The sequence below is a fragment of the Ranitomeya variabilis genome, chromosome 3 (assembly GCF_051348905.1).
Source record: "Ranitomeya variabilis isolate aRanVar5 chromosome 3, aRanVar5.hap1, whole genome shotgun sequence".
In the NCBI taxonomy this organism is placed as follows: domain Eukaryota; kingdom Metazoa; phylum Chordata; class Amphibia; order Anura; family Dendrobatidae; genus Ranitomeya; species Ranitomeya variabilis.
Window position 1 is genome coordinate 381,645,958 of NC_135234.1, and position 72,089 is coordinate 381,718,046.

A 72,089-nucleotide genomic window follows, 5' to 3' on the forward strand; every position below is an offset into this window, starting at 1 on the left:
TTTGAATTTCTTAAGAACAGTTTTTTTTCGGCCCCCATTCTTGTGCAGCCAGATGTATCGAAACCTTTTGTCGTTGAAGTCGATGCATCTGAGGTTGGTGTGGGGGCGGTGTTGTCACAAGGCTCATCCTTGAGCGATTTGCGTCCTTGCGCCTATTTCTTCAAGAAACTGTCGTCTGCCGAACGTAACTACGATATCGGCAACAGGGAATTGTTGGCAATCAAGTTGGCCTTTGAGGAATGGCGACACTTCTTGGAGGGGTCAGTTCATCAGGTTACTGTTATTACCGACCATAAGAATTTGCTTTATTTGGAGTCTGCCAAGCGTCTATCTCCCAGGCAGGCTCGCTGAGCATTGTTTTTCACACGGTTCAACTTTGTTGTTACTTACAGACCTAGGTCTAAAAACACTAAGGTGGATGCTCTGTCCAGGTGTTTTTCAGGGGGAGAACCTCGGGCAGATCCGGTACCCATCCTTCAAAAGGGTGTTGTGGTTTCGGCTCTCACAACCGAGGTTGAGGCTGAGATTGCCGAGGCCCAGGAGGAGGTACCATCTGAGCTTCCCATCAACAAATCGTTTGTACTGCTTCATCTCCGCTTAAAGGGTTTGGCGGAGCATCATGATGCTGTCCTGGCTGGCCACCCAGGGGTCAGGGGTAGGGTTGAGCGACCTTAACTTTTATAGGATCGGGTCGGGTTTCACGAAACCCGACTTTCTCAAAAGTCGGGTCGAGTGAAATCAGCCGATCCTATAAAGAAGTCGGGGTCGGGGTCGGCCGAAACCCGAAACCCAATGCACTGCAATGGGATACTATGGTTCCCAGGGTCTGAAGGAGAGGAAACTCTCCTTCAGGCCCTGGGATCCATATTTAAGTGTAAAATAAAGAATTAAAATAAAAAATATTGATATACTCACCTGTCCGGCGGCCCCTGCAACTTACCGAGGGAACCGGCGGCCTGCTTTGGTTAAAATGAGCGCATCCAGGGCCTTCCGTGACGTCACGGCTTTGTGATTGGTCGCAACGGCCCATGTGACCGCCACGCGACCAATCACAAGCCGCGGACGTCATTCTCAGGTCCTAAATTCTAGGAATTTAGGACCTGAGAATGACGTCCGCGGCTTGTGATTGGTCGCGTGGCGGTCACATGGGCCGTCGCGACCAATATTCTAGGAATTTAGAACCTGAGAATGACGTCCGCGGCTTGTGATTGGTCGCGTGGCGGTCACATGGGCCGTCGCGACCAATCACAAAACCGTGACGTCATCTTAAGGTCCTTCACGCGCTGATTCTTAGGAAGGAAGGCTGCCGGAAAGAAGCAGGGCGCGTCCGAGGGTGAGTATATTCCTATTAGGTATATACTCACCCTCGGCTTCTTTCCGGCAGAATTTAGAATTCTAGGAATTTAGGACCTGAGAATGACGTCCGCGGCTTGTGATTGGTCGCGTGGCGGTCACATGGGCCGTCGCGACCAATCACAAAGCCATGACGTCACGGAAGGCCCTGGACGCGCTCATTTTAACCAAAGCAGGCCGCCGGTTCCCTCGGTAAGTTGCAGGGGCCGCCGGACAGGTGAGTATATCAATATTTTTTTATTTTAATTCTTTATTTTACACTTAAATATGGATTCCGATACCGATTCCCGATATCGCAAACATATCGGAACTCGGTATCGGAATTCCGATCCCAGATTCAGAAGATCGCCGACCTCATGGCCGACCCCACACAGGGGTCGGGTTTCATGAAACCTGACTTTGCCAAAAGTCGGCGACTTCTGAAAATGGCCGACCCGTTTCGCTCAACCCTAGTCAGGGGTACTTTGGAGTTGGTGTCACGTCGGTTTTGGTGGCCCAAAATCCGACAGGACGTGGTCTCATACGTGTCAGCTTGCACCACGTGCGCTAGGGCTAAGATGCCCCGTTCCCGTCCTGTTGGCACACTACGTCCTCTCGAGGTACCTAGTAAGCCATGGATGGAGATCTCCATGGATTTTATCACTGACTTGCCCTCCTCAGCTGGGAACACGGTCATTTTGTCATTTTGGTGATTGTTGATCGGTTGTCAAAAATGTTGCACTTTGTGTCTTTACCTTCGTTGCCTAATGCTAAGACTCTGGCTCAGGTATTTGTGCAGGAGGTGGTCAGACTTCATGGGGTTCCGTCTGACATCGTTTCTGATAGAGGTACTCAGTTTGTGGCAATATTTTGGAAAGCGTTTTACTCACGGCTGGGGATCAAGTTGTCTCATTCTTCGGCGTTTCATCCTCAGTCAAATGGTCAGACCAAGCGTATGAACCAAAATTTGGAGCAGTACTTACGCTGCTTTGTTTCTGATAACCAGGAGGAGTGGTGGACGTTCCTTCCTTTGGCTGAGTTTGCCATCAATAATCACCGCCAGGAGTCTTCTGGGAAGTCTCCGTTTTTTGTGTTTATGGGCTACATCCTCAATTTTGTACTTTGAGTCAGGGGGGCTCTTCCGGCGTCCCGGAGGAAGACCAGTTAGGAGCACAACTGTCATCAGCCTGGAGGAGAGTTAAACAGCGCTTGCTGAGTGTGGGTGCTAGGTACAAACATGTGGCTGACAGTAGGCGTGTGCCAGGTCCCGTCCTGAGTGTGGATGACTGGGTGTGGTTATCCACAAAAAACATAAGACTCAAAATACCATCCCTTAAATTGGGTCCTAGGTTTATTGGTCCATTTAGGGTCACCGCCGTCATTAACCCTGTAGCGTACCATTTGGAGCTTCCTACGGTGTATAAGATACACAACGTCTTCCACAGGTCTCTTTTAAAGAAGGTGATGGGTTCTTTGGACGCGGCGCCGATGCCACCTCCAGTCTTGGTGGCAGGGCCGGACTGGGACCAAAAAGCAGCCCTGGCACAAAAAAAATTCACCAGCCCACATACAATGAATTACATACACATCATATAGTCACACACATCATACATGTACACAGCACACATGGTGGACAACACAGACTCATTACATACACATCATATAGTCACACACATCATACATGTACACAGCACACATGGTGGACAACACAGACTCATTACATACACATCATATAGTCACACACATCATACATGTACACAGCACACATGGTGGACAACACAGGCTCATTACATACACATCATATAGTCACACACATCATACATGTACACAGCACACATGGTGGACAACACAGGCTCATTACATACACATATAGTCACACACATCATACATGTACACAGCACACATGGTGGACAACACAGGCTCATTACATACACATCATATAGTCACACACATCATACATGTACACAGCACACATGGTGGACAACACAGGCTCATTACATACACATCATGTAGTCACACACATCATACATGTACACGGCACACATGGTGGACAACACAGGCTCATTACGTACACATTACTCATTATTACACACACACGCAAGTATTACACACAAACACACAAGTATTACACACACGCAAACACTACAGATACCGCACACAAGTATTACACTACAGATACCGCACACACATTACACACACACTACAGATACCGCACACAAGTATTACACTACAGATACCGCACACACATTACACACACTAGATACCGCACACACATTACACACACACACTACAGATACCGCACACACATTACACACACTAGTTACCGTACACATATTACACACACACTACAGAAACCGCACACACAAGTATTTCACTACAGATACCGCACACACATTACACACACTAAAGATACCGCATACACTACAGATAACGCACACACATTACACACACACTACAGATACCGCACACACAAGTATTGCACTACAGATACCGCACACACATTACACACACACACACTACAGATACCACACACACACACACACTAGATACCGCACACACATTACACACTAACACACTACAGATAACTCACACACATTACACACACTACAGATACCGCACACATTACACATACACACTACAGATACCGCACGCATTACACACACACACTACAGATACTGCACACACAAGTATTACACTACAGATACCACACACATTACACACTCACACACATACACTACAGATACCGCACACATACTACAGATACCACACACACACACACACTACAGATACCGCACACACATTACACACTACAGATAACTCACACACATTACACACACTACAGATACCGCACACATTACACACAAACTACAGATACTGCACACACAAGTATTGCACTACAGATACCGCACACACATTACACACACACACTACAGATACCGCACACACATTACACTCACACACACACTACAGATACCACACACACACACACACTACAGATACCGCACACACATTACACACTAAGGGTACTGTCACACAGTGCCATTTTGATCGCTACGATGGCACGATCTGTGACGTCGCAGCGATCGTATGATTATTGCTCCAGCGTCGTAGACTGCGGTCACACGTTGCAATCACGGCGCTGGAGCGATGCCGAAGTCCCCGGGTAACCAGGGTAAACATCGGGTTACTAAGCGCAGGGCCGCGCTTAGTAACCCGATGTTTACCCTGGTTACCAGCGTAAACGTAAAAAAAACAAACAGTACATACTCACATTCCGGTGTCTGTCCCCCGGCGTCTCAGCTTCTCTGCACTGTGTAAGCACAGCGGCCGGAAAGCAGAGCGGTGACGTCAGACGTCACCGCTGTGCTCGCTTTCTGGCTGGCCGGCGCTCACAGTGCAGAGAAGCTGAGACGCCGGAGGACAGACACCGGAATGTGAGTATGTACTGTTTGTTTTTTTTACGTTTACGCTGGTAACCAGGGTAAACATCAGGTTACTAAGCGCGGCCCTGCGCTTAGTTACCCGATGTTTACCCTGGTTACAAGCGAACACATCGCTGGATCGCTGTCACACACAACGATCCAGCGATGTCAGCGGGTGATCAAGCGACGAAAGAAAGTTCCAAATGATCTGCTACGACGTACGATTCTCAGCAGGGTCCCTGATCGCTGCTGCGTGTCAGACACTGCGATATCGTATGGATATCGCTAGAACGTCACGAATCGTACCATCGTAGCGATCAAAATTGCACTGTGTGACAGTACCCTAACACACTACAGATAACACACACATTGCACACACTACAGATACCGCACACATTACACACACACACTACAGATACCGACCGCACACATTACACACACACTACAGATACTGCACACACAAGTATTACACTACAGATACCGCACACACATTACACACTCACACACACACTAGATACCGCACACACACTACAGATACCACACACACACACACACTACAGATACCACACACACATTACACACTAACACACTACAGATAACACACACATTACACACACTACAGATACCGCACACATTACACACACACACTACAGATACCGACCGCACACATTACACACACACTACAGATACTGCACACACAAGTATTACACTAGATACCGCACACACACTACAGATACCACACACACACACACACACTACAGATACCGCACACACATTACACACTAACACACTACAGATAACTCACACACATTACACACACTGCACACATTACACACACACTACAGATACTGCACACACAAGCATTACACTACAGATACCGCACACACATTACACACACACTACAGATACCATACACTCATGTTTTACACACTCACAGACTACAAACACACTCACAGACTACACACACACTCACACACTACACACACACTTCTGTGGTGCAGAGCAGGCTGATGTCCATGCGCAGCTCTTCAGGTTCTCCCGCTCACAGCAGCTCTGTCCCGGCACCTCCCCCGGGCTCTCCTTCTCTGCCGGGAATGAAAGCAGAGAGATCAGAGCAGGAGATAATGTCACCGCGCTGACTGTGTGCTTCCAGTGAAAGTTAGGGACGCAGTTTCGCAGGCAGTTATTACCTTTCAGCTCGCATGCTACTGTTCTCTGCCACTGTTCTGTGACGCTGGTACTTGCCACTCAGCCAGCATGCGCCGATGGAGCGGCCCACTACACGCATCGGCCCTTCTGGCATTTGCCCGAAGTGCCCGATGCTCAGTCCGGCCCTGCTTGGTGGATGGTAATTTGGAATTTGAAGTCTCCAAGGTGGTTGACTCTCGTGTAGTGCGCCGCACTTTACAGTACTTGGTACACTGGCGTGGTTATGGGCCTGAGGAGAGGTCTTGGGTACCAGCCTTGGACATTCATGCGGATCGGCTGGTCAGTATGTTTCACCGCCGCCATCCGGACAAGCCGGGTCCTATAGGTCGTGAGGGCCCTGGGGTCCCTCGTAGAAGTCGGGGTACTGTCATGTCGGACGCTGTTCATACTAGGGCGTTCGACAGACAGTGGTAATTCCGCTTTTGTCCACTATGCGCTCAGTGGCGTCGGCTAGTTTTTATCTAGCTGGTCCGGGGTTAATTTAGCTGGTGCTCGGATTGGAGGCTGGGTCACGCCCACTGCCGTTAAATAGTTCTTCTGAACATTGGGCGTCGCCGATTATAGCTTCTGTCTTGTGCTTGGTTATCTCGGTCTGGAGTGGTGGTCTAGGAGAAGGAGTATCATATCTGGTGGTGTATTTCCCTTTGTCTTATTTTCTCCTTCCTTTATTTGTATTTGTTTTGCCCTGTGCACTTATAGTGTATTCCTGTGTGACTGCGGCGTGGTGCATATTTTCCGTTATCTTTGCCTGTGCTAACTGTGGGTATTGGTGTATGGTCTCTTCACTGGGTGGTGGGTGGTGGTTTCAGCCTAGGGTTGAAACAGGAGACAGGGTGAGGGTGGAGGCCCAGACATGCACACCATCAGTGTAAACTCTGGGAGAGGGTCAGTCAGGGTTTCCCAGAGTTGAGGGAAATCGCAGGGGCCTGGGTTATTAGCTCTTGCCTACCTAGGCTTCCCGTGACATTGTGTGGGGCTCATGCAGCACATATAGAGAGGCTGTGTGGGGCTCATGCAGCATATACAGTATAGAGAGGCTGTGTGTGACTCATGCAGTGTATCGGGAGTTTGTGTGGGGCTCATGCAGCATATATAGAGAGGCTGTGTGGGGCTCATGCAGCATATGTAGGGAGGCTGTGTGGGGCTCATGCAGTGTATAGGGAGTCTGTGTGGGCCTCATGCAGTATATATAAGGAGGCTGTGTGGGGCTTATGCAGTATATAGGAAGGCTGTGTGGGGCTCATGATTCATATATAGAGAGGCTGTGTGGGGCTCATGCAGCATATGGGGAGGCTGTGTGGGGCTCATGCTCTATATAGGGAGGCTGTGTGGGGCTCATGCTGTATATAGGGAGGCTGTGTGGGGCTCATGCAGAATATATAGGGAGGCTGTGTTGGGCTCATTAGTCATTAAGCATATATAGGGAGACTGTGTGGGGCTTATGCAGCATGTATAGAGAGGCTGTTTGGGGCTCATGCAGAATATATAGAGAGGCTGTGTTGGGCTCATGCAGCTTATATAGGGAGGCTGTGTGGGTCTCATGCAGCATATGTAGGGAGGCAGTGTGGGGTTCATGTATTATAAATATAGAGAGGCTGTGTGGGGCTCATGAATCATATATAGAGAGGCTGTGTTGGGCTCATGCAGCATATGGGGAGGCTGTGTGGGGCTCATGCAGTGTATATAGAGAGGCTGTGCGGGGCTCCTGCAGTGTATATAGGGAGGCTCTGTGGGGCTCATGCTGTATATAGGGAGGTTGTGTGGGGCTCATGCAGTATATAGGGAGGCTGTGTGGGACTCATGCAGTATATATAGAGAGGCTGTTTGGGGCTCATGCAGCATATATAGAGAGGCTGTGTGGGGCTCATGCAGCACATATAGGGAGACTGTGTGGGGCTCATGCAGCATGTATAGAGAGGCTGTTTGGGGCTCATGCAGAATATATAGAGAGGCTGTGTTGGGCTCATGCAGCATATATAGGGAGGCTGTGTGGGTCTCATGCAGCATATGTAGGGAGGCAGTGTGGGGTTCATGTATTATAAATATAGAGAGGCTGTGTGGGGCTCATGAATCATATATAGAGAGGCTGTGTTGGGCTCATGCAGCATATGGGGAGGCTGTGTGGGGCTCATGCAGTGTATATAGAGAGGCTGTGTGGGGCTCATGCAGTGTATATAGGGAGGCTCTGTGGGGCTCATGTTGTATATAGGGAGGTTGTGTGGGGCTCATGCAGTATATAGGGAGGCTGTGTGGGACTCATGCAGTATATATAGAGAGGCTGTTTGGGGCTCATGCAGCATATATAGAGAGGCTGTGTGGGGCTCATGCAGCACATATAGGGAGGCTGTGTGGGGCTCATGCAGTGTATATAGGGAGGCTGTGTGGGGCTCATGCAGCATATATAGGGAGGCTGTGTGGGGCTCATGCAGTACATATAGCAAGTGACACTACTCTGTCTTCCTTCTCCTGGACCTGTCTTCTGCCTTCGACACTGTGGACCACTCCCTTCTGCTACAAATCCTCTCATCTCTTGGCATCACAGACTTGGCCCTTTCCTGGATCTCGTCATATCTGATCGACTGAACATTCAGTGTCTCCCTCCCCCACACCACCTCCTCACTTCGCCCCTTGTCAGTCGGTGTTCCTCAAGGCTCTGTTCTAGGACCCCTACTCTTCTCCATCTACACTTTTGGCCTGGGGCAGCTCATAGAATCCCATGGTATGAGGTACCATCTCTACGGTGATGACATGCAGATCTACCTATCCGGACCTGACCTCACCTCCTTACTTACCAAAATCCCTTACTGTCTGTCTGCTATTTCAGCCTTTTTTTCTGCTCGCTTTAAACAACTGAGCATGGACAAAATAGAATTCATCATCTTTCCCTCATCTCACTCTACCACTCCACCAGACCTATCCATCAATGTCAACGGCTGCTCACTTTCCCCAGTCCCACACACCCGGTGCCTCGGGGTGATCCTCGACTCTGCCCTCTCTTTCAAGCCACATATCCAAGCCCTTGCCTCCTCCTGCCGTCTCAAACTCAAAAATATTTCCCGGATCCGCTCATTCCTTGACCGTGACACCGCAAAAATGCTAGTGCATGCCCTTATCATCTCCCGCCTCGACTACTGCAACCTCCTACTCTCTGGACTCCCCTCTAGCACTCTGGCACCACTCCAATCCATCCTACACTCTGCTGCCCGACTAATCTACCTGTCTCCCTGCTATTCCCCAGCCTCTCCCCTATGTCAAGCCCTTCACTGGCTTCCTATCGCCCAGAGACTCCAGTTCAAAACCCTCACAATGACATACAAAGCCATCCACAACCTGTCTCCTCCATACATCTGTGACATGGTCTCCTGGTACCTACCTACACGCAACCTCTGATCCTCTCAAGACCTCCTTCTCTACTCCCCTCTCATCTCTTCTTCCCACAACCGCATCCAAGACTTCTCCCGTGCTTCCCCCATACTCTGGAACTCTCTACTCCAACACATCAGACTCTCGCCTACCATAGAAACCTTCAAAAAGAACCTGAAGATGCACCTCTTCCGACAAGTCTACAGCCTGCAGTGATCCTGAACTTACTGAACTGCCGCACAACCTGCCCTACCCTCTCCTAGTGTTTCATCACCCATCCCCTGCAGACTGTGAGCCCTCGCTGGCAGGGTCCTCCCTCCTTATGTACCCGTGTGCCTTGTTTTTTGCTCACGTTTAATGTATTTGTCTATATTTGCCCGTATTTACATGTAAAGCGCCATGGAATAAATGGCGCTATAAAAATGTAAAATAATAATAATCATAATAATAATATAGGGAGGCTGTGTGGGGCTCATGCAGCATAGATAGAGAGGCTGTGTGGGGCTCATGCAGTATATAGGGAGGCTGTGTGAGGCTCATGCAATATACAATGCGTTGCTAAAGTATTCGGTCCCATGGAACTTTTCAACCTTTTCCCATGTATCATGCTTAAAACATAAAGATACCAAATGTACATTTTTGGTTAAGAATCAACAACAAGTGGAACACAATTGTGAAGTTGAATGAAATTTATTGATTACTTCAAATTTTTGTGGAAATTCAAAAACTGAAAAGTGGGGCGTGCAATATTATTCAACCCCTTTACTTTCAGTGCAGCAAACTCACTCCAGAAGTTTATTGTGAATCCAATGTTGTCCTAAATGCCTAATGATGATAAATATAATCCACCTGTGTGTAATCAAGTCTCTGTATAAATTCACCTGCTCTGTGATAGTCTCGGGGTTCTGTTTGAAGCACAAAGAGCATCATGAAGACCAAGGAACACAACAGGCAGGTCTGTGATACTGTTGTGGAGAAGTTTAAAGCTGGATTTGGATACAAAATGATTTCCAAAACTTTAAAAATCCCAAGGAGCACTGTGCAAGCAATCATATTGAAATGGAAGGAGTATCATACCACTGCAAATCTACCAAGACCCAGCCGTCCCTCTAAACTTTCATCTCAAACAAGGAGAAGACTGATCAGAGATGCAGCCAAGAGGCTCATGATCACTCTGGATGAACTGCAGAGATCTACAGCTGAGGTGGGACAGTCTGTCCATAGGTCATACACTGCACAAATCTGGCCTTTATGGAAGAGTGGCAAGAAGAAAGCCATTTCTCTAAGATATCCATAAAAAGTGTTGTTTAAAGTTTGCAACAAGCCACCTGGGAGACACACCAAAGATGTGGAAGAAGGTGCTCTGGTCAGATGAAACCAAAATCTAACTTTTTGGCAACAATGTCAAGCGATATGTTTGGCATAAAGGCAACGCAGCTCATCACCCTGAACACACCATCCCCACTGTCAAACATGGTGGTGGCAGCATCATGGTTTGGGCCTGCTTTTCTTCAGCAGGGATAACGAAGATGGTTAAAATTGATGGGAAGATGGATGGAGCCAAATACAGGACCATTCTTGAAAAAAACCTGTTGGAGTCTGCCAAAGACCTGAGACTGGGACGGAGATTTGTCTTCCAAAAAGACAATGATCCCAAACATAAAACAAAATCTACAATGGAATGGTTCACAAATAAATGTATCCAGGTGTTAGAATGGCCAAGTCAAAGTCCATACCTCAGTCCAATCGAGAATCTGTGGAAAGAGCTGAAAACTGCTGTTCACAGCTCGAGCTGTTTGCCAAGGAAGAATATTCACATTCGGGGGAACACATATGGGATTACTACCCAGTAACACAACAATGAATATAACATCATTATTTATATACAATATATATTGGATTCGGGATAAAGGACTGGATTTTTCTTATGTCCTTAACCCCCTTCTCCAGCTGAGTAACTGGTGCTCAGCCTGACTTCCTTGCAGTTGGGTGTCCATCTTTTGGTTCTCCTGCAGATAATAACAGTCCAATATATATAAAATAATGACCAGAAGGAAAATGACAGGACGAAGTGGCGTTGGATTTTATTACAGTCTCCTCCTCATGGCTGAAATCTGAGAGGAGATGTTTCAGCTTGGCACCAAACGTAAGAGGGGTGTTCTGGAGTCTCTCATGGGCATCTGGGCAAAGGTCAATACTTCTTCTCTGGAGTGATAGGTGCTCTTCTACATACTGTAGATACCTAAAATGGGACAAAAGGAACAATACGGTCTGGTGAGATCTCCCAGTGGAGTTAATAAACATCCTTATTTGATGCTTCCCTGTCCCCCCAAACTCACTCATTCTATATACTTTTACTTCAGGGTGACCCCCCCCCCTGTTGACCTTTCTTCAGCTGCCCAGTAATTAGCTAATGCCTCAACTCTCCTGAACCCCACAAAATGAATGCAATTTTCTTTTCATAGTCAATTGCTTCTGTTTTCTATACAGACACCCCTACCAGTTTTCCACTATTCAAAAGAGAAACATACAACCCTCGCAGCTACTTAACACCCTAGGAAAACTAAACGTTAAGCTAAGGTACACTGACTCTAGTTGTATCCTGCATCAGGTCTTAGGGTACTGTCTCACAGTGGCACTTTGGTCGCTACGACGGCACAATCCGTGACGTTCCAGCGATATAGTTACGATCTCGCTGTGTCTGACACGCTACTGCGATCAGGGACCCCGCTGAGAATCGTACGTCGTAGCAGATCATTTGAAACTTTCTTTCGTCGTCCAGTGTCCCGCTGTGGTGGCATGATCGCATCGTGTAACAAAGGTTGTATACGATGTGCGCACAGTAACCAACGGCTTCTACATCGCAAATACGTCATGAAATTATCGCTCCAGCGCCGTGCATTGCAAAGTGTGACCGCAGTCTACGACGCTGGAGCGATAATGGAGCGACGCTGGAGCGTCACGGATCGTGCCGTCGTAGCGACCAAAGTGCCACTGTGAGACAGTACCCTTAAACAAAACCATGTTGTTCGTCCAAACTTCAAGGTCAGCACACAGTATAACATGACACTCCATGGTGTACATCCGTTATCTGTCCATGCTTACTCGCCTATCTTAGCTCACGTAACAACACCCTTTATCTAATCTAAGATGCACAGGAAAAAAAACAAACAAAGTCAGTTTTACAGCTGAACTTCAGAGCATAGGTGAACACACACCTCCCTACCTATATTAGTTCAAGCAACAAATCAGAGCATCCATGGATGTGACTCTATTATCCTGCGATCTGTGTTACTCTTATCATTATGAATTCTATGGAAACCTGGAGCTAAAAACACAAGTACCAGTAAATAACCTCATTTACTTCACAGGGGGTCTGATAGAATACAGGAAAAAACCAACAACTAACAAATCCTATTATCATTGCAATCACATTGCACCTCAGATAAGGCCCTTCTGCTGCCTCCTGTCTAAACCACACTGGTCTAACAATTCATTTCAATAACAAAAGAGCAAACTTAGCAAATAGAAGAAGAATAAAAGGAACTAAAACAAAACAAACAATCAGAAAGACCAGAGAAAAGATAGAAACTCTTATAATCTGAGTTTACATCAAGGCCTCACTAGCCTCCCTGGTTGTAATTGGCCATTTTGAGGAGTTTGCCCATGGCTGGGCACAGACTGAGAGAAAATGCCATTATGTCTGTGAAAATGCCTGTGCTCCTTGACAATATTGCTAGGCCCCTCACAATTACTTGTGCAATATCAGCCCTCCCAATCTATAGCTTACTGACCCTAAGGAATAAGAGGTTACAGGGCCTAGTAAGAAAAGGGGATACAGAGTATACTTATCCACCATCCATGGTGATTCCAGGAAATGCAGCCACAGCAAGAGAGAGCGAGCACATGTGTCTTTTGCCTTTTATGTGACCAGCAAAAAGAGGTGTGTCCAGCCCCAGGTGTGTGAGATGAGGTCACGAGTCTATTGTCCACTAAGATACACCTCCTCAGTGTATTTCCAGCTCATGGCAGCTTTGTTCTACAGCAGGCTGGAGGGGGGAGGGCTTTGCTCCATGTGGTATACATGTGGGGGAAATACCCAAAACATGCACTAAACACATCTCTATATAAAGATATACATTTTGGGGCACTTCCTCTTCTACAGTGATACAATTAATAATATAATTATCAATAATATAATATATTGATATTAATATTGAGTAGAATTAATTTCGGCTTATTGGTTTGGCCCTCGACAACAGTCACAGTCTCTCGCGTGGCCCCTCAGGAAAATTAATTGCCCAACCCTGGTGTACAGCCTTCAGCTGCTTGATTGTCACCTGTTCACCTGTATGGGGATGCTAGTCTCTTTTATCCCAGGTCAGTAAAAAGACATATTGGCGGTCATTAAGGGGTTAATAGCTGTCTACAAATATCTGAACAGATGTCATAATGTAGAGGGATCATCCTTATTCTTGTTTGCACGTGGAAACATGAGAAGCAATGGAATGAAACCGAAAGGGAGAAGATACAGATTGCCGTATTCTTCGGCATATAGGATGACTGGGCGTATAAGACGACCCCCAACTTTTCGGGGGTCCTCTTATACACCAGGTGTCACAAAGGTCCTTCGCGGCGCGCAATGCATCCCTGGGAACAGAAGCCACCGCATGCACCGCTGACAGCCGGGAGAACTCCGAGGGCCGTTTGTTGTGGATTCTGTTGGTGGGCTCCCTCTGGTGGTTACTGCTGGTACTGGGTGACTTTGGTGGGTTGCGGCCTTTGGTTTCCACCTGTCCATCAGAGGCTGGGTGTTTCCTATTTTACCTGGCCTTTCTGTCATTTCCCTTGCCGGCTATCAATGTGCTCAGATGTGCTCTGTTTGGTTCCTGCCTACCTGCTCCCAGATCTTTCAGGATAAGCTAAGTGCTGATTTTCAGTTGTTTGGTTTTTGGTCCAGCTTGTTTAGAATGTCTCTATGCTAGCTGGTTGCTCTAGTGGACTGAGGTTCTCCCCATGTGCCATGAGTTGGCACATGGGTTCTTGTAATCTCAGGATGGTTTTTTTGATTAGGGTTTTTTGCTGACCGCTCAGTCCCCTTTTGTATCATTCTGCTTTCTAGTTTTCAGCGGGCCTCTATTTGCTAAAGCTATATACATCATCTCTATGTGTGTGCCTTCCTCTCATTTCACCGTCAATACATGTGGGGGGCAACTATACCTTTGGGGTTAATTCCTCTGGAGGCAAGTGAGGTCTTGTTTTCTCTGCAGTACTAGTTAGCTCTTAGGCTGGTGCGTGGCGTCTAGAACCAACTTAGGCACGCTCCCTGGCTATCTCTAGTTGCGTTTGTCAGGCGTAGGGCAGCGGTCAGCCCAGGTTCCATCACCCTAGAGCTCGTCCGATATTTGTTATATTTTGCTTGTCCTGTGCTATCCCTAGCCATTGGGGATTCATGACAGTATAGCCGACCCACAAAGTGTTAATTGTTTGGGCTGAAGCAGGAGGAAAAGAAGTGTTCAAGGAAAATTTATTTATTTTTTTTCCTTCAGAGTTTTGCTGCCTAGCCCTTAATTGCTGTCTAGCTGCTTCTTACCTCCTCTTAACCCTTGAATGGCTCTGATCTTAGCTGTTTATCATGGATGTCCAGAGTTTGGCTTCCAGCCTGAGTAATCTCGCGGCAAAGGTTCAAAATATACAGGATTTCGTTGTTCACACTCCCATGTCTGAACCTAGAATTCCTATTCCAGAGTTTTTTTCTGGAGACAGATCTACCTTCCTGAATTTCAGGAACAATTGTAAATTGTTTCTCTCTTTGAAATCTCGCTCCTCTGGAGACCCTGCTCAACAGGTCAAGATTGTTAAATCGTTCCTACGGGGCGACCCTCAGAATTGGGCATTTGCATTGGAACCAGGGGATCCTGCGTTGCTCAGTGTGGATGCGTTTTTTCTGGCATTGGGATTGCTCTATGAGGAACCTAACCTAGAGATTCAGGCTGAAAAGGCTTTATTAGCCCTCTCTCAGGGGCATGATGAAGCGGAAATATATTGTCAGAAATTTCGGAAATGGTCGGTGCTTACTCAGTGGAATGAGTGCGCCCTGGCTGCAAACTTCAGAAATGGTCTTTCTGAGGCCATTAAGGATATTATGGTGGGGTTCCCTGCGCCTACAGGTCTGAATGAGTCTATGGCTATGGCCATTCAGATTGATCGGCGTTTACGGGAGCGCAAACCCGTGCACCAGTTGGCGGTGTCTTCTGAACAGGCACCTGAGACTATGCAATGTGATAGAATTCAGTCCAGAAGTGAACGGCAAAATTATAGGCGGAAAAATGGTTTGTGTTTTTATTGTGGTGATTCAGCTCATGTTATATCAGCATGCTCTAACCGCACAAAAAGGGTTGATAAATCTTTTGCCATTGATACTCTGCAGTCTAAGTTCATTTTGTCTGTGACTCTGATTTTTTCACTGTCTTCCATTTCCGTCGATGCCTATGTGGATTCAGGCGCTGCCCTGAGTCTTATGGATTGGTCATTTGCTAAACGCTGCGGTTTTAGTCTAGAGCCTCTGGAAGTTCCTATTCCTCTGAAAGGAATTGATTCTACACCATTGGCTATGAATAAACCGCAGTATTGGACACAAGTGACCATGCGCATGACTCCCGTTCATCAGGAGGTGATTCGCTTCCTTGTACTGTATAATTTACATGATGTACTAGTGCTTGGTCTGCCATGGTTACAAACTCATAATCCTGTCCTGGACTGGAAAACAATGTCTGTGCTAAGCTGGGGATGTCAGGGGGTTCATGATGATGCACCTCCGATTTCTATCGCTTCATCGACTCCTTCGGAGATCCCTGCGTTTTTGTCAGATTATAAGGATGTTTTTGAGGAGCCTAAGCTCAATTCGCTCCCTCCTCATAGAGTGTGACTGTGCTATAGAATTGATTCCTGGCAGTAAGTTCCCTAAGGGTCGTTTATTTAATCTGTCACTGCCAGAGCATACTGCTATGCGGAATTATATTAAGGAGTCCTTGGAAAAGGGACATATTCGTCCATCTTCGTCCCCTCTGGGAGCAGGTTTTTTTTTCGTGGCAAAAAAAGATGGTTCCCTGAGGCCTTGTATAGATTATCGCCTTCTGAATAAGATTACAGTCAAATACCAGTATCCATTGCCATTATTTACTGATTTGTTTGCTTGCATTAAGGGGGCTAGGTGGTTCACTAAAATAGATCTTCGTGGTGCGTATAATCTGGTGCGGATAAAACAGGGTGATGAGTGGAAAACCGCATTTAATACGCCTGAGGGCCATTTTGAGTATTTGGTAATGCCTTTTGGACTCTCCAATGCTCCGTCAGTCTTTCAGTCCTTTATGCACAATATTTTCCGTGAATATCTGGATAAGTTTATGATTGTGTATTTGGATGATATTTTGGTGTTTTCTGATGACTGGGAGTCTCATGTTCTACAGGTCAGGAAGGTGTTTCAGGTTTTGCGGGCCAATTCTCTGTTTGTGAAGGGCTCAAAGTGTCTCTTCGGAGTCCAGAAGATTTCTTTTTTGGGGTACATTTTTTCTCCTTCTACTATTGAGATGGATCCCGTTAAGGTTCAGGCTATTTGTGACTGGACACAACCTACGTCTGTTAAGAGCCTTCAGAAGTTCTTGGGGTTTGCTAATTTTTATCGTCGGTTCATTGCTAATTTTTCCAGTATTGTTAAACCTTTGACTGATTTGACTAAAAAGGGTGCTGATGTTACTGATTGGTCTCCTGCGGCCATGGAGGCCTTTCGGGAACTTAAGCGCCGGTTTTCTTCTGCTCCTGTGTTGTGTCAACCAGATGTTTCACTTCCTTTTCAGGTGGAGGTTGATGCTTCCGAGATTGGAGCGGGGGCGGTTTTGTCACAGAGAAGTTCTAATGGCTCGGTGACGAAGCCATGTGCTTTCTTCTCTAGAAAATTCTCGCCCGCCGAGCGCAATTATGATGTGGGTAATCGGGAGCTTTTGGCCATGAAGTGGGCATTTGAGGAGTGGCGTCATTGGCTTGAGGGTGCTAAACATCGCGTGGTGGTCTTGACTGATCACAAGAATCTCATTTACCTTGAGTCTGCCAGGCGTTTGAATCCTAGACAGGCTCGTTGGTCATTATTTTTTTCTCGTTTCAATTTCCTGGTTTCATACCTGCCAGGTTCAAAGAATGTGAAGGCGGATGCTCTTTCCAGGAGTTTTGTGCCTGACTCTCCTGGAGACACTGGGCCTGCTGGTATCCTTAGGGATGGGGTAATATTGTCCGCCGTATCCCCAGACTTGCGACGCGCATTGCAGGAGTTTCAGGTGGATAAACCGGATCGATGTCCACCAGAAAGACTGTTTGTTCCGGATGATTGGACCAGTAGAGTCATCTCCGAGGTCCATTCTTCTGTGTTGGCTGGTCATCCTGGAATATTTGGTACAAGAGATTTGGTGGCCAGGTCTTTTTGGTGGCCTTCCTTGTCTAGGGATGTGCGTACCTTTGTGCAGTCTTGTGAAGTGTGTGCTCGAGCTAAGCCTTGCTGTTCACGGGCTAGTGGGTTGTTGTTATCTTTGCCCATCCCGAAGAGGCCTTGGACGCACATTTCCATGGATTTTATTTCTGATCTCCCGGTTTCACAGAAAATGTCCGTTATCTGGGTTGTGTGTGACCGCTTTTCTAAGATGGTTCATTTGGTGCCCTTGCCTAAGTTACCCTCCTCCTCTGAGTTGGTTCCTTTGTTTTTTCAGAACGTGGTTCGTTTGCATGGGATTCCGGAGAATATCGTTTCTGACAGGGGATCCCAGTTTGTGTCTAGATTTTGGCGGACGTTTTGTGCCAAGATGGGCATTAATTTGTCTTTCTCGTCTGCATTCCATCCTCAGACGAATGGCCAGACGGAGCGAACTAATCAGACCTTGGAAACTTATTTGAGGTGTTTTGTTTCTGCTGATCAGGATGACTGGGTTGCTTTTTTGCCACTGGCCGAATTTGCTCTTAATAATCGGGATAGTTCTGCCACGTTGGTCTCTCCTTTTTTTTGTAATTCGGGGTTTCATCCTCGTTTTTCCTCTGGTCAGGGGGAATCTTCGGATTGTCCTGGAGTGGACGTGGTGGTGGACAGGCTACATCAGATTTGGAATCAGGTGGTGGACAATTTGAAGTTATCTCAGGAGAAGACTCAGCAGTTTGCTAATCGCCGTCGCCGCGTGGGTCCCCGACTTCTTGTTGGGGACTTGGTGTGGTTGTCTTCTTGTTTTGTCCCTATGAAGGTCTCTTCTCCTAAGTTCAAGCCTCGGTTCATCGGTCATTATAGGATCTCGGAGATTCTTAACCCTGTATCTTTTCGTTTGGATCTCCCAGCATCGTTTGCTATTCATAATGTGTTCCATCGGTCGTTGTTGCGGAGGTATGAGGTGCCCGTTGTTCCTTCGGTCGAGCCTCCTGCTCCGGTGCTGGTGGAGGGAGAATTGGAGTATGTTGTTGAAAAGATCTTGGATTCTCGTGTTTCCAGACGCAAACTCCAGTATTTGGTTAAGTGGAAGGGTTATGGTCAGGAGGATAATTCCTGGGTGGTCGCCTCCGATGTTCACGCGACTGATTTGGTCCGCGCCTTCCATAGAGTTCATCCTGATCGCCCTGGGGGTTCTCGTGAGGGTTCGGTGACCCCTCCTCAAGGGGGGGGTACTGTTGTGGATTCTGTTGGTGGGCTCCCTCTGGTGGTTACTGCTGGTACTGGGTGACTTTGGTGGGTTGCGGCCTTTGGTTTCCACCTGTCCATCAGAGGCTGGGTGTTTCCTATTTTACCTGGCCTTTCTGTCATTTCCCTTGCCGGCTATCAATGTGTTCAGATGTGCTCTGTTTGGTTCCTGCCTACCTGCTCCCAGATCTTTCAGGATAAGCTAAGTGCTGATTTTCAGTTGTTTGGTTTTTGGTCCAGCTTGCTTAGAATGTCTCTATGCTAGCTGGTTGCTCTAGTGGACTGAGGTTCTCCCCATGTGCCCTGAGTTGGCACATGGGTTCTTGTAATCTCAGGATGGTTTTTTTGATTAGGGTTTTTTGCTGACCGCTCAGTCCCCTTTTGTATCATTCTGCTTTCTAGTTTTCAGCGGGCCTCTATTTGCTAAAGCTATATACATCATCTCTATGTGTGTGCCTTCCTCTCATTTCACCGTCAATACATGTGGGGGGCAACTATACCTTTGGGGTTAATTCCTCTGGAGGCAAGTGAGGTCTTGTTTTCTCTGCAGTACTAGTTAGCTCTTAGGCTGGTGCGTGGCGTCTAGAACCAACTTAGGCACGCTCCCTGGCTATCTCTAGTTGCGTTTGTCAGGCGTAGGGCAGCGGTCAGCCCAGGTTCCATCACCCTAGAGCTCGTCCGATATTTGTTATATTTTGCTTGTCCTGTGCTATCCCTAGCCATTGGGGATTCATGACAGCCGTTGGAATGTAAGATATCCATATTTTTTATTTTTCTTTTTTTTTACATGAATATGGATCCCAGGGCCTGAAGGAGAGTCTCCTCTCCTCCAGACTCTGGGAACCATCCGGGAACGCTCCCTGCACATGGCGTATAAGACGACCCCCGACTTTTGAGAAGATTTTCAGGGGTTAAAAAGTCGTCTTATACGCCGAAAAATGCGGTAGATATTAGAAAAAACTTTTTGACAGTTAGGGTGATCAATGAGTGGAACAGGCTTCCAGGAGAGGTGGTGAGTTCTCCTTCCATAGAAGTCTTCAAATAGAGGCTGGACAGACATCTGTATGAAATAGTTTAGTGAATCCTGTATTGAGCAGGAAGTTGCACACAATGACCCTGGAGGTCCCTTCCAACTCCAATATTCTTTGATTCTATGTCACCTTGTCTCGTTTCTGCTCTGTTAGGCTATTTCTGGACTGCTGAGTGGTTGACCATTGACAATAATAATAATGATGGACTGATTATTCACCTTTAAATAAAACAACAAAAGAAAACCAAAACAATCTAAGACAGGAGTAGGCAATGTGGCCAAGTGATTTCATAGCCACAATGTCCTACTGATCTGCAACCCCCCTCCAATCACACATTGTTGGCATATTTCTAATATAACTTCAATATCTCGATACCTTATTATCTTTTACATATTTGGTCACAGAATGGGGTATATAAATCATGATATGCCTAGATTTATTAGAAATTGCTGGGTTATAGCACTCTCTGATAAAGAATCCACATCACGTTCATGTCCAACTGTTGAGGAAATAAACGCTGATTGTTAGATGCCAGGTCTCTAGAGAGCTAGACAAGATGCACAAATTTTATGAGTTATGGTTACCAGTTAGTAGGAGGAACAAAACATATTTCATTATGTTCCTGGAAACATGAAAGACACATCTTGTCCTCACTACCAGGAACATTAAATTAAATTCAGGGAAAACAATCCACCAACTGTGGAATAAAATAGCTTTACTGAGAAATAGGGGTGAAATTGCAATTTATTCAGCATTTTCCACAGCACATGGAGCCAGATAACACGTGATAAAGCTCTTCCTTCTTGTGTGAGCTGAAATAAGATAAACTCCATTCAACAGTTTTACGAGACTATATCTTTATTTCATTTTTAATTAGGTTCCTCTCTCTTTGTACGCAACGTGATTAGCTTGGTGCTGAAAAACATCCTGTACTGAAGTCTATGAAAGAAGCAATGAGAATTAGCAGACTTGCTATTATGACAGTTACCACTTCAATAACACCAATGCTTGCAAGGTTGAAATTCATTGACCTCAGCAGCAGCACTTGACAGTAACTTTGTTGATCTCTAACTTTTTATAATAATTTCCCTCCCTGTTTTATTCAAATTCCAAAATTAAAAAAAATAACTAAAGGAAATAGAACTCAACGTAATGGTCAGATCAATGTGACTTGACAAAACAAACATATATATTAATTATGAAATAAAAAAATACTAACTCCCTGAAGTTTTATGATAGGCATGGTATTATTGTTTTGCTTGCTTAGGTAAATGAGATATTTTAGTTACTTAAATTACATGTAATTTCTTCTACCTGCATCTTTGGTATTGAACAGGCAATTTCAAAGCATTTGTCAGTTTATGTAAAAGTCCTAAAGTTTCCAAAAACAATGGGGCTTAATTTTTTAAAGGGGTTGTCCAGTGAAGAAAATGTATCATCTATCATTGCGATAGGTGATAACTTATAGATTAGCTGTGCAGCCACTGGGACTTGCATCGATTGGCAGAAAGGGTTGCCAAGTGCTGCTTTCATCTTATTTTGCAGCAACAAAGAGAATAAATAAATGAAGCTTTGAGAATTATTATTGCAATTCTATTTTAATGGGAATACAAGGCCTCATGTTGTGCCTATCAGTGTGCACTCCAGCAGACTAACCCTTAAATAAAATGATGATAAGATGAAAAAAAAATGTTTAAATTCACCTCACTGTTCACTTCTCCTGCCCCTCTGCCCCTCACTGTCATCTGTTCACTGAAATCATGCATCAAAATTCACATCATGATGTGCATTTGCATTGTGTCCATGCGGAAGCAAATTACAAAAAATACTCAAAATATGATTTTTTTGTAATTGATATGTGATTCAATTTTACTTTGTACTACTTTGTACTACTTTGTACACGCAGAAAGACCCGACAGAGACAATGGCAGCCCTGGCACACTATGCAAACACGCTTTCTTCAGCGTTGTTCAAGGTGTGCAGAGCGGCAGTGGAGAAAGTCTCTCTTAGCAGAAGACTTCATCTACTATAAGTTCATGCTCAAAACCTATAACTCTGCCCTTTATGTGGCCAAACAATCCTACTTCACCACCCTCATCACTTCACTATCCAACAACCCAAAACGACTTTTTGAAACCTTAAACTCCCTCCTGAAACCTAAAGTACAGGCCCCCATCACCAATCTCAGTGGTGAGGATCTGGCCACTTACTTCCTAGAAAAAATCAACCACATCCATCAGGATATCTCAGAGCAATCTCCTCAGTGCCTGGATCCCCTTCCCTGCTGCACCTCAAGCTCACTAGACATCTTTGAGCCTGTTTCAGAAGAAGAAGTTTCCAAGCTCCTCACTTTTGCTCGGCCTACAACCTGCAACAGTGACCCCATTCCTTCACCTCTCCTGCAGTCTCTCTCACCAGTGGTCACCACTCACCTGACTAAAATATTTAACCTCTCTCTTTCTTCAGGTATCTTTCCCTCCACATTTAAACATGCCATCATAACCCCTTTACTTAAAAAGCCATCCCTGGACCAGAACTGCACTGCTAACTACAGACCTGTATCTAACCTTTCCTTCATCTCTAAACTCCTGGAACGCTTGGTCCACTCCCGTCTAATCCGCTATCTCTCCGAAAACTCTCTTCTCGACCCCTTACAATCTGGTTTCTGCTCTTTACACTCCACTGAAACTGCCCTCACTAAAGTCTCTAATGACCTACTAACAGCTAAATCCAAAGGTCATAGCTCTCTGCTGATTCTCCTGGATCTCTCTGCCGCATTTGACACTGTGGATCACCAGCTCCTTCTCACTATGCTCTGCTCCATAGGCCTCAAGGACACAGCCCTCTCCTGGTTCTCCTCCTACCTTTCTGACCGCTCCTTCACTGTATCTTTTGCCGGCTCCTCTTCCTCTCCTCGTCCCCTTACTATCGGGGTTCTGCGGGGTCAGTCCTAGGCCCCCTCCTCTTCTCTCTATACACGGCCCCTATTGGACAAACAATCAGCAGATTTGGGTTCCAGTATCATCTCTATGCTAATGACACCCAATTATACACTTCTTCCCCTGTCATCAACCCTACCCTAATTCAAAATACCAAGGATTGTCTGTCTGCTGTCTCTAACATCATGTCCTCCCTCTATCTGAAACTAAATCTCTCCAAAACGGAATTTCTTGTGTTTCTCCCTTCTACTAACCTCTCTCTACCCAACATCGAAATTACCCTGGAGGGTTCAACCATAACTCCCAAGCAGCATGCCCGCTGTCTTGGGGTCATATTCGACACCGAACTTTCCTTTACTCCCTATATCCGATCACTCACTCGCTCTTGTCACCTGCATCTTAAAAACATCTCCAGAATCCAACCTTTTCTCACCTTTGAAACTGCTAAGACTCTTACTGTAGCTCTTATTCATTCTCGTCTGGACTACTGTAACTCTCTTCTGATCGGTCTCCCTCTTACCAAACTTTCTCCCCTCCAATCCATCTTGAATGCGGCAGCCAGGGTCATATTTCTGTCTAACCGCTTCACCGATGCCTCCATCTTGTGCCAGTCATTACACTGGCTACCCATTCGCTACAGGGTCCAGTATAAACTCATCTCTCTCACCCACAAAGCCCTCCACAGTTCTGCACCGCCTTATATCTCCTCTCTCATCTCTGTCTATTGCCCTACACGTGCCCTCCGTTCTCCAAATGACCTAAGGCTAACATCCCCCGTAATCCGAACCTCGCACCTCCGTCTACAAGACTTCTCTCATGCTGCGCCAGCTCTCTGGAATGCACTTCCCCAGACGATCAGACTGATACCTAGCCCCGACCTATTCAAGCACGCCCATCTCTTCAAACAAGCCTACCACATCAACTACTCAGTAAACTAACTTTGCCCTGTTCCCTCCTTCCAAATATTATTCTAAATCTGCACCCTACTATTCATCTGTCTCCACACCCTCCATGCACACGATAACTGCACTTGACACTTGACTATTGCCCTTAAACACACAGGCTGATGACCGAATCATGCAGCTTTGTATGAAAATCCCTATGTATTATAATTGCCAGACCTGAAATAAGAAGCACTTTTCACCTATTGTGTCCCCCCATTTCCTTGTAGATTGTAAGCTCGCGAGCAGGGACCTCACTCCTAATGTCACTGTTTAAATTGTCTTAACTTGTATTGAATTTGTCTGTATATGTCCCCGCTTAATTGAAAAGTGCTGCGGAATATGTTGGGCTATATAAATAAAGATTATTATTATTATTATTATTATTATTATTACTTGTATTTTGAATTTTATTTGTTTTTATCAAGATTCCAAACTGTTCTTTCTGCAATTAATTCATGGAGGAAGGATGATAATTTAAAAGGGTTTCCTCACAAGCAATTAAACAGTTAATCGGATTGCCCAAACGCAATGTGGGGTGATCGCACAGGGTGGCACTCATAGCAATTTGGCATCAACAACCATAGAGGTCTCAAGGAGACCCTTGGTTGTCATGTCGATGCACCGCTGACCCCTGATCACTTGATGGCCGGAAGCGCGTGTTAAATGCCGCTTTCAGATTTTGACAGTGGCATTTAACTAGTTAATAGGCGCTGGCCGATCGCGATTCCTCCCGTGCCTATTGCGGGCACATGTCAGTTGTTGAAAACAGTTGCGGCTTTGAGGTGGGCTCACAGACGGAGAGGGGCTTCTGACATCAGAAAGGGGTTAAAGTAGTTTTCAATTTTTTTGGTTAAATTATCTAACCTAACACAGTTACAAGCTCTCATTTAGTTCTTGAGCAGATTCTCTGCTGTGTATAATTCCATACTTGTTAGAAGGGTCTTGTCATGTCGGACGCTGTTCACACTAGGGCATCCGACAGACAGCGGTAATTCCACATACGTCCACTACACGCTCAGTGGCGTCCGCTAGACTTTATCCAGCTTGCTCAGGGTTAATCTAGCTGGTAATTTGGTTGGAGGCTGGGTCACGCCCACGGCCTTTAAATAGTCATGCTGGACTTTGGGCGGCGCCGATTATAGCTTGTGTCTTGTGCCTGGTGATCTTGGTCTGGAGTGGTGGTCTTGATGTAGGAATATCGTATCTGGTGTGTATTATCCTTTGTCATATTCCTCCTTCCTATATTTGTATTTGTTTTGCCCTGTGCACACTATAGTGTATTCCTGTGTGTCTGCAGCATGGTGCGTTTTTCAGTTTTCCCTGTCTGTGCTTTCTGTGGGGATTGGTGTGTGGTCTCTTCACTGGGTGGCGGGTGGTAGTTTCAGCTTAGGGCTGAAACAGGAGACAGGGTCAGGCCTGGCGGCCCAGACATGCACACCTTTAGTGTAACTTCTGGGAAAGGGTCAGACAGGGTTTCCCTAGCCTGAGGGATATCGCAGGGGCCCGGGTAACCAGCCTTAGTCTACCCAGTACTCCCGTGACATTATAATTGGCCCAAAAAGAATTTTACAAAAAAAAGAAAGTTTTTTTTATGTCATGGATCCCATGACTTCCAAAACACGCCAGTTGGAGGCGCTGTCCTTACAGGTCACTGAATTGAAGGGGGTGGTTCAGCAACAAGGTCTAGTAGTATCTAATGTGCAAGTGAAAACTGCAGGTAGAGTTGCAGAGCCAAAAATCCCTTTACCTGAGAGGTTTGCTGGGGAACGCAGTAAATTTGTTGTTTTCCGTGAAGCTTGCAAATATATTTTCGTATGCGCCCGCTTTCTTCAGGTAATGAGGCTCAGCATGTGGGCTTGGTTTTGTCATTACTGAACGGAGATCCCCAAGCATGGGCGTTTTCATTACCTTTGGATTCAGCTGCATTTAACTCAGTGGAGAGTTTTTTTTCTGCTCTTGGACTCATATATGATGATCCTGACAGATTGGCTCTAGCAGAATCTAAAATACGCGCTCTCCGCCAGGGGGAGCGAATGGCGGAGGAATACTGTTCTGAATTTCACCGCTGGGCGGTGGACACACAATGGAATGACCCGGCGCTGCGGAGTCAGCTTGTATATGGGGTTTCGAGAAGGGTTAAACAAGCCCTCCTCATGTATGAGACTCCTGCTTCTCTAGAGTCTGCCATGAGTCTTGTTGTCCGCATTGATCGCCGTTTGCGTCAGGAGGCGCTAGAGACGCCGCCTATGGGGGAGGTCATAGGTGCATGTGAGGTTGCTGCAGGTGAGCCCACGGAGCCTATGCAAATCGCAGGGGTGTCACGTCAGCAAGCCCCCTCGCTCAGGAAGCAGGGAGCCTGGTTTTGCTGTGGTAAAAAAGGGCATTATGTAAATGCTTGTCCTCTGTTTTCTAAGAAAAGCGCAACGGCGGAAAACTTCTAAGCTCAGAGGGTGTGGAGGAGGCCAATCTGAGCTTATGCATATCCTCCATGGTGGTCTCTCAATGTGTGCTCCCTGCCAGAGTTATGGTCGCTGGCAGAGAGCTGCCAATCACTGTTTTTGTGGATAGTGGTTCAGCCACTAATCTCATTGATGAGGAGTTTGCGCGCACGGCCGGGTTCACGGTTGAAAAATTGCCTCATCCTATCCGGGTGGTCACCATCAATGCTACCCCTCTCCCACAGGGGGAGATTACGGAGTTTGTGGCTGAGGTGAAACTCCACATTGGGGTCCTACATTCTGAGCTGGTTACATGTAGGGTGCTCAGTAATCTTCCTGCACACATGGTTCTGGGCTTTCCATGGTTATCTATGCACAACCCAGTTATTGATTAGAAAACTCAGGACATAATTCAGTGGAGCGGATTTTGCCAGGAGAATTGCCTGGCCACATGTGTGTCCGCTGTGACTTCAAGCATTCCTGAGTCACTGCTGGATTTTGCAGATGTGTTCTCAGAGAAGGGTTGCTCAGAATTGCCATTACATCGCCCCTATGACTGTACTATTAGGTTTAAACCAGGGGCCAAATTGCCGAAAGCTAGCATGTTCAACATCTCTGGTCCTGAGAGGCAAGCATTAAAAGACTACATTGCTGAGAGTCTGAGCAAAGGGCACATCAGGCCTTCGTCCTCGCCGGTGGCAGCAGGGTTCTTCTTCGTTAAAAAGAAAGATGGCGGACTACGCCCGTGTCTGGATTTCAGGGAGTTAAACCAGATTACGGTTCGTGATCCATACCCTATGCGACTGATACCTGATTTGTTCAACCAGGTGGCTGGTGCTAAGTAGTTTTCCAAGCTTGACCTCAGGGGGGCGTACAACCTCATAAGAGTCCGTCAAGGTGATGAGTGGAAGACGGCTTTTAATACTCCTGAGGGTCATTTTGAAAATTTGGTGATGCCATTTGGGTTGACAAACACGCCTGCAGTTTTTCAACATTTCATAAATGATGTATTCTCGCATGTTCTAGGGAAATTCTTTTTTGTGTACCTAGATGACATTCTCATTTATTCATGCGACCGTGATACTCATTTAGAGCATGTGAGGCAGGTGTTACAGTTACTCAGAGAAAATAAGCTCTATGCTAAACTTGAGAAATGTGTATTTTCGGTTCAGGAGTTGCCTTTCTTGGGTTATATTGTGTCTGCTTCAGGGTTTAAAATGGACGCCGCTAAGGTGCAGGCGGTGCTGCATTGGGAATGGCCTGATAACCTAAAAGCACTCCAGCGGTTCCTTGGGTTTTCCAACTATTATACAAAGTTTATCAAGGATTTTTCTACCATTGCTAAACCGCTTACTGACATGACGAAAAAGGGTACCAATTTCTCTGCCTGGCCTCAGGCTGCTGTGTGCGCATTTGAATTTCTGAAGAACAGTTTTGCTTTGGCCCCCATTCTGGTGCAACCGGACATATCAAAACCATTTACCATGGAAGTCGATGCGTCTGAGGTTGGAGTGGGGGCGGTGCTGTCACAAGGCTCATCCTTGGGTGAGTTGCGTCCATGCGCCTACTTTTCCAAGAAGCTGTTGCCCGCCAAACGTAATTACGATATCGGCAACAGGGAGTTGTTGGCTATCAAGTTGGCTTTTGAGGAATGGCGACACTTTTTGGAGGGGTCAGTCCATCAGGTTACAGTTATCACGACCATAAAAATCTGCTGTATTTGGAGTCAGCCAAGCGTCTGTCCCCAAGCAGGCTCGCTGGGCATTGTTTTTCATGCGGTTCAACTTTTTTGTTACGTACCGACCTGGGTCTAAGAACACTAAGGCGGATGCTTTGTCCAGGTGTTTTCCAGGGGGAGAACCTCGGGAAGATCCGGTACCCATCCTCCAAGAGGGTGCAGTGGTCTCGGCTCTCACGACCGAAGTTGAGGCTGAGATTGCCGAGGCTCAGGAGGAGGTACCACCAGAGCTTCCCATGAATAAATCGTTTGTACCGCTCCATCTTTGCCTTAAGGTGTTGGGTGAGCATCATGATGCTGTGCTGGCTGGCCATCCAGGGGTTAGGGGTACCTTGGAGTTGGTGTCGCATCGGTTTTGGTGGCCCAAAATCCAACAGGACGTGGTCTTGTACGTATCAGCATGTACCACGTGCGCTAGGGCTAAGACGTCCCGCTCCCGTCCTGCTGGCACACTACATCCTCTCGGGGTACCCAGTAGGCCATAGACGGAGATTTCCATGGATTTTATCACAGATTTGTCCTCCTCTCCTGGGAACACGGTCATTCTGGTGGTTGTTGATCGGTTCTCAAAGATGTCGCACTTTGTATCCTTGCCTTCGTTGCCTAACGCTAAGACTCTGGCTCAGGTATTTGTGCAGGAGGTGGTCAGACTTCACGGGGTCCGGTCTGACATCGTGTCTGATAGGGGTACTCAGTTTGTGGCAAAATTTTGGAAAGCTTTTTGCTCACGGCTGGGGATCAAGTTGTCACATTCTTCTGCGTTTCATCCTCAGTCAAATGGTCAGACCGAGCGTATGAACCAGAATTTGGAGCAGTACTTACGCTGTTTTGTTTCTGACAATCAGGAGGAGTGGTCGACGTTCCTTCCTTTGGCTGAGTTTGCTATAAATAATCACCGTCAGGAATCGTCTGGGGAGTCCCCATTCTTTTGTGCTTATGGGCTCCATCCTCAGTTTTGTACTCTGCTTTGGGGGGTTCTACTGGCGTCCCGGAGGAGGACCAGTTAGGAGCACAACTGGCATCCGTATGGAGGAGAGTGAAACAGCGCTTGCTAAACGTAGGTGCAAGGTATAAACGAGTGGCTGACAGTAAACGTGTGACAGGTCCGGACCTGAGTGTGGGTGACTGGGTGTGGTTGTCCACAAAAAACATAAAACTCAAGATTCCATCCTTGAAATTGGGTCCAAGGTTTATTGGTCCATTTAGGGTTGCCGCCATCATTAACCCGGTAGCCTACCGTTTGGCGCTCCCTACGGTATATAAAATACACAACGTGTTCCCCAGATCTTTATTTAAAAAGGTGGTGGGTTCTGTGGACATGGCGCCTATGCCACCTCCAGTTTTGGTGGATGGCAATTTGGAGTTTGAAGTCTCCAAGGTGGTTGACTCTCGAGTAGTGCGCCACACATTACAGTACCTGGTACACTGGCGTGGTTATGGGCCAGAAGAGAGGTCCTGGGTACCAGCCTCGGACATACATGCGGACCGGCTGGTCAGTATGTTTCACTGCCGCCATCCGGACAAGCCGGGTCCTATAAGTCGTGAGGGCCCTGTGGTCCCTCTTAGAAGGCGGGGTACGGTCATGTCGGACGCTGATCACACTAGGGCATCCGACAGACAGCGGTAATTCCACATACGTCCACTACACGCTCAGTGGCGTCCGCTAGACTTTATCCAGCTTGCTCGGGGTTAATCTAGCTGGTAATTTGGTTGGAGGCTGGGTCACGCCCACGGCCTTTAAATAGTCATGCTGGACTTTGGGCGGCGCCGATTATAGCTTGTGTCTTGTGCCTGGTGATCTTGGTCTGGAGTGGTGGTCTTGTTGTAGGAATATCGTATCTGGTGTGTATTATCCTTTGTCATATTCCTCCTTCCTATATTTGTATTTGTTTTGCCCTGTGCACATTATAGTGTATTCCTGTGTGTCTGCGGCATGGTGCGTTTTTCAGTTTTCCCTGCCTGTGCTTTCTGTGGGGATTGGTGTGTGGTCTCTTCACTGGGTGGCGGATGGTGGTTTCAGCTTAGGGCTGAAACAGGAGACAGGGTCAGGCCTGGCGGCCCAGACATGCACACCTTTAGTGTAACTTCTGGGAAAGGGTCAGACAGGGTTTCCCTAGCCTGAGGGATATCGCAGGGGCCCGGGTAACCAGCCTTAGTCTACCCAGTACTCCCGTGACAGGTCTATTGCCAATAAGAAGATTACAAAGTGACCCATGTTGTGACCTCTAGTAATCGGCTGTAATATGTCGGGAAACCTCGCAGTAAGTGTTCTATGTCTGTGCACCACAAGCATTTTACAGTCCACATTTACATAAATGAGTTACATAATTCTTTCTACTCTAGCCATGGAATTGTAATCCTGAACATGGGACATCTTTCAAATAACTTAGAAATCCCCCATAGGGTTTATTAAATTTGTTTTCTTAACTGGACACACTCTGTGACATTTTTCTCATACAATGTAGAAAAAGAGAAGGCATTTACTTGCTGGGCCCGTTTTCTCATAAATTTAATAGCAGAAGAACAGGCTGGTCTTATTAAAAGCTATGTTCACACATTGCAGATTTCCCTGCGGATTTTTCTGCACTAAAAACCGCAGCTCTTGGCAGAAAACGCAGGTGCGGTTTTTGGTGCGTTTTTTTATGCGGTTTTCTCTGCAGATTGTCTGTGTGTTTGACACAATAAAGCTTTAACTGCAGTGGGGAAAAAAAAAAAAAAGAAATGATGTCATTTCCTTGTCCAACCCTTTTCTTCTTCCATCCTCCATTTTGGGAATAACACACCAAAATGAGTGGACGTGTTTTGAATGACAGCGCTCCGCAGAGTGCTGAGCGTAGGTCAGATCACAGCCCGCGGATCCAGCTTCGCACGCCACACCGGATTGCGATCCTGGGGTTGCTGCTTCTAATCCTGACTCGTCATACACGTCAGGTAAGCAGATGTCTGTTTTTTTACTTTTGTTTTATATATTGGGTTAAGGCTACGTGTCCACGTTCTGGAAACGCTGCGTGTTTGGCGCTGCGTGGGGCTGCAGCGTCAAACACGCAGCGTCCAGATGTAACAGCGTAGTGGAGGGGATTTAATGAAATCACGTGTCCACTGTGCGTCATCCGTCGGCCCTGCGACTCCGGACATGCTGTGCGTCTTTTAAGATCACAGCATGTCCGTGTTCCTTGCAGAGACGCTGCGGCTCCGCAAGGAATAACACAGGGCCCTATGTGTGGGGTGCGATGATCGCGGATTTGTACAATGAACACATCTGGCATCATCGCGTCCCAGAAGGGGGTGGGGCTTTGCACAGAGCGGCTTTGGCGCTCCGATGATAACGACGGCCATCCTGAACGTGGACACGTTAACTTACATATTCCGCATTGCTTTCCAGGCATGTTTGATATATTTTTCTCAGTGTTGTGTTTTAAATAGTGTTGAGCGATACCGTCCGATACTTGAAAGTATCGGTATCGGAAAGTATCGGCCGATACCGGCAAAGTATCGGATCTAATCCGATACCGATACCCGATACCAATACAAGTCAATGGGACACCAAGTATCGGACGGTATCCTGTATGGTTCCCAGGGTCTGAAGGAGAGGAAACTCCCCTTCAGGCCCTGGGATCCATATCAATGTGTAAAATAAAGAATTAAAATAAAAAATAGGGATATACTCACCCTCCGACGCAGCCTGGACTTTACCGCCGTAACCGGGAGCCGTTGTACCTAAGATTGCGCGCTTGAAGGGCCTTAGATGAGGTCACTGCGCTCTGATTGGTCCGTAGCGGTCGCGTGACCGCTACGCGACCAATCACAAAGCAGTGACATCACCTAAGGTCTTTCAAGTGCTTGAAATACCTTAGAAGACGTCCGCAGCTTCTGATTGGTCGCGTAGCGGTCGCGTGACCGCTACGCGACCAATCACAAAGCAGTGACGTCTTCTAAGGTATTTCAAGCGCTTGAAAGACCTTAGGTGACGTCACTGCTTTGTGATTGGTCGCGTAGCGGTCACGCGACCGCTACGGACCAATCAGAGTGCAGTGACCTCATCTAAGGCCCTTCAAGCGCGCATTCTTAGGTACAACGGCTCCCGGTTACGGCGGTAAAGTCCAGGAGCCGCTGGAGAGGTGAGTATATCCCTATTTTTTATTTTAATTCTTTATTTTACACATTCATATTAATCCCGATACCGATTCCCGATACCACAAAAGTATCGGATCTCGGTATCGGAATTCCGATACCCGCAAGTATCGGCCAATACCCGATACTTGCGGTATCGGAATGCTCAACACTAGTTTTAAACAATATATATATTTTTTTTTTAATTTTAGAGGCAGCGGCGGCAGAGAAGGCGTGCACAGAAAAGAATGTGGGTGCACCCTCTTGTAGCAGAGCGCACACAGAAGGGGCACTTTTATGTCCTTTACAATGACTTGAGGAGGTAAGTTGAAATATATTGAAAGACAAATTTAACTTTTTTTTCTAACGTTTTACATGTGAAGTAACCCTTTTTTTTGTGTGTCTTTTACAATTTTCAGATATCCGGACAAATTTCTATCTTTTTGTCGGCTATCGATTCTGGCGTTCGACAGACTGCTCACCATCCTGGCACCCCATTTGACACTGCATGACACTTTTATGAGGAAGGCCATCTCTGCAGAGGAAAGGCTGCTTATCACCTTGCGGTAAGTAACAAATTTTTTTGTTGGAATGTCGTTAGGTCTCTATTTCACATGTCTCTGTGTCCAGTATGTGTGATTACATTTTTCATATCTCCTGGAGACACTGACCCACTCATCTATGCACATGTCAGCTTGTTTTGGGCGGCCGTGTGTCCGTTGGCAAAACACGCTGACATGACAAATTGATAACATTTGCACGTGCCACATAGTGTTCCACGTACGTGCACATTGAGAACACACATTGATGTCCTCTGCATGACAAGCGTTACAGGAATCGATGCTCTCTGGCGGACGGTGATGAAGATGCTGTGTAAACAAGTCTAACCAACAGCACCAGAGTGTTAGGATGCACGCTCCAAAGTTCAAGGATCCAAACTGAACAGTACTCACAATTGTAGAAAAAGAAGCAGCATCCGTTCCAGGTGAAAAAAGTGGTATCAAAAAGAAGTCTTTATTCTGCCATAGATATATACAACGTTTCGGCCATATTGGCCTTTATCAAGTATAACATATACAACACCTGACCGCCTTAAATAGTGTGGAGCCACAACCAGCACCAATCACAAATAGAGGGCAGCCTTAATACAATTACATAAATAAATACAAAAAATACATGTGTGACACCAATCTACACCACATTATAAGCAATACATTGTGAAACTCGCATAAAATATACAAAATTCACTGCATTCAATAGGGACGGGTCCGCTGTGCGCACCGCAGACCAATCACAGCGTTGTTGCTTTGGTTGTCATAGTAACCACCCACCGATCGCTCTAATCACATCTCTAGGGTGTGTAACCTCCGATCGCAGTTGTTCTTTTGCTGAATACGCCACCTGTAAGTAACACAAGACCTTCACAACATAAAAACCATTATAGTCACCTCAGGATCCGCCGATCAGTGCCGCCGGAGACAGCGTGAGGGCACATCACGTGCACGCGGTCACATGACCGCAGCACCGACAGGCCCCACAGCGCATGCGCCGGCCGCATCAGATCAGGCTGCACTCCCAGCGGTGTAGGAGCTCACACGCGATCACGTCAGAGGGAGGGAGGGGCAGGGAAAACCCCGTCCTGCTCCACACCCCTGAGTGACGTAGTGCAACCCCTCGCTGCACGGGAGGTGTAGACCCAGCCAACTCCATGGCAATCAAGATAGTTGGCGACTTGCCATATGGACAAAGGGGAAGGAAAAAAGAATAATAAAACAACAGGGGAAAGGAGGCATTATGTGAGTAGACCGGACAACAATATAGCCCCTCAGAAAAAAGGGAGAAATTTTGTATTAAAAGTCCCAAAAAGGGCACAGTGAACACAATAATAACAACACACATATTAAAAACAAATATACAGATTTAAGACACCACCTAGAAAAGAAGGGGATTTAGGAAATACATATCTGCAAGTTATATTCAATGTTCAGCCCTTTTGGTTGTAAAGTCTCCAAGGTGGAGATCCACCTCAGTTCTTTCTGTTTTAGCAACTTCATCCTATTCCCACCCCTTCTCAAAGCAGGAACCCCATCGATCACTCTGAATCTGAGTTGATTAACAGAGTGTCGGCATTCATTAAAGTGTTTAGGAACTGGTAACTCAAGTAGCTTAGTTCTTATGGTGCTTTTGTGCTTACTTATACGCGCTCGAATCTCCATAGTAGTCTCCCCTACATATATCAGTCCACAGGGACACACTATTGTATAGATTACATAACTAGAAGAGCACGTATATCGATCTCTGATCAAAAATTTTTTTCCCGGTTAGAGGGTGGAAAAAACTGTCGCCCTTCAACATGTTACCACAGCAAGCACAGTTGAGACAAGGAAAATTGCCCATCCTGGGTGGACATAAAGTCCTTTGGAGGGCAACCTTCCTAGTCCCAACGTCAGACCTTACCAGCTTGTCCTTTAAGTTACGTCCCCGCCTATAGGAAAGAATTGGTCGTGAATGAAATTCCTCGATCTGTGGTAACCCTCTATTCAAAAGGCCCCAATGTTTATTGAGAATATTGGAAATCCCCCCACTCGCTGGACAATAGGTAGACACAAAGGGGATCCGTTTCTGCATTTCCCTATTTTTTTGTGTTTGTAATTCCCCAACCGTCAATTCGGTCACCCTATTTCTATGAGACATCACTTTCTTTTTGGGGTAACCCCTACGTATAAATTTATCACACATCTCGTCCAACCTAACATCGCATATGTCATCATCAGAGACAATGCGACGAACCCGCAGCAATTGGCTCCAAGGGAGCGAGTCCATCATCCTCCTTGGGTGATGACTACCATACTCAAGAAGGCTATTTCTGTCTGTTGCCTTCACAAAAAGGTCCGTACAAAGCTTCTCATCTTGTTTATATACCATGGTATCTAAGAACTGAACTCTATCCATTGAATGTGTGATAGTAAATTTTAATTGTGGATGCACATTGTTCAGTTCAGATAGGAAATCAAAAAGGTCATTCTGTGTCCCCTCCCATAAATTTATGGGAGGGGACACAGAATGACCTTTTTGATTTCCTATCTGAACTGAACAATGTGCATCCACAATTAAAATTTACTATCACACATTCAATGGATAGAGTTCAGTTCTTAGATACTATGGTATATAAACAAGATGAGAAGCTTTGTACGGACCTTTTTGTGAAGGCAACAGACAGAAATAGCCTTCTTGAGTATGGTAGTCATCACCCAAGGAGGATGATGGACTCACTCCCTTGGAGCCAATTGCTGCGGGTTCGTCGCATTGTCTCTGATGATGACATATGCGATGTTAGGTTGGACGAGATGTGTGATAAATTTATACGTAGGGGTTACCCCAAAAAGAAAGTGATGTCTCATAGAAATAGGGTGACCGAATTGACGGTTGGGGAATTACAAACACAAAAAAATAGGGAAATGCAGAAACGGATCCCCTTTGTGTCTACCTATTGTCCAGCGAGTGGGGGGATTTCCAATATTCTCAATAAACATTGGGGCCTTTTGAATAGAGGGTTACCACAGATCGAGGAATTTCATTCACGACCAATTCTTTCCTATAGGCGGGGACGTAACTTAAAGGACAAGCTGGTAAGGTCTGACGTTGGGACTAGGAAGGTTGCCCTCCAAAGGACTTTATGTCCACCCAGGATGGGCAATTTTCCTTGTCTCAACTGTGCTTGCTGTGGTAACATGTTGAAGGGCGACAGTTTTTTCCACCCTCTAACCGGGAAAAAATTTTTGATCAGAGATCGATATACGTGCTCTTCTAGTTATGTAATCTATACAATAGTGTGTCCCTGTGGACTGATATATGTAGGGGAGACTACTATGGAGATTCGAGCGCGTATAAGTAAGCACAAAAGCACCATAAGAACTAAGCTACTTGAGTTACCAGTTCCTAAACACTTTAATGAATGCCGACACTCTGTTAATCAACTCAGATTCAGAGTGATCGATGGGGTTCCTGCTTTGAGAAGGGGTGGGAATAGGATGAAGTTGCTAAAACAGAAAGAACTGAGGTGGATCTCCACCTTGGAGACTTTACAACCAAAAGGGCTGAACATTGAATATAACTTGCAGATATGTATTTCCTAAATCCCCTTCTTTTCTAGGTGGTGTCTTAAATCTGTATATTTGTTTTTAACCCCTTCACCCCCAAGGGTGGTTTGCACGTTAATGACCGGGCCAATTTTTACAATTCTGACCACTGTCCCTTTATGAGGCTATAACTCTGGAACGCTTTGACGGATCTTGGCGATTCTGACATTGTTTTCTCGTGACATATTGTACTTCATGTTAAAGGTAAAATTTATTCGATATAACTTGCGTTTATTTGTGAAAAAAATGGAAATTTGGTGAAAATTTTGAAAATTTTGCAATTTTCCAACTTTGAATTTTTGTGCCCTTAAATCACAGACATATGTCACGCAAAATACTTAATAAGTAACATTTCCCACATGTCTACTTTACATCAGTACAATTTTGGAACCAAAATTTTTTTTTGTGACGGAGTTATAAGGGTTAAAAGTTGACCAGCAATTTCTCATTTTTACAACACCATTTTTTTTTAGGGACCACATCTCATTTGAAGTCATTTTGAGGGGTCTATGTGATAGAAAATACTCAAGTGTGACACCATTCTAAAAACTGCACCCCTCAAGGTGCTCAAAACCACATTCAAGAAGTTTATTAACCCTTCAGGTGTTTCACAGGAATTTTTGGAATGTTTAAATAAAAATGAACATTTAACTTTTTTTCACACAAAATTTATTTCAGCTCCAATTTGTTTTATTTTACCAAGGGTAACAGGAGAAAATGGACCCCCAAAGTTGTTGTACAATTTGTCCTGAGTACGATGATACCCCATATGTGGGTGTAAACCATTGTTTAGGCGCATGGCAGAGCTTGGAAGGGAAGGAGCGCCGTTTGACTTTTCAATGCAAAATTGACTGGAATTGAGATGGGACGCCATGTTGCGTTTGGAGAGCCCCTGATGTGCCTAAACATTGAAACTCCCTACAAGTGACACCATTTTGGAAAGTAGACCCCCTAAGGAACTTATCTAGATGTGTGGTGAGCACTTTGACCCACCAAGTGCTTCACAGAAGTTTATAATGCAGAGCCGTAAAAATAAAAAATCATATTTTTTCACAAAAATGATCTTTTCGCCCCCAATTTTTTATTTTCCCAAGGGTAAGAGAAGAAATTGGACCCCAAAAAATGTTGTGCAATTTGTCCTGAGTACGCTGATACCCCATATGTGGGTGTAAACCATTGTTTGGGCGCATGGCAGAGCTTGGAAGGGAAGGAGCGCCATTTGACTTTTCAATGCAAAATTGACTGGAATTGAGATGGGACGCCATGTTGCGTTTGGAGAGCCCCTGATGTGCCTAAACATTGAAACTCCCTACAAGTGACACCATTTTGGAAAGTAGACCCCCTAAGGAACTTATCTAGATGTGTTTTGAGAGCTTTGAACCCCCAAGTGTTTCACTACAGATTATAACGCAGAGCCGTGAAAATATATATATTTTTTTTTCTCAAAAATGATTTTTTAGCCCCCAGCTTTGTATTTTTACAAGGGTAACAGAATAAATTGGACCCCAAAATTTGTTTTCCAATTTGTCCTGAGTACGCTGATACCCCATATGTGGGGGGGAACCACTGTTTGGGCGCATGACAGAGCTCGGAAGGGAAGGAGCGCCATTTGGAATGCAGACTTAAATGGATTGGTCAGCAGCCGTCACGTTGCATTTGCAGAGCCCCTGATGTACCCAAACAGTACAAACCCCCCACAAGTGACCCCATATTGGAAACTAGACCTCCCAAGGAACTTATCTAGATGTGTTTTGAGAACTTTGAACCCCCAAGTGTTTCACTAAAGTTTATAGCGCAAAGCCGTGAAAATAAAAATTCTTTTTTTTTTTTCACAAAAATGATTTTTTAGCCCCCAGTTTTGTATTTTCACAAGGGTAACAGGATAAATTAGACCCCAAAAGTTGTTGTCCAATTTGTCCTGAGTACGCTGATACCCCATATGTCGGGGGGAACCACTGTTTGGGCGCATGACAGAGCTCGGAAGGGAAGGAGCGCCATTTGGAATGCAGCCTTAAATGGATTGGTCTGCAGGCGTCACGTTGCATTTGCAGAGCCCCTGATGTACCCAAACAGTACAAACCCCCCACAAGTGACCCCATATTGGAAACTAGACCTCCCAAGGAACTTATCTAGATGTGTTGTGAGAACTTTGAACCCCCAAGTGTTTCACTACAGTTTATAATGCAGAGCCGTGAAAATAAAACATCTTTTTTTCCCACAAAAATGATTTTTAGCCCCCCAAATTTTTATTTTCCTAAGGATAACAAGAGAACTTGGACCCCAGAAGTTGTTGTTCAATTTGTCCCGAGTACGCTGATAACACATATGTTGGGGTAAACCCCTTTTTGGGCGCACGGGAGAGCTCGGAAGGGAAGGAGCACTGTTTTACTTTTTCAACGCAGAATTGGCTGGAATTGAGATTGGACGCCATGTCGCGCTTGGAGAGCCCCTGATGTGCCTGGACAGTGGAAACCCCCCAATTCTACCTGAAACCCTAACCCAAACACACCCCTAACCCTAATCCCAACGGTAACCCTAACCACACCCCTAGCCCTGACACACCCATAATTCTAATCCCAACCCTAATCCAAACGTAAATGTAATCCAAACCCTAACCCTAACTTTAGCCCAAACCCTAACTTTAGCCCCAACCCTAACTTTACCTCCAACCCTAGCCCTAACCCTACCCCTAACCCTAACCCTAAACGTGACTGAAATACGTGGCACTGAAATACGTGGCACTGAAATATGTGGCACTGAAATACGTGGCACTGAAATACGTGGCACTGAAATACGTGGCACTGAAATACGTGATACGTGGCACTTAAATACGTGGCACTGAAACACGTGGCACTGAAATACGTGGCACTGAAATACGTGGCACTGAAATACGTGGCACTGAAATACGTGGCACTTAAATAAGTGGCACTGAAATATGTGATATGTGGCACTTAAATACGTGGCACTGAAATACGTGGCACTGAAATACGTGGCACTGAAATACGTGGCACTGAAATACGTGGCACTGAAATACGTGGCACTGAAATATGTGATACGTGGCACTTAAATACGTGGCACTGAAACACGTGGCACTGAAATACGTGGCACTGAAATACGTGGCACTGAAATACGTGGCACTGAAATACGTGGCACTGAAATACGTGGCACTGAAATACGTGGCACTTAAATAAGTGGCACTTAAATATGTGATATGTGGCACTTAAATACGTGGCACTGAAATACGTGGCACTGAAATACGTGGCACTGAAATACGTGGCACTGAAATATGTGATACGTGGCACTTAAATACGTGGCACTGAAACACGTGGCACTGAAATACGTGGCACTGAAATACGTGGCACTGAAATACGTGCAACTGAAATACGTGGTACTAAAATATGTGGCACTGAAATACGTGATACGTGGCACTGAAATACGTGGCACTGAAACACGTGCCACTGAAATACGTGATACGTGGCACTGAAATACATGGCACTGAAATACGTGGCACTGAAATACGTGGCACTGAAATACGTGGCACTGAAATACGTGGCACTGAAATACGTGGCACTATGACTGTCAGAAAATGTTCATTAAACGGTTAGGGGTGAGGTTAGGGGTAGAGTTAGGGTTAGGGTTTGGATCCCTTTATCACCTTGATGGTGGTGGGTGGCTTTTCAGTGTGTTTTCTGTTTTTTTCGATAAAAATGCATGCGTTTTTAACGCAAACAAACGCATGTGCTTAAAAACGCAAGAAAATACTGCAGGTTGTATTTCTGAAAATGAACGCATGCAGAAAAAAACCGCATGCGTTTGAAAACGCGACCAAACGCGTACAAAAAAACCGCATGCGTTTTCAATGTTAAATATAGGGAAAAAACGCATGCGTTTTTTTGTGCAAAAAACGCTGCAGACAAAAACGGAAGTGTGAAACCAGCGACGCTTTTTATAGCAAAAAAGTTTTTGCGTCTCCACATTTTGAGACCTATAATTTTTCCACATTTGCTCCACAGAGTCATGTGAGGTCTTGTTTTTTGCGGGACGAGTTGACGTTTTTATTGGTAACATTTTCGGACACGTGACCGTTTTTGATCGCTTTTTATTCTGATTTTTGTGAGGCAGAATGACCAAAAACCTGCTATTCATGAATTTCTTTTGGGAGAGGCGTTTATACCGTTCCGGGTTTGGTAAAATTGATAAAGCAGTTTTATTCGTCGGGTCAGTACGATTACAGCGATATCTCATTTATATCATTTTTTTTATGTTTTGGCGCTTTTATACGATAAAAACTATTTTATAGAAAAAATAATTATTTTGGTATCGCTTTATTCTCAGGACTATAACTTTTTTATTTTTTTGCTGATGATGCTGTATGGCGGCTTGTTTTTTGCGGGACAAGATGACGTTTTCAGCGGTACCATGGATATTTATATCAGTCTTTTTGATCGCGTGTTATTCCACTTTTTGTTCGGCGGTATGGTAATAAAGCGTTGTTTTTTGCCTCGTTTTTTTTTTTTTTTTCTTACGGTGTTTACTGAAGGGGTTAACTAGTGTGGCAGTTTTATAGGTTGGGTCGTTACGGACGTGGCGATACTAAATATGTGTACTTTTATTGTTTTTTTTTTTTAATTTAGATAAAGAAATGTATTTATGGGAATAATATTTTTTTTTTTTTTTCATTATTTTGGAATATTTTTTTTTATTTTTTTTTACACATTTGGAAATTTTTTTTTTTACTTTTTTACTTTGCCCCAGGGGGGGACAATACAGATCGGTGATCTGTCAGTTTGCATAGCACTCTGACAGATCACCGATCTGCGAGAAGTGCAGGCTGCTTCACAGTGCCTGCTCTGAGCAGGCGTCTGTGAAGCCACCTCCCTCCCTGCAGGACCCGGATCCGCGGCCATCTTGGATCCGGGTCTGGAGCAGGCAGGGAGGGAGGTAAGACCCTCGCAGCAACGCGATCACATCGCGTTGCTGCGGGGGGCTCAGGGAAGCCCGCAGGGAGCCCTCTCCCTGCGCGATGCTTCCCTGCATCGCCGGCACATCGCGATCATGTTTGATCGCGGTGTGCCGGGGGTTAATGTGCCGGGGGCGGTCCGTGACCGCTCCTGGCACATAGTGCCGGATGTCAGCTGCGATATGCAGCCGACACCCGGCCGCGATCGGCCGCGCTCCCCCCGTGAGCGCGGCCGATCGGCTATGACGTACTATCCCGTCGGCGGTCATACGGGCCCACCCCACCTCGACGGGATAGTACGTCAAATGTCGGGAAGGGGTTAATATGTGTGTTGTTATTATTGTGTTCACTGTGCCCTTTTTGGGACTTTTAATACAAAATTTCTCCCTTTTTTCTGAGGGGCTATATTGTTGTCCGGTCTACTCACATAATGCCTCCTTTCCCCTGTTGTTTTATTATTCTTTTTTCCTTCCCCTTTGTCCATATGGCAAGTCGCCAACTATCTTGATTGCCATGGAGTTGGCTGGGTCTACACCTCCCGTGCAGCGAGGGGTTGCACTACGTCACTCAGGGGTGTGGAGCAGGACGGGGTTTTCCCTGCCCCTCCCTCCCTCTGACGTGATCGCGTGTGAGCTCCTACACCGCTGGGAGTGCAGCCTGATCTGATGCGGCCGGCGCATGCGCTGTGGGGCCTGTCGGTGCTGCGGTCATGTGACCGCGTGCACGTGATGTGCCCTCACGCTGTCTCCGGCGGCACTGATCGGCGGATCCTGAGGTGACTATAATGGTTTTTATGTTGTGAAGGTCTTGTGTTACTTACAGGTGGCGTATTCAGCAAAAGAACAACTGCGATCGGAGGTTACACACCCTAGAGATGTGATTAGAGCGATCGGTGGGTGGTGATGAAGATGCTGTCATCATTCTCCCCTGCTGTGCATGATTTCAGCACCATCAGGGAAGAATGGGATTTGACTGCATCACATGCCACCGTGTAACTGCGCCTACTGTAGTGCTTTTATCCCTGCAAGCCATCCGTGTTGTTATAATTCAGCCCACAGTTGCGTTAGATGTCTCTCTCCCTCTCTCTCTTGCTTGCACACACACACGCCCACACACCCACCCCTCTTGTTGGACGGGGAGCACACATACACACACACACACACACACGTGAGATACGGCCAAGTGTCGCATGGTAATCCCCGGCCCTTCCGCCTGCACTCTGGAGTGGAGTGTGCACCCACATACCAATACATGGAGCCGCACGCTCCACAACGGAGTGCATGCAGCAGGTCCGGGGATTAGCATTCAACACTCGGTCATATCTCGTATGTGTGTGTGCACAAGTCCCATCAGGCCTTTTTTTAGTTTGTTTACACCCTTTCTGTTGTGCCGGGTGTTAATGCCAGCATTATTGAATGCTTAACATAACACATGAATGGTGCTGGACGCATATTATAGCGGCCTTAACTTGTGACATGTTTACTTAAATTTTTCTTTGCAGATTTTTGGCCACAGGAGAGAGCTATACATCCCTGCACCTCCAATTTAGGGTTGGTAAATCTACCATCTCTAACATTGTGAGGTGTACATGTACCGTCATCTGGCAGAAGTTGCAGCCCATGGTGATGCCTTCCCCAACCGAGGAGACTTGGCTGCAGGTTGCAGCAGGCTTTCAGTCTGTGGCCAATTTCCCAAACTGCATAGGTGCAGTCGATGGTAAACATGTAAGGGTTCAGCAGCCACCACGATCAGGATCACGCTTCTTTAACTATAAGAAGTATTTTTCAGTGGTCCTGATGGCGGTGGCTGATGCCCATTACAAATTTGTTGCCATTGATGTTGGTGCCTATGGTAGTACTGGGGATTCTCGGGTGTTGCGAACATCACAGATTGGGATGCAAATTCTTCAAGATGGCGGAACGCTCCCAGCCCCAAGACCTTTGCCGGGTTCCACACATCCAGTACCCTTTGTGATGGTATCGGATGAGGCGTTTCCCTTAACAACAACCCTGCTGCGCCCATACCCACAAAGGGGACTGGATGCCTGACGGAGGATTTTTAATTATCGGCTGAGTCGTGCACGCAGATATGTGGAATGCACCTTTGGGATCATGACTAGTCAGTGGAGGATCTTTCACACTGCCATCCAGTTGGACACAGACACCGTTGACGCTGTGATTAAGGCTTGCTGTGTACTCCACAACTATGCTCGTGAGTACAACACTGACGTAGATGTGGAGTACCAGCAGCCAGTAATTAATCCAGTGGTCAACGGGGGTCTGGGCAGGCCGTCCAACTCGGGTGTGCGTGTGAGAGAATCCTTCACTGACTACTTCATGAGTCCAGAAGGTGCCGTGCACTGGAAATACTCCTGTGCTGGTGTTGGGCAGCCTGACCAGCAGAGAAGGATGCATCTACACTGACCCTCCAAACAAAGTTGCCGACATCGCTGAAAACTGTTGTGAAAACAAGTCAAGATCCCGATGAATCAGAATCGACAACAATCAACACAATTGTGTTTAAAAAAATGTTTTGTCATGTAACCCCAAAAAATTTTTTGTTGTAATTTAAATAAAAACATTTTTTGGGCTTAATTTCTTTTGTTTCTTTGTAGCTCAAACAAAAGGGGGGTGTTTTCATAAATTAACTATTCTATATCTCATACTGCAGTGAACACATAACAGTAACACAACCCCCAAACCAATAATCCAGTGCCCATATACCCAGGACAGCGTCAGACACAGAGGCCTTGTCCCCATTGTCTAAAAACCAGAGAATAATTTTTGAAAAACAACTTTATTTTAACAAACACAAAATATTTGTAAATTTAATAATACATTTTTCAATTTGAAAGAAAGTAAACAGCCCCTTGTAAAGGCAACATGCAACTGGAGCATTAGCCAATTTTCATTTTAATGCAGATATGTGTAATCTGGAGAATACACGTAATTTGTAGGGTCTGTGTGAGAACTTGGTCCCAGTTGCTGATTACTTCCTCTCTCTGCATAACTGCCTTGTTGACTGCTGCACAAATACTGTGGTCTTGCAGGTGGTTCCGGTGTTCTATGTCGGGGCCTGAACTGTTATGGACCTGGTGGTTAGGAGCACCCGGAATGACCTGATGAGTAAACTAGTAATCGGAACAAGCTCTGGGAAAGTGGGAACTCTGCTGACCGCAAACTCTACTCCTATCACACACACTAGAAATAGCCGTGGAGCGTACCTAACTCTCCCTAGACGCCTCTTCACAGCCTAAGTGCTAACTACCCCTAAAGATAGAAATAGAAGCCTAACCTTGCCTCAGAGAAATTCCCCAAAGGTAAAGGCAGCCCCCCACATATATTGACTGTGAGTTAAGAGGAAAGTCACAAACACAGGAATGAAACAGGTTTTAGCAAAGGAGGCCAGACTTCACTAAATAGTCAGAGGATAGAAAAGGGAACTATGCGGTCAGCACAAAAGACTACAAAAAACCACGCAGAGTAAGCAAAAAGACTCCCCACACCAACTCACGGTGTGGAGGTGCCACTCTGCACCCCAGACCTTCCAGCTAGCAAGGGAATATCATGATAGCAAGCTGGACTAGAAATTAGCAGTACTAAGAAATATATTCAGGAAGCAGTAACAACAAATGAACTAGCAAAGAATTAGCTTCTGCTGGAGTAGACAGGTCCTCAGAGAAGTCCAAGAGAGATCTGAACCAATACTGAAACATTGACAGCTGGCATGAAGTAACGATCTGAGTGGAGTTAAATAGGGAAGCCAGCATAGCAACAAACGAGAGCAGCTGACAAAACCAACCTCAGTGACCAGCAGTTCTGCTCAAAGCCACCAGAGGGAGTCCAAGAGCAGAACTAACCAAAGTACCATTCATGACCACAGGAGGGAGTCCGAGAATGGAATTCACAACACTGAACAGTCCCAACACCCCCATCAGAACCTCGTTATAAGGCACAATTGGAGCACGGTCCTCCAGAGCAGTGAGGGACATCTGGACCATAGACATTAAAAGAGACTGCCTATCCGGTGGCAGTGAGCGAGTCTTCCTTGCTACAGTCAATGCAAAAGAATCACAATGGTCGTCGCAAGAAGATTTTTTTAATAAATCAAGGGTGTCCGTGGCAATTTGCACTGTTTGATCATCATTGTTCTTCTTTGCTTTTTTTTTTCTTTTCTCTGCTGTCACCGGATAGGCAGCTCTCTTCTCCACTCTCACAGCTTCTGCGGAACCAGATGCTTCAGCAGCTGCTGAAGCAGATGTGGATGCAGCTGCTGCTGAAGCGGATGTGGATGCAGCAGAAGCTGTGGTAATGGATGGAGAGATGGTCCCTCCCGCTCCAGAGGAACTGCCTGCTCCATCCTCTGTGTCGCTTTCATCCACATCAGCTGTTGACATGTTTCCTTCCGTCCTGTGAGAAAAAACAGAACATATATAAAATTTTAGAAGGCTGCGAAGGAGCAAAGTTTTACATGCAGCAAATAGGCTGCTACTTCAACATTTAGGTCCACTACTTTGCTTGTGTAGTGATAACGCGTGTTTTCATGTAAGTCATGCATTATCACCACTAGTGTTGAGCATTCCGATACCGCAAGTATCGGGTATCGGCCGATACTTGCGGGTATCGGAATTCCGATACCGAGATCCGATACTTTTGTGGTATCGGGAATCGGTATCGGGATTAATATCAATGTGTAAAATAAAGAATTAAAATTAAAAATAGGGATATACTCACCTCTCCGGCGGCTCCTGGACTTTACCGCCGTAACCGGGAGCCATTGTACCTAAGAATGCGCGCTTGAAGGGCCTTAGATGAGGTCACTGCGCTCTGATTGGTCCGTAGCGGTCGCGTGACCGCTACGCGACCAATCACAAAGCAGTGACGTCACCTAAGGTCTTTCAAGCGCTTGAAATACCTTAGAAGACGTCACTGCTTTGTGATTGGTCGCGTAGCGGTCACGCGACCGCTACGCGACCAATCAGAAGCTGCGGACGTCTTCTAAGGTATTTCAAGCGCTTGAAAGACCTTAGGTGACGTCACTGCTTTGTGATTGGTCGCGTAGTGGTCACGCGACCGCTACGGACCAATCAGAGCGCAGTGACCTCATCTAAGGCCCTTCAAGCGCGCATTCTTAGGTACAACGGCTCCCGGTTACGGCGATAAAGTCCAGGCTGCGTCGGAGGGTGAGTATATCCCTATTTTTTATTTTAATTCTTTCTTTTACACATTGATATGGATCCCAGGGCCTGAAGGAGAGTTTCCTCTCCTTCAGACCCTGGGAACCATACAGGATACCATCCGACACTTGGTGTCCCATTGACTTGTATTGGTATCGGGTATCGGTATCGGATTAGATCCGATACTTTGCCGGTATCGGCCGATACTTTCCGATACCGATACTTTCAAGTATCGGACGGTATCGCTCAACACTAATCACCACATATTATATATAAATAATCTTGTGGAGTGGAAGCACCAATGCAAGTTTAATAGAAAAGGAAGTGGTGTCAAGACACACAACGCATGTGTGGTAAAGTAGGGTAGGTATGACACCTTTGTATTTAGAAGCATAGTGCTGGCGGGATTTATGACAATCCTGTCTTCACTATACTATCACATTTTGATGCAGCGTGTTTAACGCGGTGGCAGGACACAGGGTTGAATACACAGCCAACTGTGCAATTGCACATGGAAACACGCACCATGTATATCTGTGGATTCTAAATTACCTCCGCAATGTCCGGCTGGTGACAAGGAATTGGAGCTCGTCGCTAAATGGGAAGGTTTTTTTACTCGGTGATGAGCCACTTCTAGCACAGGTATTTATGAACTTATTAAACCTGTCCCTGACGGAGCGCCACCTTTGCTTCACATCTTTTTCTACAATTTTTTTTTTTATAAAAATCAAGGATTTTTTAGAGATATAAACAAAGTAAATTTTTTATAAAATCAATGTTCTCTAACTAAATTTAATTATAATTACCAATTTGCAGTTGTGTTGCCCCTGGATAGTTGTCCCATTCCGGAAACATGTCACGCAAAATTTTGGTCCATGCTAGCTCACGGAAATATTTATCTTTGTAAGACTCATCAGAAGGGTCCCACAGGGCCGGATAATCACGAACCTACAATGAATACAATAGTGTCATTTCATACTATATTGAACGACCAAGTAATGTTACAGAAATGGTTTTCAAAAGTTGAAATATATTTAAAAGTAACCCCTACATGAACCCAAGGACAAACAAAAAACACAAACACCAATAAACACGTTTGTGTGTCGTTGTTTAAAAACAAGCTCTGGCGCCGTCAATCCTGTGCGGGCCGTGTGGCAACATGTGTTGCTGGGTGGGCTCACGATAAGCTCAGGATTGCCGGTGCCACTGCTTGTTTGCAACCTGCAAGACACTCTACACTAAACACTATAGCTTTCAAAACCATAACCCTAATCTCTACACCAACACTAATAACAGTGTTTTTGTCCCCCTATATTTTTAGGCCAGAAAGGCTAGGCAGACAGCCGTGGGCCAATATTTGTGGCCTGGGAAGGGGTTAAAATACCCCTGGCTGTTCCCAGGCCATGAATATGAAGCCCACAGCTGTCTGCATAGCCTTTCTGGCTCTCAAATATAGGGAGAGCCCCCCCAAAAAAGTGTTGGGGTCCCCCTATATTTTTAGGCCAGAAAGGCTACGCAGACAGCCGTGGGCTTATATTCATAGCCTAGGAAAAGGGCCATGGATATTTGCCCCCCCCTGGCTACAAATAGAAGCCCGCAGCCACCCCAGAAAAGGCGCATCAAAATGATGTGCCAATTCCGGCACTTAGCCCCTCTCTTCCCACTCCCGTGTAGCGGTGGGATATGGGGTAATGAGGGGTTAATGCCACCTTTCTATTGTAAGGTGGCATTAAGCCCGGTTAATAATGGAGAGGCGTCAATAAGACACAAATCCATAATCCTATTTAAAGGGAAAAAAATATATAAGGGGACCAACAAAAAAAAGTTACATAGGGTCCCCCTATATTTTTAGGCCAGAAAGGCTAGGCATACAGCCGTGGGCCAATATTTGTGGCCCGGGAAGGGGTTAAAATACCCCTGGCTGTTCCCAGGCTATGAATATTAACCCACAGCTGTCTGCATAGCCTTTCTGGCTCAAAAAAATAGGGGGCCCAGAAAAAAAATTGCGTAGGGTCCCCCTATATTTTTAGGCCAGAAAGGCTAGGCAGACAGCTGTGGGCCAATATTTTTGGCCTGGGAAGGGGTTAAAATACCCCTGGCTGTTCCCAGGCCATGAATATGAAGCCCACAGCTGTCTGCATAGCCTTTCTGGCTCAGAAATAAAGGGAGAGCCCCCCCAAAAAAGTGTTGGGGTCCCCCTATATTTTTAGGCCAGAAAGGCTACGCAGACAGCCGTGGGCTTATATTCATAGCTTAGGAAAGGGGCCATGGATATTTGCCCCCCCCTGGCTACAAATAGAAGCCCGCAGCCGCCCCAGAAAAGGGCACTTAGCCCCTCTCTTCCCACTCCCGTGTAGCGGTGGGATATGGGGTAATGAGGGGTTAATGCCACCTTGCTATTGTAAGGTGGCATTAAGCCCGGTTAATAATGGATAGGCGTCAATAAGACGCCTATCCATTACTAATCCTATTAAAGGTTTTTTAAAAAAACACAGACACTAGAAAAAATATTTTAATGAAATAAAGACACACTTTTTGACAAACCCTTTATTGCACTCTCAATCCATCTGAAGACCCTCGACCTGCAACAGAAATAAAAAAACAAACCAAATTCATACTACCTGGCCCTGTCCGCAGAAATCCCATAACGAGTGTCCCACGACGATCTGCCAAGGAGAACAGACACATCCGGAGATGTGTCTGCTCTCCACGGCTGCTGCAACACACTGACAGGTGCTCCGGCACCTGTCAGTGTGTTACTGCGCATGAACGAGAGTTTACCGGCGGTCATTGACCCTGGTACTCTCACTTTACGGCACTACAGCGTGGGAAAGTTCACACGCACCTGTAGTGCCGTAAATAGAGATGCCGGCACCATTGAACTCTGGAACAGTACACGATACACTGCTAGGAGCTCCGCTCCTGGCAGTGTATCGCCGGAGAGCAAGCGATCAGCGTGGGACACTCGGTTTTGGATTCTGCGGACAGGGAGTATGGATTTGGTTTATTTTTTTTGGACTTTTTCCCTAGGGGACCGAGGGCTTTGTGTACCAGTGTGCTGTATGGTGAGTATATACTCTATGTTATATGTACTGTGTGTCATGTATGTTACATTTATTGTATGTGTATTGTGTGTGTTTGTGTTTTGTGTTACTTACAATTGTGCTAAGTCGCCGGACACAGGGACAACTCTCCCATCCTAATACCGGATGGGAGTAGTAATCCCATACGGCGACTTAGCACAATTGGGTGGCACTATCGTCGCATGGGAACACACACACACGCATACACACAGACTTCACACACATACACAGACACACACACATACACAGATACACACACATACATACCAAATCGATCAAACGACCGACATCGATCCCCATGCGACGATATGCCTCCATGCTGACAGTCACTTCGGAATACAGGACCACACTCCGCCCACGCACTTCCGCCCACGCACTTCCTCCCGCTTCCCCGCACTTCCTGCTGCAGCGGTTTCTACACCCATAACCGCATAAAACCCGCAGATATTTTTTGATCTGCGGGTTTTTCTGCGGGTTTGACCCTCACAACGGAGGTCTATGGGTGCAGAACCGCTGCAGTTCTGCACAAAGAAGTGACATGCTGTGGAATATAAACCGCTGCGTTTCTGCGCGGTTTTTCCCGCAGCATGTGCACAGCGGTTTGCGGTTTCCATAGGTTTACATGTTAATGTAAACGCAATGGAAACTGCAGCGGACCCGCAGCGGCAAAATCGCTGCGGTTCCGCGGTAAAAACCGCAATGTGTGAACATGGCCTTAATGTTTCTGCGGAGGCAGAGTTTTATTCCAGACACCGCACACCTCAGAGCCCAGAAGAACTCATTACCATAAAAGAATAAAAGAAGACACACACGCCCAAGAGGGTGACGGATTCCTTTTAACCACATTAACTAGTCTTATACATTCTGTGTACAAGGAAGGGTGGGCTTTGTGGGAACCCTTTATAGAGGTATTCCTGCAATTATACTCTGCCCCTCAATCTACTCATTATAAATTAATCTCTGTAAGAAGAGTTATTCATTGCCAACAGAACCAGTCAGGGTTGTTTTATATCTCTCCTTATTGTAACATTATCCATGGAAGCCTTGGCTCAAGCCATTAGAGAACATAACTTATCTAGAGTTAAAACAGGAGTGTGGCTTAATATCATGTTGTTTTATGCATATGATATTATTTTGCCATTGACAGACCCTGTTACATCCTTACATCATCCATACTCAAGAGAAATTAGACAACAAATTTTGGGGGCCATTTTTTCTTGCAACCTTTGTGAAAATAAAAAAAAAATGCTAAAATAGCATTCTGTGGTAAAAATGTGCTTTTTAATTTTGACAGCTCTAGAATACAAACTTTTGTGATGCTCCTGAGGGTTGTAGGTGCTCATCAGACATCTAGAGAAATTGTTTGAGGGATCTAGTTTCCAAAATGGGGCCATTTGATGGAGGTTTCCCTGTTTAGGTACCTCAGGGGCTCTGCAAACATGACATGGCATCCACTATTGATTCCACAAATTTTGCATTCCAAAAGTCAAATGGTGCTCCTTCCCTTCCAAGCCCTGCTGTGCTCCCAAACAGCAGTTTTCCACCACATACTGGGTATTGGCATATTCAGGAGAAATTGCACAACAAACTTTGAGGTCCATTTTTTCTTGCTACTAGTGTTGAGCATTCCGATACCGCAAGTATCGGGTATCGGCCGATACTTGCGGTATCGGAATTCCGATACCGGGATTCCGATACTTGCCGCGTATCGGATACTGGAATCGGAAGTTCCAAGATTCAAAATGCAGAAATTCAGCCAATGAGAATGATTCCAAGTGTGGGCACATCCTGTTTAGCATGGAGGGCATGAAACTACTGGCAAGGCTGTGATTGGCTGCTGAAATGATGTCATGATGCAGTTTAAAAGTTGCTGGCGCCATTTTGCGATCACTCTGCTGTGAATTCAGTTAGTGACAGGACGCTGTTTGCTGACTGAGGGACAGTTTAGAGATAGCGATTTGCTTCTTTGTGCTTTCCAAAGGCTAATTTAGCAACCGCTGTGTTCACCTACTATTCACCTTGCTTTTGCCTTGTAGCGCTGTTTTCACAGCGATCTGCAAGGTCTGTGTGTGTGTGTGTGTGTGTGTGTGAGTGCAGCCCACTCTCTAGTCTGAGTGCAGCCACATAGGCCATCCATAGCTGGTTGTATTCAGTTCAGGGAGGGTGGTTCATTGCCTCATACTGTTCTTTTTTTTTTTTTTTCAAGTAGTGTAGTTTGCTGCTAATTTATTCAAAAAAATCCTATTACTGTCTTTCCACCCGTCTCCAGCTAATTTGTGGAAAAACACTACATAGGATAACGTAGAGGAGGGTTTTTGGGCCTTGCAGCGCCGTTTACGGCTGTCTGCACGGTCTCCGTGTGACTGCAGCTCGCCCTGTAGTCCGTGAGCAGCCATAGCCTGGTTGTCTCCAGCTCAGGGTTGTTCACTGCGTCATACCACCAAATCAATTTTCATTTTGTTTTAAGTAGTGCAGGCTGCTGCACATTTTTTCAAAAAATTCCTATTAGTGTCTTTCCACCCGTCTCCAGCTAATTTGTGGAAAAACACTACATAGGATAACGTAGAGGAGGGTTTTTGGGCCTTGCAGCGCCGTTTACGGCTGTCTGCACGGTCTCCGTGTGACTGCAGCTCGCCCTGTAGTCTGTGAGCAGCCATAGCCTGGTTGTCTCCAGCTCAGGGTTCTTCACTGCGTCATACCGCCAAATCAATTTTCATTTTGTTTTAAGTAGTGCAGGCTGCTGCACATTTTTTCCAAAAAATCCTATTAGTGTCTTTCCACCTGTCTCCAGCTAACTTGTGGAAAAACACTACATAGGATAACGTAGAGGAGGGTTTTTGGGCCTTGCAGCGCCGTTTACGTCTGTCTGCACGGTCTCCGTGTGACTGCAGCTCTATCCGTTGTCAGTTCAGCCCCCAAAAAATAAATAAATAATAAAGTTCACCAAACACACCAGTTACACCACTTTACATTTGTGTAGGCCACATTAGCTCATATTAAAGTCTAGTCCACACTTTAGAAAATTAGTGTTTCTTATACCTGTTAGGAGGAGTTGCTCAGGAATAAGCACACAAAGCCGTTAGTACTTTTCTGCTTATCTTTATCAGTCAACCAAGATGAAGAAGGCAGTGAGTAAGGCACGTGGGCGTGGGCGCGGAGCAAGGAGGGGACGTGGGGATTCTGTGCCTGCTGCGGGCACCGGTGACTCATCAGCACCCACTTTCACCAGGCAACAGTCATTCATGCGCAGCTTTGTGTCAGAGCGCCGTACACCGCTGCTGCGTGAAAACCAAATTGAAGCCGTTGTCGGATGGATGGCAGCTAATGCATCAACTTCAATTAGTGCCACATCCTCTCAGACACAGAGCACTGGAGAGCAGCCATCTGTCTCTTCACCACCTGCCAAATTGCCCAGGCAGACAGAGAGCCCAGGACAGGAGCCGTCTCTACTTCTGTTCTCTGAATCTCTTGGCTTGGAAACAGGGGGCCAGCCAAGCAGCATTGGAGAAATGGAAGAAGAGGCAGGGTGCAGTGATGCCCAACAGCTTTTTCTCTCTTCCTCTGAAGAGGCGGGTGGGCCAGTGGCTCCGGTCACCACATCGCAGGCCGCATCAGCTGATGATGACACTCAGGTGCCACTTACTGGTGCGTGCTCTGCTGCTGAGACTACCCAGGAGGAGCAGTTGGGGGCAGAGGGTAGTGTAGATGATGAGGTCCTTGACCCATCTTGGCGTGAGGGACAGGAAGGTGGTGGGAGCAGCTCTGAGGAAGAGATTCCCCGTACGGCCCAAAGAGGGAGAGGGAGGGGGAAGACTGCGGATCCTGCAGCCTCCGCTTTGGCACCCGTTAGGAGCATGTCTCTTCCAAAAGCCAAAAAGGGCGCTCCCAAGACTTGCAGTGCCTGGGCCTTTTTTGACACAGTTGCAGATGACATTTGCTATGTCAAATGCAAGGTGTGTCATCACAAAGTAAAAAGAGGTCGAAATGTCAGCAGCCTCAATACCTCCAACATGTGGAAACATGTGCGCACCAGGCACCCGGCGTTGTTAGAAAAACACACTGAAGAGCTAGGCCAACCAACAGCGGCAGCTACCACCTCTTCAGCTCGTGTTGCCTCTTCCTACAGCTCACACGCAGCTGGTTCGGCTTCCTCCCAGGATCGCCGTGGAAGAACCTCTGGCCCTGTTGTCCAGAGACCCGCTGTAATTCCACCCGCAGCACCACTTTCCCAGTCATCCACACACTCCCAGCCCAGTCTACAGCCATCGGTAGTACAGGCATGGGAGAAAAGGCGGCCTTTCTCGTCAAACCACCCACGAGCACAGGCTCTGACTGCAGGCATTGCCAAACTTCTGTCACTGGAAATGCTGTCATTCAGGCTGGTGGAGACTGACAGCTTCCGTGACTTGATGTCATTGGCAGTCCCACAGTACAATGTGCCCAGCCGCTTTTACTTCAGCAGGCAAGCCGTCCCTGCCCTGCACAAGCATGTGGAGGGACACATAAAACACGCGCTACTGAACGCCGTCAGTAGCAAGGTCCACCTCACCACCGATGCGTGGACCAGTCAACATGGACAGGGGCGATACCTTTCCCTCACTGCCCATTGGGTTAATGTCGTTGAGCCGGGTACAGACCGTGCGAGTGGCGCAGGACGTGTCCTGCCCACTCCAAGGATTGCAGGAATCCATTCTGTACGCATTGACTCCTCCTCTTACACCAGTTCCTCAGAATCATCGCTGCAGGAGCCGTCACAGTCCACCTCCACATGGACCCATGATGAACGTGTACCTGTTACGACCGACATGAGCACAGCCGTGGCCAAACGTCAACAGGCCGTCTTGAAATTAATTTTTTTGGGGAATCGTAGCCACACAGCGCAGGAGCTCTGGAATGCCATCAAGCAGGAGAGCGATGTGTGGTTTGTGCCAGCGAATCTCCAGCCAGGCATGGTAGTGTGTGATAATGGCCGAAATCTGGTGGCAGCTCTGGGCCTCGGCAACCTCACTCACATCCCATGTCTGGCACATGTGCTCAATTTGGTCATGCAGAGCTTTGTGAGGGACTATCCGGATATTGATGCACTGCTGCACAAGGTCCGCCTAGAGTGTGCTCACTTGCGGCGTTCCAGCACGGCAAAAGCGCGCATTGCGGCTCTGCAGCGCCGACACCGCCTGCCGGAACATCGCATCATATGTGACCTACCTACCAGGTGGAATTCCACATTACATATGTTGGAGCGGTTGTGTGAGCAGCAGCAAGCTGTAATGGAGTACCAGCTGCTTCAGGCGCAAAGAAGTCGCACTCAGCGCCGTACAGACTTCACAACCACAGAGTGGGCCACTATGAATGACGTCTGCCAGGTTTTGCGTCCCTTTGATTATTCCACGCGGATGGCGAGTGCAGATGATGCACTAGTCAGCATGACTGTCCCCCTTATCTGCCTGCTTGAAAAATCACTGCAAGCGCTAAGGGATGATGTTGTGGAAGAGGTGGAGGATGAGGATTCACCATTTCCATCATCTTCTGGACAGTCAGCGCCACGTGGTTCCTCACAAACGCGTAGGCAGGGGACAGTTTGTGAGGAGGATGAGGAGGAGTCAATGGAGGAGGAAGACATCCGTCCAGAGGAGGGAGTTACCGAATTGTCCAGTACTCAGTGTGTACAGCGAGGGTGGGGTGATGACGAGCGGGCAGATATCACGCCTCCAGCAGGGGACAGCGTTTCTTGGGCAGTTGGCAGTCTGCAGCACATGGTGGATTACATGCTGCAGTGCCTGAGAAACGACCGCCGCATCGCCCACATTCTCAACATGTCTGATTATTGGGTGTTCACCCTCCTCGATCCTCGCTACCGGGACAACGTAGAAAGCCTCATCACACCGTTGAACCGGGAGCGAAAAATGCGGGAGTACCAAGACACACTGGTCAATTCCATCATCTTCTCCATTCCAACTGAGAGAAGTGCTGCTAGTGCATTCCAAAGCAGCTCAGTGCGTCCAGGCAGTGGTGGAGGCTCTGCACAAAGAGGGAGCAGAAGCAGTGCCTCTGCCCAAGGCAAGACCAGTATGGCCCAACTGTGGCACAGTTTTCTGTGCCCCCCACAAAAGTCTACACCATCACAGACGGCTCCAGTCAGCAGGAGGCAACGGTTCCGTCAGATGGTGACAGACTACATGTCTTGCCCTCTTGCTGTACTCCCAGACGGCTCTTCCCCTTTCAAGTTTTGGGTCTCAAAGCTGGATACATGGCCAGAGCTAAGCCAGTATGCATTGGAGGTGCTGTCTTGCCCTGCGGCCAGTGTATTATCGGAACGTGTCTTTAGTGCTGCAGGTGGTGTACTAACTGACCGTCGCATGCGACTATCCTCCGATAACGTTGACCGGCTTACTTTCCTGAAAATGAACAAGGCCTGGATCTCGCAGGAATTTGCCACTCCTCCTCCTGATTAAATAATTAGGTCACTGTATACGTTATCCAGGTCTCCTGTTGTGTTCATCTTTCTACCACCTGAACTTAAATTCCTGGGCTCCAACACCGCCAGTTGAGGCTCAGAAGTGCCGTCTGCACAGTCAAAACATACGACCCAGTGTTCTTGGGTTTCAGTAACGTCAGCTGATCCCCAGCTGTGTAGCTGGCAATGTGTCATGCGACCGCCACGCTGACACAACAACTGAAATGTAAGGGAATCTGTGCCCCCCCCCAAGGCGTTTGTTACTGAAAGAGCCTCCTTGTGCAGCAGTAATGCTGCACAAGGAAAAGGTAGCTATTTTGGTTTAGCTCCTTGCACACGCAGAACTTAACACTTATAAAATGTGTCCACTGATACCGTAAAACCGCCCCGGAGGTGGGACTTTCCTTCATCGTAATATGACGCAGCACAGCCGTCATTCCTCCCCCCCCGGCGCCGCGCCCCGGCTCCTCAGCGTTGTTTGATTCCGTCCCGGAGCCTGCGCTGTTATGTTATCCCGTGGCCAGGCACACTTAGCGCTGCCCGTCTTCTGGCATCATTTGGTGTCAGGATGGCTGCGCCTGTGCGGCCGCGCTGGCCGAGGGCCCGCCTCGCAGTGTCTTCTGATTTAATCCCACTGGGGGCCTGGGATCCATGGACATGCGCAGTGCATATCTGAACCTCCACCTCTCACTCATCTCCCTACGGCTTCTTCAGACTGTTCGGTGTCAGCTGGTCCCTAATAGCATGCCACGGCCGTGACACCGCACAGTCTTAAGAAGCCGTAGGGAGGGGAGTGAGAGGCGAGGATATGCACTGCGCATGGCCATGTGTTGTGAATTTGGATTCTGGGCTCCCCCGGTGGCTACTGGTGGAATTGAACTTGTGACATCATCTTCCCTGTTCACCTGTTCTGATTAGATCTGGGTGTCGCTATATAACCTGGCTTCTCTGTTAGATGCTTGCCGGTCAACAATGTTATCAGAAGCCTCTCTGTGCTTGTTCCTGCTCCCAGACATCTACTAGATAAGTTGGACATTCGTCCATGTTTTGTTTTTGTATTTTGGTTCCAGTTCACAGCTGCAGTTTCGTTACTGTGTCTGGAAAGCTCTTGTTGATCAGGAATTGCCACTCTGGTATTATGAGTTAATGCCAGAGTCCTAAAGTAATTTCTGGATGTGTTTTGTTAGGGTTTTCTACTGACCATGAAAGTATGCTTTCTGTCTTCTGCTATCTAGAAAGCGGACCTCAAATTTGCTAAAACTATTTTCCTGCTGCGTTTGTTGTTTCATCTCATATCACCGCCAATATATGTGGGGGGCTTCTGTCTCCTTTTTGGGCATTTCTCTAGAGGTGAGTCAGGTCTTATATTTCCCTCTGCTAGCATTATTTAGTTCTCCGGCCGGCGCTGGGCATATAGGGATAAAAAGTAGGACATGCTACCTGGCTACTTCTAGATGATGCGGTAGGTTTAGTTCATGGTCAGTACAGTTACATCTTCCAAGAGCTTGTTCCTATTGAGGCTTATGCTAGTTCTCTGGCCATGGAGATCATGACAGTTTGACCGGCCCACTAAAGGGTTAAAATCCTTGGCTGAGAAAGGAGAGAAATAGAAGTCTGCTGAGAGTTTTTTTTTTTTTTTTTTTTCTCTGTGCTCTTAATTGGATCACTTGCCAGTCTGTCTATGCTGCAGTCTTTCTTTTTTTTCTCTCTCCTTCTAATCTTTGAATGGCTCTATGTTCACCTGTCTATAATGGATCTACAGAGTGTAACTGCAGGTTTGAATAATCTCGCCACGAAAGTACAAAGTTTGCAAGATTTTGTTGTTCATGCTCCGGTATCAGAGCCGAGAATTCCTTTGCCGGAATTCTTCTCAGGGAATAGATCTAGCTTTCAGAATTTTAGAAATAATTGTAAGTTATTTTTGTCCCTGAAATCTCGTTCTGCTGGAGACCCTGCACAGCAGGTTGGGATTGTGATTTCCTTGCTCCGCGGCGACCCTCAAGATTGGGCTTTTGCATTGGCACCAGGGGATCCTGCGTTGCGCAATGTGGATGCGTTTTTTCTGGCCTTGGGCTTGCTTTATGAGGAACCTCATTTGGAACTTCAGGCAGAAAAAACTTTGATGTCCCTATCGCAGGGGCAAGATGAAGCTGAAATTTACTGCCAAAGATTCCGTAAATGGTCTGTGCTTACTCAGTGGAATGAGTGTGCCTTGGCGGCTACTTTCAGAGAGGGTCTTTCTGATGCCATTAAGGATGTTATGGTGGGGTTCCCTGTGCCTGCAAGTCTGAATGAGTCCATGACTATGGCCATTCAGATCGATAGGCGTCTGCGGGAGCGCAAACCAGTGCACCATCTGGCGGTGTCCACTGAGAAGACGCCAGAAAACATGCAGTGTGATAGAATTCTGTCCAGAAGCGAGCGGCAGAATTTTAGACGGAAAAATGGGTTGTGTTTCTATTGTGGGGATTCTACTCATGTTATATCAGCATGCTCTAAGCGTACTAAAAAGCTTGATAAATCCGTTCCCATTGGCACTTTACAGTCTAAATTTATTTTGTCTGTGACCCTGATTTGCTCTTTGTCATCTATTACTACGGACGCCTATATCGACTCTGGCGCCGCTTTGAGTCTTATGGATTGGTCCTTTGCCAATCGTTGTGGGTATGATTTAGAGCCTTTGGAGACTCTTATTCCTCTGAAGGGGATTGACTCCACCCCATTGGCTAATAATAAACCACAATACTGGACACAAGTGACTATGTGTATTAATCCGGATCACCAGGAGACTATTCGTTTTCTGGTGCTGTATAATCTACATGATGATTTGGTGCTAGGATTGCCATGGCTGCAGTCTCACAACCCAGTCCTTGACTGGAGAGCTATGTCTGTGTTGAGCTGGGGATGTAAGGGGACTCATGGAGACGTACCTTTGGTGTCCATTTCATCATCTATTCCCTCTGAAATCCCTGAGTTCCTGTCTGATTATCGTGACGTCTTTGAAGAACCCAAGCTGGGTTCGCTACCTCCGCACCGTGAGTGCGATTGTGCTATAGATTTAATTCCGGGTAGTAAATACCCAAAGGGTCGTTTATTTAATCTGTCTGTGCCTGAACATACTGCTATGCGAGAATATATAAAGGAGTCCTTGGAAAAGGGACATATTCGTCCATCGTCATCTCCCTTAGGAGCCGGTTTTTTCTTTGTGTCAAAAAAAGACGGCTCTTTGAGACCATGTATTGATTATCGGCTTTTGAATAAAATCACGGTTAAATATCAATACCCATTGCCGTTGCTGACTGATTTGTTTGCTCGCATAAAGGGGGCCAAGTGGTTCTCTAAGATTGATCTCCGTGGGGCGTATAATTTGGTGCGGATCAGGCAGGGGGATGAGTGGAAAACCGCATTTAATACGCCCGAGGGCCACTTTGAGTATTTGGTGATGCCTTTTGGTCTTTCTAATGCCCCTTCAGTCTTCCAGTCCTTTATGCATGATATTTTCCGCGATTTTTTGGATAAATTTATGATAGTGTATCTGGATGATATTCTGATTTTTTCGGATGATTGGGACTCTCATGTCCGGCAAGTTAAGAGGGTTTTTCAGGTTTTGCGGTCTAATTCTCTGTGTGTCAAGGGTTCTAAGTGCGTTTTTGGGGTTCAGAGAATTTCCTTTTTGGGATATATTTTTTCTCCCTCTTCCATTGAGATGGATCCTGTCAAGGTTCAAGCTATTTGTGATTGGACGCAGCCCTCTTCTCTTAAAAGTCTTCAGAAATTTTTGGGCTTTGCCAACTTTTATCGTCGATTTATTTCTGGTTTTTCGGATGTCGTTAAGCCATTGACCGATTTGACTAGACAGGGTGCTGATGTTGCTAATTGGTCCCCTGATGCTGTGGAGGCCTTTCAGGAGCTTAAGCGCCGTTTTTCTTCTGCCCCTGTGTTGCGTCAGCCTGATGTGACTCTTCCTTTTCAGGTTGAGGTCGACGCTTCTGAGATCGGGGCTGGGGCAGTGTTGTCGCAGAAAAGTTCTGACTGCGCCGTGATGAGGCCTTGTGCCTTCTTTTCCCGTAAATTTTCGCCCGCTGAGCGGAATTATGATGTTGGGAATCGGGAGCTTTTGGCCATGAAGTGGGCGTTTGAGGAGTGGCGCCATTGGCTCGAGGGGGCCAGACATCAGGTGGTGGTATTGACTGACCACAAAAATTTGATCTATCTTGAGACCGCCAGGCGCCTGAATCCTAGACAGGCGCGCTGGTCATTATTTTTCTCTCGGTTTAATTTTGTGGTATCGTACCTACCGGGTTCTAAGAATGTTAAGGCGGATGCCCTTTCTAGGAGTTTTGAGCCTGATTCACCCGGCAACTCTGACCCCACAGGTATTCTTAAGGAGGGAGTTATCTTGTCAGCCGTTTCTCCAGACCTGCGGCGGGCCTTGCAGGAGTTTCAGGCGGATAGACCGGATCGTTGTCCGCCTGATAGGTTGTTTGTTCCTGATGATTGGACCAGTAGAGTCATCTCTGAGGTACATTCTTCTGCATTGGCAGGTCATCCTGGAATTTTTGGTACCAGGGATTTGGTGGCAAGATCCTTCTGGTGGCCTTCCCTGTCACGAGATGTGCGAGGCTTTGTGCAGTCTTGTGACGTTTGTGCTCGGGCCAAGCCTTGTTGTTCTCGGGCTAGTGGATTATTGTTGCCCTTGCCTATTCCTAAGAGGCCTTGGACACACATCTCGATGGATTTTATTTCAGATCTGCCTGTTTCTCAGAAGATGTCTGTCATCTGGGTGGTGTGTGACCGTTTTTCTAAGATGGTCCATTTGGTTCCCCTGCCCAAATTGCCTTCTTCTTCCGAGTTGGTGCCCCTGTTTTTTCAAAATGTTGTTCGTTTGCATGGTATTCCTGAGAATATCGTTTCTGACAGAGGAACCCAATTTGTGTCTAGATTTTGGCGGGCATTCTGTGCTAGGATGGGCATAGATTTGTCTTTTTCGTCTGCTTTTCACCCTCAGACTAATGGCCAGACCGAGCGGACTAATCAGACCCTGGAGACATATCTGAGGTGTTTTGTGTCTGCTGACCAGGATGATTGGGTTGCTTTTTTGCCATTGGCGGAGTTCGCCCTCAATAATCGGGCCAGCTCTGCCACTTTGGTGTCCCCGTTTTTCTGTAATTCGGGGTTCCACCCTCGATTTTCCTCCGGTCAGATGGAATCCTCGGATTGTCCTGGAGTGGATGCGGTGGTGGAGAGATTGCATCATATCTGGGGGCAGGTGATGGACAATTTAAAGTTGTCCCAGGAGAAGACTAAGCTTTTTGCCAACCGTCACCGTCGTGTTGGTCCTCGGCTTTGTGTTGGAGATTTGGTGTGGTTGTCTTCTCGTTTTGTCCCTATGAGGGTCTCATCTCCTAAGTTTAAGCCTCGGTTCATCGGTCCGTATAAAATATTGGAGATTCTTAACCCTGTTTCCTTCCGTTTGGACCTCCCTGCATCCTTTTCTATTCATAACGTTTTTCATCGGTCGTTATTGCGCAGGTATGAGGCACCGGTTGTGCCTTCCGTTGAGCCTCCTGCTCCGGTGTTGGTTGAGGGTGAGTTGGAGTACGTTGTGGAAAAAATCCTAGACTCCCGTGTTTCCAGACGGAGACTCCAGTATCTGGTCAAGTGGAAGGGATACGGCCAGGAGGATAATTCTTGGGTCACTGCATCTGATGTTCATGCCTCTGATCTGGTTCGTGCCTTTCATAGGGCCCATCCTGATCGCCCTGGTGGTTCTGGTGAGGGTTCGGTGCCCCCTCCTTGAGGGGGGGGTACTGTTGTGAATTTGGATTCTGGGCTCCCCCGGTGGCTACTGGTGGAATTGAACTTGTGACATCATCTTCCCTGTTCACCTGTTCTGATTAGATCTGGGTGTCGCTATATAACCTGGCTTCTCTGTTAGATGCTTGCCGGTCAACAATGTTATCAGAAGCCTCTCTGTGCTTGTTCCTGCTCCCAGACATCTACTAGATAAGTTGGACATTCGTCCATGTTTTGTTTTTGTATTTTGGTTCCAGTTCACAGCTGCAGTTTCGTTACTGTGTCTGGAAAGCTCTTGTTGATCAGGAATTGCCACTCTGGTATTATGAGTTAATGCCAGAGTCCTAAAGTAATTTCTGGATGTGTTTTGTTAGGGTTTTCTACTGACCATGAAAGTATGCTTTCTGTCTTCTGCTATCTAGAAAGCGGACCTCAAATTTGCTAAAACTATTTTCCTGCTGCGTTTGTTGTTTCATCTCATATCACCGCCAATATATGTGGGGGGCTTCTGTCTCCTTTTTGGGCATTTCTCTAGAGGTGAGTCAGGTCTTATATTTCCCTCTGCTAGCATTATTTAGTTCTCCGGCCGGCGCTGGGCATATAGGGATAAAAAGTAGGACATGCTACCTGGCTACTTCTAGATGATGCGGTAGGTTTAGTTCATGGTCAGTACAGTTACATCTTCCAAGAGCTTGTTCCTATTGAGGCTTATGCTAGTTCTCTGGCCATGGAGATCATGACAGCCATGGATCCCAGGCCCCCAGTGGGATAAAATCAGAAGACACTGCGAGGCGGGCTCTCGGCCAGCGCGGCCGCACAGGCGCAGCCAGCCTGACACCAAATGATGTCAGAAGATGGGCAGCGCTAAGTGTGCCTGGCCAAGGGATAACATAACAGCGCAGGCTCCGGGACGGAATCAAACTACGCTGAGGAGCCGGGGCGCGGCGCCTGGGGGGGAGGAATGACGGCTGTGCTGCGTCATATTACGAAGGAAAGTCCCACCTCCGGGACGGTTTCACGGTTTCAGGGGACACATTTTATAAGTGTTTAGTTCTGTGTTTGCAAGGAGCATGATGAAAAGAGCCACCTTTTCCTTTTGCATCTTTTGTGCTGCACAAGCTGGCTCTTTCAGCTACAAACGCCTTGGGGGGGGGGGGTTAAAGGTTCCCTTTCGACTTTCTCAGGCTTCGGCCTACATTGTGTTCCTCTGCTTTTCCACCTGTCCCTGGGCTCCAACACCGCTAGTTGTTGCCTGGTAGTGCTGTACGCACAGTCAACAGTCCCTCCTCTGTTATTGGGGTTCAGTAACGTCAGCTGTTCCCCTGCTGTGTGTGTGGCAATCCCTCCTACCTCCTCCACCTCCTCCTCCTCCACCTGTCCCTGGGCTCCAACACCGCTAGTTGTTGCCTGGTAGTGCTGTACGCACAGTCCCAACAGTCCCTCCTCTGTTATTGGGGTTCAGTAACGTCAGCTGTTCCCCTGCTGTGTGTGTGGCAATCCCTCCTATCTCCTCCACCTCCTCCTCCTCCACCTGTCCCTGGGCTCCAACACCGCTAGTTGTTGCCTGGTAGTGCTGTACGCACAGTCAACAGTCCCTCCTCTGTTATTGGGGTTCAGTAACGTCAGCTGTTCCCCTGCTGTGTGTGTGGCAATCCCTCCTATCTCCTCCACCTCCTCCTCTTCCACCTGTCCCTGGGCTCCATCACCGCTAGTTGTTGCCTGGTAGTGCTGTACGCACAGTCAACAGTCCCTCCTCTGTTATTGGGGTTCAGTAACGTCAGCTGTTCCCCTGCTGTGTGTGTGGCAATCCCTCCTACCTCCTCCACCTCCTCCTCCTCCACCTGTCCCTGGGCTCCAACACCGCTAGTTGTTGCCTGGTAGTGCTGTACGCACAGTCCCAACAGTCCCTCCTCTGTTATTGGGGTTCAGTAACGTCAGCTGTTCCCCTGCTGTGTGTGTGGCAATCCCTCCTATCTCCTCCACCTCCTCCTCCTCCACCTGTCCCTGGGCTCCAACACCGCTAGTTGTTGCCTGGTAGTGCTGTACGCACAGTCCCAACAGTCCCTCCTCTGTTATTGGGGTTCAGTAACGTCAGCTGTTCCCCTGCTGTGTGTGTGGCAATCCCTCCTACCTCCTCCACCTCCTCCTCCTCCACCTGTCCCTGGGCTCCAACACCGCTAGTTGTTGCCTGGTAGTGCTGTACGCACAGTCCCAACAGTCCCTCCTCTGTTATTGGGGTTCAGTAACGTCAGCTGTTCCCCTGCTGTGTGTGTGGCAATCCCTCCTACCTCCTCCACCTCCTCCTCCTCCACCTGTCCCTGGGCTCCAACACCGCTAGTTGTTGCCTGGTAGTGCTGTAGGCACAGTCCCAACAGTCCCTCCTCTGTTATTGGGGTTCAGTAACGTCAGCTGTTCCCCTGCTGTGTGTGTGGCAATCCCTCCTATCTCCTCCACCTCCTCCTCCTCCACCTGTCCCTGGGCTCCAACACCGCTAGTTGTTGCCTGGTAGTGCTGTACGCAAAGTCAACAGTCCCTCCTCTGTTATTGGGGTTCAGTAACGTCAGCTGTTCCCCTGCTGTGTGTGTGGCAATCCCTCCTATCTCCTCCACCTCCTCCTCCTCCACCTGTCCCTGGGCTCCAACACCGCTAGTTGTTGCCTGGTAGTGCTGTACGCACAGTCAACAGTCCCTCCTCTGTTATTGGGGTTCAGTAACGTTAGCTGTTCCCCTGCTGTGTGTGTGGCAATCCCTCCTATCTCCTCCACCTCCTCCTCCTCCACCTGTCCCTGGGCTCCAACACCGCTAGTTGTTGCCTGGTAGTGCTGTACGCACAGTCCCAACAGTCCCTCCTCTGTTATTGGGGTTCAGTAACGTCAGCTGTTCCCCTGCTGTGTGTGTGGCAATCCCTCCTACCTCCTCCACCTCCTCCTCCTCCACCTGTCCCTGGGCTCCAACACCGCTAGTTGTTGCCTGGTAGTGCTGTAGGCACAGTCCCAACAGTCCCTCCTCTGTTATTGGGGTTCAGTAACGTCAGCTGTTCCCCTGCTGTGTGTGTGGCAATCCCTCCTATCTCCTCCACCTCCTCCTCCTCCACCTGTCCCTGGGCTCCAACACCGCTAGTTTTTCCTGGTAGTGCTGTACGCACAGTCAACAGTCCCTCCTCTGTTATTGGGGTTCAGTAACGTCAGCTGTTCCCCTGCTGTGTGTGTGGCAATCCCTCCTATCTCCTCCACCTCCTCCTCCTCCACCTGTCCCTGGGCTCCAACACCACTAGTTGTTGCCTGGTAGTGCTGTACGCACAGTCAACAGTCCCTCCTCTGTTATTGGGGTTCAGTAACGTCAGCTGTTCCCCTGCTGTGTGTGTGGCAATCCCTCCTATCTCCTCCACCTCCTCCTCCTCCACCTGTCCCTGGGCTCCAACACCGCTAGTTGTTGCCTGGTAGTGCTGTACGCACAGTCCCAACAGTCCCTCCTCTGTTATTGGGGTTCAGTAACGTCAGCTGTTCCCCTGCTGTGTGTGTGGCAATCCCTCCTACCTCCTCCACCTCCTCCTCCTCCACCTGTCCCTGGGCTCCAACACCGCTAGTTGTTGCCTGGTAGTGCTGTACGCACAGTCAACAGTCCCTCCTCTGTTATTGGGGTTCAGTAACGTCAGCTGTTCCCCTGCTGTGTATACGGCAACGTGTACTGCGACCGCCACGCAGGCACAACAAGTTAAATTTAAGGGAACCTGTCCCCCCCCCCCAGGCGTTTGTTACTGAAGGAGCCACCTTGTGCAGCAGTAATGATGCAAAGGGAAAAAGTGCCTCTTTTCGTGGTGCTCCTTGCACATGCTGAACCTAACACTTATGAAAAGTGTCCCCTCCTACCGTGATACCGTCCGGTAGGTGGAACTTTCCTTTGTGATGTGACGCAGCACAGCCGTCATTCTTACCCCCTTGGCGCCGTGCGCCGCCTCCTCAGCGTTGTTTGAATCAGTCCCGGAGCCTGCGCTGTTAGGTTAGCCCTTGGCCATGCACACATTTTGCGCTGCCCGTCTTCTGACATCATTTGGTGTCACGCTGGCTGCGCCTGTGTGGCCGCGCTGGCCGAGATCCCGCCTCGTACTGTCTTCTGATTTCATCCCACTGGGGGCCTGAGATCCATGGACATGCGCAGTGCATATCTGAACCTCCACCTCTCACTCATCTCCCTACGGCTTCTTCAAACTGTGCGGTGTCAGCTGGTCCCTAATAGCATGCCACGGCCGTGACACCGCACAGTCTGAAGAAGCCGTAGGGAGGGGAGTGAGAGGCGAGGATATGCACTGCGCATGGCCACGGATCTCAGGCCCCCAGTGGGATGAAATCAGAAGACAGTACGAGGCGGGATCTCAGCCAGCGCGGCCGCACAGGCGCAGCCAGCCTGACACCAAATGATGTCAGAAGACGGGCAGCGCAAAATGTGTGCATGGCCAAGGGCTAACCTAACAGCGCAGGCTCCGGGACTGATTCAAACAACGCTGAGGAGGCGGCGCACGGCGCCAAGGGGGTAAGAATGACGGCTGTGCTGCTTCACATCACAAAGGAAAGTTCCACCAACCGGACGGTATCACGGTAGGAGGGGACACTTTTCATAAGTGTTAGGTTCAGCATGTGCAAGGACCATAATTAAAAGAGCTAAGTTTACCTTTTCCAGCATTAGTGCTGTACACGATGGCTCTTTCAGCTACAAACGCCTGGGGGGGGTTTAAAGTTTCCCTTTCAACTTGCTCCAGTGCAGGCTTCGGCCTACACTCTGCTCCCTCTCCTCCTCCTGCTGACCCTGGGCTCCAACACCGCCAGTTAGGGCCCGGTACTGCTAGCTGCACAGAGAAAAACACCAGCCAATGTGTCAGTGGGGTCCAGCACCGCCAGCTGTTCCCCTGCTGTGTAGCCGGCAACGTGTCCTGCAAAAGCCACGCAGACACAAGAACTGAAATTGAAGGGAACCTGTCCCCCCTCCCCCAGGCGTTTGTACGTTTTACAGCCACCTCGTACAGCGGTAATGCTGCATGTGTGCAAGGTGGCTCATAAACGTATTCTCCTCGCACATGTGGAACTGAAAACACGTCTAAAATGTGTCCTCTGTGTGACCATTTAACCGTCCCGGTGGTGTGACTTTCCTTTGTAATGACACGCTGCAACCCCCTTGGTAGCGCTGCCCATCTTCTGGCATCATTCTTTGGCTGCCTGCGCCTCTGCGGCCGCCCTGACCCACACAACGCCCCTCGGTGTCTTATTTATTGGGACTGCGAGGGTGTGATTGATGGGCATGAGCAGTGCATATCTTTGCCTGTTGTCACTCATCTCCTTCCGCCTTCTTCAGACTGTGCGGCTTCATGGCCGTGGCATGCGATAAGGGATCAGCTGACGCCGCACAGTCTGAAGCGGGTGTAAGGACCCGAGTGCGAGAGGTGAACATATGTGCTGCGCCAGGCCATGAATCCCAGCCCCGCAGTGTTTTAACAATGTTAAGACACTGTGGGGCTGGGATTCATGGTCATCGCGAACCGCACCGGCCGAAATTACATGAGGTCAGAAGATGGGCAGCGCTAACAGCGCTAGGCCGGGGGATAACACGACAGCGCAGACTCCTGTACAGCAAATAACAATGCTCAGGAGGCTGCACCCAGCACCAAGGTGGGATTCTTGACATCTGTGCTGCGTCTCATTACAAAGGGAACTCGCGCCTCCAACACAGTTTGACTGTACAAAGGGCTAAATGTTATACGTGTTTCATTCGGCGTGTGCAAGGAGCAAAATTAAAAGAGCAACCTTTGACTTGTGCGGCACTACTGCTGCATAAGCTGTGGCTCTTCTAGTTTGTAACCCCTGTGGGGGGGTTAAAGGTTACCTTTGAAATCGGTTCAATTAGGCTTCGGCCTACACTCTGCTCCACCGGCAGAGCCCGGGCTCCAACAACGCTAGTTGCTGTCCGGAAGTGCTGGCTGCACAGAGCCAAACACCTCGCCAATGTGTCAGTGGGGTTCAGCACCGCCAGCTGTTCCCCTGCTGTGTAGCCGGCAACGTGTCCTGCGACCGCCACGCAGGCACAACAGACCCAAAGCTGCCGCCACTGCAGGCTTCGGCCTACACTCCCCTCCCCCTTGCTCCTCCTCCTGCTCCTCCTCCTGCTGACCCCGGGCTCTAACACCGCCAGTTGGGGCCCGGTACTGCTAGCTGCACAGAGAAAAACACCAGCCAATGTGTCAGTGGGGTCCAGCACCGCCAGCTGTTCCCCTGCTGTGCAGCCGGCATCGTGTCCTGCAAAAGCCACGCAGACACAAGAACTGAAATTGAAGGGAACCTGTCCCCCCTCCCCCAGGCGTTTGTACGATTTACAGCCACCTCGTACAGCGGTAATGCTGCATGTGTGCAAGGTGGCTCATAAACGTATTCTCCTCGCACATGTGGAACTGAAAACACGTCTAAAATGTGTCCTCTGTGTGACCATTTAACCGTCCCGGTGGTGTGACTTTCCTTTGTAATGACACGCTGCAACCCCCTTGGTAGCGCTGCCCGTCTTCTGGCATCATTCTTTGGCTGCCTGCGCCTCTGCGGCCGCCCTGACCCACACAACGCCCCTCGGTGTCTTATTTATTGGGACTGCGAGGGTGTGATTGATGGGCATGAGCAGTGCATATCTTCGCCTGTTGTCACTCATCTCCTTCCGCCTTCTTCAGACTGTGCGGCTTCATGGCCGTGGCATGCGATAAGGGATCAGCTGACGCCGCACAGTCTGAAGCGGGTGTAAGGACCCGAGTGCGAGAGGCGAACATATGTGCTGCGCCAGGCCATGAATCCCAGCCCCGCAGTGTTTTAACAATGTTAAGACACTGCGGGGCTGGGATTCATGGTCATCGTGAACCGCACCGGCCGACATTACATGAGGTCAGAAGATGGGCAGCGCTAACAGCGCTAGGCCGGGGGATAACACGACAGCGCAGACTCCTGTACAGCAAATAACAACGCTCAGGAGGCTGCACCCAGCACCAAGGTGGGATTCTTGACATCTGTGCTGCGTCTCATTACAAAGGGAACTCGCGCCTCCAACACAGTTTGACTGTATAAAGGGCTAAATGTTATACGTGTTTCATTCGGCGTGTGCAAGGAGCAAAATTAAAAGAGCAACCTTTGACTTGTGCGGCACTACTGCTGCATAAGCTGTGGCTCTTCTAGTTTGTAACCCCTGAGGGGGGGTTAAAGGTTACCTTTGAAATCGGTTCAATTAGGCTTCGGCCTACACTCTGCTCCACCGGCAGAGCCCGGGCTCCAACAACGCTAGTTGCTGTCCGGAAGTGCTGGCTGCACAGAGCCAAACACCTCGCCAATGTGTCAGTGGGGTTCAGCACCGCCAGCTGTTCCCCTGCTGTGTAGCCGGCAACGTGTCCTGCAACCGCCACGCAGGCACAACAGACCCAAAGCTGCCGCCACTGCAGGCTTCGGCCTACACTCCCCTCCCCCTTGCTCCTCCTCCTGCTCCTCCTCCTGCTGACCCCGGGCTCTAACACCGCCAGTTGGGGCCCGGTACTGCTTGCTGCACAGAGAAAAACACCAGCCAATGTGTCAGTGGGGTCCAGCACCGCCAGCTGTTCCACTGCTGTGCAGCCGGCATCGTGTCCTGCAAAAGCCACGCAGACACAAGAACTGAAATTGAAGGGAACCTGTCCCCCCTCCCCCAGGCGTTTGTACGATTTACAGCCACCTCGTACAGCGGTAATGCTGCATGTGTGCAAGGTGGCTCATAAACGTATTCTCCTCGCACATGTGGAACTGAAAACACGTCTAAAATGTGTCCTCTGTGTGACCATTTAACCGTCCCGGTGGTGTGACTTTCCTTTGTAATGACACGCTGCAACCCCCTTGGTAGCGCTGCCCGTCTTCTGGCATCATTCTTTGGCTGCCTGCGCCTCTGCGGCCGCCCTGACCCACACAACGCCCCTCGGTGTCTTATTTATTGGGACTGCGAGGGTGTGATTGATGGGCATGAGCAGTGCATATCTTCGCCTGTTGTCACTCATCTCCTTCCGCCTTCTTCAGACTGTGCGGCTTCATGGCCGTGGCATGCGATAAGGGATCAGCTGACGCCGCACAGTCTGAAGCGGGTGTAAGGACCCGAGTGCGAGAGGCGAACATATGTGCTGCGCCAGGCCATGAATCCCAGCCCCGCAGTGTTTTAACAATGTTAAGACACTGCGGGGCTGGGATTCATGGTCATCGTGAACCGCACCGGCCGACATTACATGAGGTCAGAAGATGGGCAGCGCTAACAGCGCTAGGCCGGGGGATAACACGACAGCGCAGACTCCTGTACAGCAAATAACAACGCTCAGGAGGCTGCACCCAGCACCAAGGTGGGATTCTTGACATCTGTGCTGCGTCTCATTACAAAGGGAACTCGCGCCTCCAACACAGTTTGACTGTATAAAGGGCTAAATGTTATACGTGTTTCATTCGGCGTGTGCAAGGAGCAAAATTAAAAGAGCAACCTTTGACTTGTGCGGCACTACTGCTGCATAAGCTGTGGCTCTTCTAGTTTGTAACCCCTGAGGGGGGGTTAAAGGTTACCTTTGAAATCGGTTCAATTAGGCTTCGGCCTACACTCTGCTCCACCGGCAGAGCCCGGGCTCCAACAACGCTAGTTGCTGTCCGGAAGTGCTGGCTGCACAGAGCCAAACACCTCGCCAATGTGTCAGTGGGGTTCAGCACCGCCAGCTGTTCCCCTGCTGTGTAGCCGGCAACGTGTCCTGCAACCGCCACGCAGGCACAACAGACCCAAAGCTGCCGCCACTGCAGGCTTCGGCCTACACTCCCCTCCCCCTTGCTCCTCCTCCTGCTCCTCCTCCTGCTGACCCCGGGCTCTAACACCGCCAGTTGGGGCCCGGTACTGCTTGCTGCACAGAGAAAAACACCAGCCAATGTGTCAGTGGGGTCCAGCACCGCCAGCTGTTCCACTGCTGTGCAGCCGACATCGTGTCCTGCAAAAGCCATGCAGACACAAGAACTGAAATTGAAGGGAACCTGTCCCCCCTCCCCCAGGCGTTTGTACGTTTTACAGCCACCTCGTACAGCGGTAATGCTGCATGTGTGCAAGGTGGCTCATAAACGTATTCTCCTCGCACATGTGGAACTGAAAACACGTCTAAAATGTGTCCTCTGTGAGACCATTTAACCGTCCCGGTGGTGTGACTTTCCTTTGTAATGACACGCTGCAACCCCCTTGGTAGTGCTGCCCGTCTTCTGGCATCATTCTTTGGCTGCCTGCGCCTCTGCGGCCGCCCTGACCCACACAACGCCCCTCGGTGTCTTATTTATTGGGACTGTGAGGGTGTGATTGATGGGCATGAGCAGTGCATATCTTCGCCTGTTGTCACTCATCTCCTTCCGCCTTCTTCAGACTGTGCGGCTTCATGGCCGTGGCATGCGATAAGGGATCAGCTGACGGCGCACAGTCTGAAGCGGGTGTAAGGACCCGAGTGCGAGAGGCGAACATATGTGCTGCGCCAGGCCATGAATCCCAGCCCCGCAGTGTTTTAACAATGTTAAGACACTGCGGGGCTGGGATTCATGGTCATCGCGAACCGCACCGGCCGACATTACATGAGGTCAGAAGATGGGCAGCGCTAACAGCGCTAGGCCGGGGGATAACACGACAGCGCAGACTCCTGTACAGCAAAAAACAACACTCAGGAGGCTGCACCCAGCACCAAGGTGGGATTCTTGACATCTGTGCTGCGTCTCATTACAAAGGGAACTCGCGCCTCCAACACAGTTTGACTGTATAAAGGGCTAAATGTTATACGTGTTTCATTCGGCGTGTGCAAGGAGCAAAATTAAAAGAGCAACCTTTGACTTGTGCGGCACTACTGCTGCATAAGCTGTGGCTCTTCTAGTTTGTAACCCCTGAGGGGGGGTTAAAGGTTACCTTTGAAATCGGTTCAATTAGGCTTCGGCCTACGCTCTGCTCCACCGGCAGAGCCCGGGCTCCAACAACGCTAGTTGCTGTCCGGAAGTGCTGGCTGCACAGAGCCAAACACCTCGCCAATGTGTCAGTGGGGTTCAGCACCGCCAGCTGTTCCCCTGCTGTGTAGCCGGCAACGTGTCCTGCGACCGCCACGCAGGCACAACAGACCCAAAGCTGCCGCCACTGCAGGCTTCGGCCTACACTCCCCTCCCCCTTGCTCCTCCTCCTGCTCCTCCTCCTGCTGACCCCGGGCTCTAACACCGCCA

General features: G+C 47.8%; 1 long non-coding RNA gene across 1 annotated transcript; it reads left to right on the forward strand.

Moving 5' to 3' along the window:
* Positions 1-32,442: 32,442 nt before the first annotated feature.
* LOC143818255 (uncharacterized) lies at positions 32,443-43,824 on the forward strand. The gene is made up of 3 exons (XR_013224417.1): positions 32,443-32,554; positions 32,652-32,798; positions 42,833-43,824. It is a non-coding gene; the product is annotated as an uncharacterized LOC143818255 (long non-coding RNA).
* The last annotated feature ends 28,265 nt before the right edge of the window (positions 43,825-72,089 follow it).